This window comes from Chrysemys picta, chromosome 4 (assembly GCF_011386835.1).
Source record: "Chrysemys picta bellii isolate R12L10 chromosome 4, ASM1138683v2, whole genome shotgun sequence".
Classification (NCBI taxonomy): Eukaryota; Metazoa; Chordata; order Testudines; family Emydidae; genus Chrysemys; species Chrysemys picta.
Genome location: NC_088794.1, coordinates 12,181,828 through 12,253,916, shown reverse-complemented (window position 1 = coordinate 12,253,916; position 72,089 = coordinate 12,181,828). Strand labels below are relative to the sequence as shown.

General features: G+C 44.3%; 1 protein-coding gene across 6 annotated transcripts; it reads right to left on the bottom strand.

Moving 5' to 3' along the window:
- Positions 1–14,077: 14,077 nt before the first annotated feature.
- Positions 14,078–60,875, bottom strand: NGF (nerve growth factor). 6 transcript variants are annotated; one of them, XM_065591374.1, is made up of 4 exons: positions 60,700–60,875; positions 18,337–18,478; positions 16,148–16,249; positions 14,078–14,965 (listed from the first exon to the last, which is right to left on the bottom strand). In XM_065591374.1, exon 4 carries the CDS (start codon positions 14,951–14,953, stop codon positions 14,225–14,227), a length of 729 nt encoding a protein of 242 aa, XP_065447446.1. In that variant the 5' UTR covers positions 14,954–14,965; positions 16,148–16,249; positions 18,337–18,478; positions 60,700–60,875; the 3' UTR covers positions 14,078–14,224. The 6 variants fall into 6 exon arrangements, 5 of the variants coding, with proteins under 5 accessions (XP_065447446.1, XP_005294994.2, XP_023964056.2 ...); XM_005294937.4 differs by having other exon boundaries at positions 18,337–18,475; XM_024108288.3 differs by having other exon boundaries at positions 16,148–16,222; positions 18,337–18,475.
- Between the last annotated feature and the right edge of the window lie 11,214 nt (positions 60,876–72,089).

Sequence of the window (72,089 nt, the reverse complement as noted above, 5' to 3'; positions counted from 1 at the left end):
TTAGTTGGGGATTAGGTCCTGCTTTGAGCAGGGGGTTGGACTAGATGACCTCCTGAGGTCCCTTCCAACCCTGATATTCTATGATTCCATGATTCTATGCAGTCTCCTCTTTTCTTAACATAGCCAGTCACAGCCTCCCATGCTCAACCCAGGAGTTCCCATTAGCTACCTTAAAACTCATCCAAAGGGGCCCAGTTCCAATGTGAGGTGTTCTAAGGGCTGTTCCCTTAAGTGCACTGGGCCCTACACAGCCTGCCAAACTGCAATGTGTATACAGCGTAATGATCACAGTCAGGTGATTGACTGACATTTCCATCTTTTTCTCTCATTCCCTTTTCTCTTTCTTTAAGCATTCCCCCGCACCCAAAGACATGTAAAATTAAATTAATGGAGCATTAATGGTGATTTAATTTGATTAGATGGTTCCAACAGCACGCCAGCACAGCCAGATTGTGCATATATTTAAAAGACACTAAAGTCAAAGCTGCACACAGTAATATAGAATGTTGTGTATGCACAAGGGGAGGGGTAGGGGAGGTACAATTGCTGTGGGGACCATAACTTTAAACGGCTTACTTCTGAGTACCATTAGCTAGTAGCCCATTGATGTATTTGCATTTGGATTCCTTTAGTGGTGTGAGTCAGAACATAGTTAAACTCCTGAATCATGCAGCTCCTGTCATAATTAGAGACAATAATGAAAGTTTTTATATTTATTGATTAATGGATCTGTCCTCACAAGGGATCTGGGATGGTGCACATTCCTTCCTTCCTTTCCTCAGCTGCTTAAATCATCCCCAGAGTCTGAAACATTCCAGTACTAGCTGCACAAAACCCAATCAAATGAAAAGATGATTTAAGAAGAAAAAAAACACATGTGTGTGATCACTAGCATGCAGCAGAGACAGGCAATCCATGAAGAATCTCAGAGCATCTGTGGTAAGTTTATCACCAACTAAAGCTATCACAATTGTATTGCTCTTATTTTGCAACTCACTCCCCTTTGCCCTAAATTGTATGAATAATTTGTCGAGTTGTGCCCCAATTTAGATGGCAAGCTTTTAGGTAGGGACTGTATAATTGCCTGAAAAGGCCTACCCTATGTATTATGCCGTGTAAACGTAATAACAATAAAGAGGTGATCCCATGCAGTTGATGTAATGCAGGCAGCACACTTGGATCTTCTAGGCAGCACTGAATATAATTCAACAATTAAAGTGGTTAAAAAGTAGTATATAGTGAAACAACAGTTTGCACAATGATTTGCTTATTGGCCAAAGCGAATTGCAGTACTCAGACGCTAGTGCTGGCAGAGGGAAGGCATCTGGGACAAGGCATCACATTCCTTGTGTTTTGATGGCTAATCTTGACTTGGCACCTAAGGCATAAGCAAGATTCTGACCCACTTGTAAGTGGGTATGAATGTAAGGAGCTAAGAGACTGGGGAGTAAGATTCCTAGCCAAGAACAAGAAATGGCTGTCTGCACAGTGTAAGAGCATGCTCAATATGTTTAATCCCATTGAGCTGCCCTGATGGCCACATAATAGGATTACACGACCAGTATGAAACAAGCAGGCAGGTGTATGGGATGGAGAGAGGCATTTTAATGAAGTCTCCAATTCTAGCTCTCCATAGGGGGCCCCATCTCTGCTCCACTGCTTGGCCAAGTTTCACGTAATTAGATTGGCAGGTACCCAAACATGTTCCACAAGGGAGAAGTCAAATACACTGTGAACTAAGCCCATGGTTCTCTGGCACTCTCAGATACAGTGTTCCACATTCATTCTCACAGGGCATGGGACCAGTCTCTGTCCAGCAGCACAGGGAGACTCTCAGAGATTCACTTTAACAGGCAACAAGCTGTAAAATATCAATACAAATATTCTCAGACCTGAGAAATGTCAGCACTGACCAGGGAAGAAGAAATGAGACAAGTCAGTGAAACAAACAGGCCTGTAAAGCAAATGTTTGTGTTGAGTTAAGTTGGTTAAGTGCTGACAGCATGCTTAGTGCTGTGCAAGGTGAGTAAGAGGTGAAGGCATCATTCATCATAAGGGGAAAAGACGAAGGATTTTATTCATCATCCCAGACGGAGCTGTGCTTGTGTGGGGATTCACCCCTGGGGGGGAAGGCAAACAGCAATATTGCCACCACCCTCCACTGGTGAGAGCACTTCTAGGCTCCAGCTGGGGTTCCAAAGAAGCCTTATTCGAGGCCACACCAGTCAGCTCCAGGTCACTGGCAGAATGGGGTCTGTAGCCCTGCTACTCTGCTCAAGGCGAGCTTTGCTCCAGCAGGGGGGCTCAGTTCTGCCAGTGGAACCCAGGCAGCGATTCAGGTTGCCTTCTGGTCTCTGCCTTTCACACAGAAATATTTTTTGTGGGTAAATTTCCAAAGTCAGTTTATGGCTGGTAAGAGGTGTAATAGCAGCAGCTCTAGAGACGGAAGTCATCTGTGTAGCCTAAAAATAGGTACAGCATAGGTCATGGCAGATCAAGATTCCCTCTTACACTGCCCCCTACCAGCATCCTACAACTCTGATCCCTTAAGAAATAAAGAGAACAATTGTAACAGAATAATGAACTGTTGAGTCTATTTAATCCTAAGAAATACAGCCCCAGTTACAAGCATTGCGTCTTTCCTTCTGTTGTTGGCAGCTTTAGACAGAGCCTGAGGTAGATAGGCTCTGGAGGGAGTGTTTTCCAAGAGTTACAGACACAGATGTTTTGGAAATGTAAACAGGCTGTCAAAACTCATATTTTGTAAGTAAAGAGCTGTTTGCATTTAAAGCGATAATAATACCATTTAATTCAGTGGTTTTTTATTTGTGGAGAGAGCAAATTTAACCCTCTAGATCATCTCTGCACAAGTCCTTTGGTCTTTGGCAGGCATGGCCCAGGAACCACTTGTTACCAAGGCTTTCAATGAAGTATAAAATCAGTGATGTTCCCATCACACGCTCCTTGTAGCATGTCTATAACTTTCCTGCATCTAGAACGACAGTAAAGTCCTGAGATCTCTCCCTAGCTCCTAATTTCTGCAAGAAGGGGTGTGGGAAATCTTCAAAACTAATTAAAAATATCAAATTCAGTAAGGAAATACTCAATGCCAACTTTTAAACGTCTGGAAAGATTACAAGGAACATGTTCCCACTGTGGCAGAAAAGTGAGGGAGTTTGCATTAGAATGAGATAGTGGAAAATAATCCTTACAGGAGCAATTAGCACTAGTGGAAGATTAGAGGCAAAATATCTCATCCAAGGAATTTTGACTCATCCCCAGGGCTTGCCATAGAACAAAGAACATAAGAAGATGAACCTCTGGTGCACAAGCTCCTGCGCTTGGGAAGCCAGCCTCTCTTAAGATCGTAATCATCATCATCATTTATAGAACAGCGATGTAGGAAGGTGCCGAAGTTGTAAATTTTATTGCAGGACTAACACCAATAGAACAACACTAGAGATACTTTGCTAGAATACATCTTTATAACTACACCTCGACCCTGATATAACGCTGTCCTTGGGAGCCAAAAAATCTTACCGCATTATAGGTGAAACCGTGTTATAGCGAACTTGCTTTGATCCACAGGAGTGCGCAGCCCCGCCCCCCCGGAGCACTGCTTTACCGCGTTGTATCTGAATTCGTGTTATATCGGGTCGCGTTATATCGGGGTAGAGGTGTATATGAAAATTCCCACAGGAGCCAGTGGGTTTAATCAGGGGAAAGCACAAATACAATGTACAGTAATTCTGACATGACGTGAAGAGACTGTTACATTTACTAGTGGGCAACTTATATAACTGCTCTGGGAAACTGAAGCTTGTGACAGAGTAGCCAGCTGAGGGTCTGGCATCAACAGCATTTCTTTTTATCACAAGTATGAGGAATTTCACAACGGAGAAGCCAATGTGATACACACAGGTTGTGAAGGTAGTATTTAGGGTATGTGTGGCTCTTGTCTTGTAATGGGACTCTTGACTGTGATCATGTTAAACTTCCTCTGTACTGTAATAACAATAAAAAGCATCTGGGCAGGACCTCATAAACCATAACCTGACTGGTGGGGGGGGGGAGATGTTGGAAGGAGATTTCTGGTGTTCCAGGCGCTGGCATCAATTCAGTAAGCAGAACAGTAATTATCTACCCAACAGGATTTCACCCTTTCATGTTTCAAAGACTTCAGAAACCCATTTAGTAACAGCACTGATGAGACAGTGAGTCCCCTGTTAGGTGATGCAAACTGATTATAATCCCCACCCACTCCATCCTCCAGGAGAATGAACTGCATTCCCTGTGGCAAAACCTACACTTTCACCTCTTAATCCAGTTAGTGAGCAGTGCTGGATTCTACATCCCAGTGCGTCTAGTGTTGTGCTTGGTTAAAGATGATGCCAGGAAGGTCACTTCCATTCTGCTGAAACGGAGCATATTCTGTTTGTTGGTTTGTTTTCTCTCTTGGGATCTATGGGTGAATTTGGTACTCTTGCAATAAATAATTCACCCATCTCCACTCAGAATCACATGCCTGATTCACAGCCCTCTGTGACTGGCTTCAAGTGGCTTCTATATTACTAATGGGTTTTCATGTTCGTAACACTGATGTTAAGAAAAAAGCAAGACACAACACAATTGAAACACGCCTAAAGGCAATTAACTATCTCACTCTCTACAAACGTCACTGAAATCCTGACAGGCGTCTTAATAATCCAGTTCCCAAAGAGAATTGAGCAAACTAGATGCACAAAACCTACATCTCACACAGGAAATGGCGAGTTGTAGATGTCTGGGCCACTCTTGTGAAATAAGGAGCTGCCTGGTAACTGCTCCCTTCACACTGAACACAGCTCCCATGGTTCTCACTTGTAGAAGTTCTTCTCTCCGAGTTCCCATCTATGCTAAAACTGAACACAGCTCCCATGGTTCTCACTTGTAGAAGTTCTTCTCTCCAAGTTCCCATCTATGCTAAAACTTTGGTGGGACATTCAACACATCTCCTGGTGGAGGGGCTGCAAACCCCAGAACCTGTCTGGATTGAACGAAAGAATCTTGAAATGCTGTAGAAGTTAACATAATGGACTGAAGATCATGAAAATACTGTGTACAGATCACAGTGTCCCAGATACTCTCTGGATACAGCAGAAACAAATGGAATGTGGTGTATAGCTTGGGAAGGTGTATGTGGATTGAGGTTTTTGTGATAACAACTAGGAGGAATTGCTAGTATCTTGGATTATTCTAATTCTTTCAGACTTCCTCAATAAACAATACATAGTAAAAAGTTATATCGATACAGAGCTCTAGCTCCAACATTGCTAATGTTGAAGACAGTAGATTCACCCTTTGTATTTTACCTATAAGAAAAGTTGTATGTGATTAATGAAGCCCAGGACTGTGTTTACTTGCATTTATGTTGCTGAAATTGATCTGAAAACAGTCCAGGAGGAAGGATTTATTTATACAAATTGCATCTCATTGATAGGCAGGAGCAGTGGTGGATATTGTGAAGGAAAAGCTTGTTAAACATTATATAGTGTTTTATGCTTGTAAGCTATACTTGTCACAACGGCGTTTAAAATGCTGAAAGCTCAGCAGAGGAAATCTTATCACTAATTACATTGTTCTGAACCAGAACAATGTCAGCTCTTTTCCTTGGAAACTGATTTTTTGTTTTGTTTCTTTCTTAATCAAAAACAAACATTTAGCACAGCGGAAAAATATAACCTAGTGACTTAAGTAACTTGCCATACTAAGTCTATTTCCCCCTCACAACTGCTTATGTGTAGGGCCCTTCCAAATGCACAGTCCATTTTGGTCAATTTCATGGTCATAGGATTTTAAAAATAATAAATGTCATGATTTCAGTATTTAAATCTGAAATGTCACAGTGGTGTAATTGTAGGGGTCCTCACCCAAAAAGGAGGGTGTGTGTGGTGGGTGTTGAAGTACTGCTACCCTTACTTCTGCACTGCTGCTGGTGGCAGCACTGTCTTCAGAGCTGGGCAGCGGGAGAGCGGTGGCTGCTGGCCAGGATCCCAGCTCTGAAGGCAGAGACACTGTCAGCAGTCCCGCAGAAGTAAGGATGGCATGGTATGGTATTGCCACCCTTACTTCTATGCTGCTGTTGGCAGAGCACTGCCTTCAGAGCTGGGTGCCTGGCCAACAATTGCCGCTCTCTGGCCACCCAGCTCTGAAGGCAGCGCAGAAGTAAGGGTGGCAATACTGTGACCCCCCTAAAATAACCTTGTGACCCGCCACAACCCCATTTTGGGACAGGACCCCCAGTTTGAGAAACGCTGGTCTCCCCCGTGAAGTCTGTATAGTATAGGGTAAAAGCACACAAAAGCCCAGATTTCAGGGGGGGAGACCAGATTTCACGATCCGTGATGCGTTTTTTAATGGCCGTGAATTTGGTAGGGCCCTACTTACGTGTGAGAGATCAGAGCCAACATCCAAGTGGCAGAGGGCATTTACAAAAAGTGTGTCTCGGACCCAGCCAGATCAATCAGAGAAAGAAATTTTATTGAATCATAAGTTGCGGTTTTCTTGTCCCCCAAAACAATCATTTGGGGAATAAAATAAAAACATGAGGACTTTAGAAACCTCTTAAGTGAACATCAGCTGAGGACAGACCAAGCCAGACTCTCCTGCTGACTTCCTGTAAACCAATGGGGTAACACCGGTGAGTGGCACTATTGGAGCTGATGAGAGAATACCTTGCTACAAGGAAAAGGGCAGACAAGTCACTTAGAGAAGGCTTTCACATTCTACATACAGCCAGTTTATCTCGTCTGATGTCTACACCACTTTCTGGATGTTGTCAAATATTTTTTTCTAGAGATTGGCATATATGGTATACAGTTCCTATTCTACAGGCCTGAGCTCTTGGATGCCTTAGTGAACTTCACTTGGTCAAAGAGGAAAAGAAATGTGTCCAAGTTTTTAATATGCATTTTTATATGTTTAGAAGTGGCTGAATATTCTTCTAAAGTTTATGGTTTTATTTAGTGATCCTGTATCTTTAAAAAAGCGAGTCTCATTCTCCATCTGGCACTTTGCTTCCTGCATCCAGTCAAATAGTGTGTTTTCCAGTGTATTGCCATCTGTAATCACATTGTATGTATCTGGCTGTGACATCACAAGGTCTTCTGGGTACCAATAGAAATTTAAAAAAAAGAAAGGGAAATATGAGAGACTACAAAATGCAAATTATTTCCAGTTAATAACAACAAAGATCATCCTGACCAAAAAATGTTCCTGAAAACGCCAGAGACTCAAGCCAGCAGGATATGCCAAAGGCAGCAAAGAAGGGTTAGTGAAATAAATCTACTTTTTGCACTTGTCGCCTGGCTACCCAAGTGGTTTCTTTTGTGTGAACTGATAGAAAAAGAGTGAAATGTCCAAGTGGTTTACACAGTGAGGATCATAATCAGAGCCCACATGATGATTTTTCCTTGTGAACATCAGGACTTTGTCAGATGAAAGATTTTCATTTTGATTCAGAGATTGTCCCGAGCATCCTGCTGTTATAGCATGAATGAATATAAGTGACTTGGTGATATCATCAAATGAAATCAGAGAATATATCAAGCTCAGATTTGTTAATTGCTCAGGTGATACTATGTGGATGTGCCAGTGTTTTATAAATATTTCCCATCATCCTCAACTGGCAGTTACTTGTTCAGATCCAATATCTGCTTTACCCTCTCAGCTAATCATCTATAGAGATTATAATTATGTTACAATCTATTGTCTGTCATTATTATTCGCTCTCTCATAAAGATTCTGACACTGTTGTTAACAATGAGCTGGGCGTATTTCCCTTAGTCTGTCAGGAAAACAACTTCAAACTAACATAGTCAGATCTGTTAGGGATAGATGGAGAGAGAACCTGAGAAATTATTTACAAGGCAGTGTACCAGTCAGTGATGAATTTGCTCTTTTGGTTGCCCTGGATCTCAACTGAAATGTTGCAGCTAGGTCCCCGTAAAGGCCTGAGGTAAAATCCCCATCCTTGGCTTCTGCAAGAGGGCTAGGGCACTGGCACCGAACAGGCAAAGTATCTGTAAGTATCTCATGCAGCTAACCACCGGAGTCAGTGTGTTGATTAATAGTATAGCCAACTGATCGACTATGCGTGCGGTTCATTATAAAGAATGTTCAAGAGACCAACTAACCAAACTTAGCCAAATTTTACCATCTCAAGACAAAACGAAAAGGAGACATACATGCCCTCCTTTTCAAAAGCAATTCTTGTCTCGCAGTATGTTCACCTTACACAGAACGTATGCTTCAAAGACTCCTCCTCCAAAACAACTTATATTTATGCAATGGCTTTTTACAAGTTAAAGAGCACTTTATAGCTCACCTAAGATCCAGCCCACTAATTCCTTAACATGCTGGTCTGTATCTTTCCTTAGCTCAGTTTTGTAGGCCACACTCCAAACAGTTGGGTGTAGAAGTACAGCCTGTGCTAGGGAACACCATTTCATGAATCTTGGCTTTGACAGGCTTCCTGTTTTCTGTTGCCGAAGCTGACCTCAGCTTTCCCAAGTGTTGTGGAATACATGACATGGGTGAATAGAATCATGGGAAGAGCATAATACATTCAGTTAACTTCCCAACACTTATATACATATATAATGTATATTGAAACCATGCACATACTACCCCTTGATATGGTGTATACTACACCTATCATATATGGATTGGCTAACAAGTGGTTACAGCCCTCCAATGATATTGACCTTTGCTCCAGGTCATGTGACAGAGGACAGGACATAAAGTTCAGTCCCTTCCAGCACTCTTATTACACCGGCCATGTCGGAATGCAGGGGGCACAGTGGTGTAGAGGCCAGGGAGCAGCGAGGCACCCCACTGTTCACAGCTCCCGGGAGTCAAGAGTCCTAACCAGGTGCAGCGGTGCAAAACGCCACCTTTGGCAATTAGAATTCATGACTAGCATTCACAATCCATCACGTCAAATCCAAACTGGGGTCATCTGTGGCTCCTTTTCTCTAACTTCTGGCCACTTGGTGTTAGCTCTCATTTACTGTTGCTTGGGGGCACTGGCCCATCTGGCCCATAAGGACTCATATGTCAACGGGTTCTGTTACAAAATAAGAAAGTAGGTAATGAGAACCCCAGGTCACGCCTTATGTCCAGTGCCAAGGTCAATATTGCTCTTAGATCCTGAGCACTGAATTGAGTGGGAGGAGAGGAGATTAACTAATTGTCAGTTTGTTTATGCTTAAACAGGCTTCTTTTCCTCTGCCAAGTCAGAGTGCTGGTTTGAAAGAAGTTGGTACAGTTCCCTTTACATAATAACATGAACAATACTGGAGCAAGATTATATCTGTCACTGAAGAAATACTATAGCGATGCCTGTCCTCAAAATCCATTAATTGTTTATGGGCTCAAAGCCCTCCAGGTCGTGTCAGAAATCCACATAATATTCTGCAGTTTGCATTTGGATCTCGAATTTGGAAAACACATGTGAGAAAACACCCATAACAAGGTCATTGTCTCTTGCATGCACATCTGCAGCTGTTGAAGAGTGTAGATTATTCCAGCTAAAGTTTGCATTAGATTAAGTTGACTTTTTTCTCCAGAGATGCCTTTTTTTCAGACAGTACATTACAACGTTTTGTCTTGTTTTACTAAGAGCACCCACGTTTGTTAGATGCCTTCCTTCTGGCCCACTACTGGCAGGTCAGTACGGATGTTACATACAGATATACAAACTGCATCATGCAAGCCTCTGTCTTCTGTAGGTCAGGGTCAAGAAGCAGCTTCTCCATTGACCTGTAAAAGGCAAGATTTCAGACAAGCATTTCAGTGTGAACGTAAATGTTACTTCCAGTCAGCTTTTGTGTGGGATTCTGCTCACATCATTAATAAGAAAAACTCCTAGAAACTATAATTTGAGAAAAATTGTCCTCTAGTTTTTTAGTGACTTCCCAATCGTGTCTGTCACTGACATTCGATTGGCTATAAATCCTCTGAAGCATGGGAAGCAGGAGGTCATGGAAGTGGTTGTTGCCAACTAACTAAAGAATAACTAGAATTGTTTTTATTTTTAAACCACATTCTTTAAATATGACAGTGTAAACATGCTGCCTTCTGAAAAGTAGAATAAATGACAAGAATACTGCACTGGGGAACTTCACAAATCCAGTTTCAGCGATGGCAGCAGTGTATATGCAGTTCTGAGTGGCTAGCCAAGGTGAAAGCACAAATACCAGGTTAGATCGCAATATTTTTGTTACTGAGTCAATTCATTTTATTTGAAACTTTTCCTTTATTTACATTACCAAAAGATTACAGATTTGCATCGATAATACGTTTTCATTTCCATAGATGTTCTTAGTCTGCCACTTCTCCTGGGCAGTAGGCAACACCCTACCAAACACCTGCTTCTCTATTATGTATCACACTGGAGAGTGGGTCATGAGAAAAGTGGCAGGGCCATGAGAACAGGGATGCATAGTCTTAGCAGTTCGGAGTGTCACTGTTTATAGCTATCTCTACTAAGTATGGAATTCTAAATTCCATGGTTAACTACAGTGTCAGGATCCAGGTGCATAAATTCCCTCTGGGAATTTTCTGATGATAAGGCAGAGACATCAACATGTAGCATAGTTCCTTGGCCATGTTTCTGTAGTAAAGGATGAAGCAATATTCTAATCTCAGTGGTGGGAGCACAGACAATCAATCTCCGAGGCAAGAGGCTGGGTGTAATAAATCAATACCCTCACTACAAATATGCATAACCACACTGTATAGCTGAATATTTTACTAGTGGAAATTTTAATCGAAGTCAAGATTTATAATAATGATGATGGTTATTTTATCAGCAACTATAGGCCCCCTAGACTGAGCTTTGTTGGGACTGATCTCATCCTTGGCAAGAATTTGTTTTAAGGAGTAACAGAAAAAACTGCAAGTGGCCTGATTGTGGAAAGAATGCCAGCTCCCCAGATTCCTACTGCAATCAGAAGAAAGCCCATGTCAGAATTCCACAGCTCTTTGAAGAGACTCCAGATCTTACACGTGTTTCAGATTATCAACTACAGTCTTGAGACAATATTTGAGCTGCAGTTTTGTTATGTCAATGGTAAAATAATGGCAGAGTCTTCATAAACCATGAAAAGCTAAGACATACAGAGATTTTATTCTTTGCTAACTGCATTGCTCTCAGGTAAGGCAGAAGATCTGGCTAGAACACATAATATGTAACATCATTCATTGCTCTGAGGCCCCCCTGCTGTAAAGGTTGCAACCAAAAAGCATACAAAGGATTTAGCTCCGACTCTGGATAATTCTCTTCTTCAGTTGATCTGCAAGTGGCATCTCATTCCATTACTCCCCAGCTGAGGTGCAGGAGGCTGGGTGGCAGATTTATGTTACCAATATGCCTGGGGCTTCAGGTGATCAGGCTGAGGCCGCAGGATTGTTAGGGGAGGAGATGAAGGAGCACACCAAGTCACTCAGTTTAAAGCTTTGTTAACAGCGGTGAGTGCTGGGTATGCCCCACATTACTCAGAGGGAGGAAGAAAGTGTTAGTGCCCGAGCCCTAACCCACTTTCATACTTACACACGCACAACCCAAGGCTGGCCAAGCCTGGGTGTAACGTAAGAAGAAGAGGGGGGGAAGGGTAGATGAGAGTTCTGTCCTGTGCCCAGATTGTCTAGGGTCCGCTGTAAATTTCCGACTTGCTTGAGCTCTCGGGAGAGTTTTAAGCCCTGGGTTCTTACGGAGGCGTTTTCGTCCAAGGACCCTTGTCCCCTGTGCTCTCAATACCGGTCTGAATTGGCCTTCCGGGGCTCCCTTAGTTTACCCAAAACACACCAGTTTCAGGGTCGCAAGACTGTTGTTTTTCAATTCACTGACCTTTGCAATCTTACTAATTTTGCAACCCCTTCAGTTCTGTCTGGCTCAGTTTTTTTTTCTTACGGCTGGCCGGGGTTGAGATACAGGCTTCTGGCTGTTTGGCAGCAGAGAGCTTGTTTGTGTGCGCTGGCGTTGGGCTGCAGTTTTGTTCCTTATTTTCGGGCCTAGCTGGATCATTGAGTTAACCCATTCCTTTCTCCCTTCCTCCCCCTTTGGCTTCTTCTAACCTGCAAAGGAATTTTCCACTCCACACGCGCACCTTTAACCCTTCCCACGATACTTTTCAATGCATATAAAGGTGTTAGCAATATACAATGCTGGTGTTGACCCAGGGGACCCCATGTGGGGGGGGGCATTTTATTGTGACAGCTGCCACTGTTAAAAACACCCATTCCCAGCGTAGCTGGGGGCTGCACCATTATCCATCACACCAGGAATGTGCCTATTTCACATACATCCCTCCCCAGAGCAAGAATTAATGATTTTGGAGGCTTTGAACGGGTCAGAGTGAGAACCATATGATTCTGCCCTCCCCCAGCCTTCCACCTAGCAGCTGCACATGCAAACTTTGCATCTACCTTGCTGTTGAGAGCAAAAAACGTTAATCTGGTGCCTTTGTTCTGCACTATACCCAGCCACTAGAGGGGACTGGAGAGCAGTTTGATGCTGTTCTTAAGCCTGAAAACACTCCTGTTTGAATGTGATAAACTAGCCCAAGGGTGGCTCAGACTGATAGGTCAGGATACATAGTACATCCCAATGGGCAGTCAGAATTTGTGGTATACGCCTCCTGAAGCCAGCCCAACTGGCATTATTTTAACACAAAGAATATTTTGTCTAGTTTAGGTTGTTTCCTGCTTAGTGAAAAGACAGTGAGACTGGATGGGTTTGGGGCTGGTTTCAGACAATGTGCGGCCTTCAATGCCAAGATCAATGTCTCTGCAAGTGAAGAATTGAGTGAAGAGTGAAAAGCTTCCCTCTTTGCTGTTTGTACAGGCCAGGTAACAACTAGGGAGATTTTTTAGAGAAAATAACAGTATTTGTGAGGAGGAGGAGGTGAATGTTGGGAGATGGGTTCATCCTCTAGGGCTTGGGAGACACCACACTAAAAGTCCTTGGAATACTTGCTTTGAAACTGTTTATTGGTGGGAGAGCTGCTGCTTTTCCAAAGGAAACAATGGGAAGGTTTGTAGATTTTGTTCAGATTGCAATGGCTGGAACACACATTACAGGCCTCAGGCTGGCAGCTACACTAGGTCTATAAACCGTAGTGCTCTCAAGAGAGTGTGAGCAGAGAAACCATAAATGGAAGGGTTGTTTTTGGACCATTCTTACTGAAATATGGCCAAAAGATCTTTTTCTAGCTGCCTTAAAACATTTGCTCCCACATTAAGGCACTGTCGCCAAGATCCAGCTTTAAGTGAATGCCTACAGTTAAGTTATACACCCCCGGAAATAGAGATTTCTGATTAAAAACATCATTAGCCCCATCAGTCTAGTACAACTCATAAATGATACCATTATCAGACAAAAATCTGCATCTTGGGCGACATCATAATCTTTTCTCTAACATAACTTAGAGCTGGTTATTTTCATAATTGAAATATTTGGCAATTTTTTCAGGCACACTGAGAATTATACTCTGAAATATTCATAGTGGTATAAAACTACTGTACAGTGCACCAACAATTCACAGGATCCTAATGACTGACTAGAAGAATGGGGGTAAAACCAGCAATATTTCTGTGTTTTTTTCTTCACGCTTTCATGAGTTGGAGAAGAACATAACATTCTGGAACATAACATTCTGGGGGGAGGGATAGCTCAGTGGTTTGAGCATTTGGCCTGCTAAACCCAGGGTTGTGAGATCAATCATTGAGGGGGCCATTTAGGGATCAGGGGCAAAAATCTGTCTGGGGATTGGTTCTGCTTTGAGCAGGGGGTTGGACTAGATGACCTCCTGAGGTCCCTTCCAACCCTGATATTCTATGAAGCCACAGATTTTCACACCAAAAGGGCAGGTTTTGCCTGTGAAAAAGAGGGGGAGATGAAAAGTGCAAAATGTTTGTTTTTCACAGAACAGGTGAAAACAGCACTCTAATGGCCAAACTCTGTGGCTGACAAGGCTGAGATGAACATTTCCCCAAAAGATTGTTACGTCATTAAATTAAGTGCACAACACACAAGGGGTTTCCAAAAGAGTTTAATAAATAGCGAGGTTCTTTCTTTACTGTATAAACTATAAATATACCATGCAGTCCTTATAATTTAAAATAATTTACAGGCTGAGGTAGGGGGGGATGGGAGGATGTGGGCATGAGTGTTTGTTCCATCTCAGGGTCTCACTGTTTTCCGGCTGAGCACGCACACACATGCGGTATCGATTCGGATAAATCTCCAGGCTGCTTGCTTGCCTTCCATTGTCAGTGCTTTGACAAAGGTGTGCGTGGTGGTGCAGTAGGAATTCCAGTGCTTAGCATCAATTCCCCGACACCCACTGGAGACTGGCTTAGGGTCCCTGCATTTGGTTTCGAAAAAGTACTGCTTGAAAACATTGTTGTTAATGTTCACCTCTCCCAGCACTGTCACCTCTTTGCCTTTGATGTCAGTAGCTGTGGTTTTGTCCCCAACCCACATGCTGACACTGTCACAAACTGAGAATTCTCCCCGGTGCAGCACAGGGTGAGCAGTCCGCTTGGTTCGAATAGTCCTGTTAAGAGAATCGGCACTGCCCAGATACTCCACGTTCTGCCCATCCCCCAATACTGGAGGGGGCTGCGTGCTGAACAGAACCCGAGGGGACCGGAATCGTCTCTTTCTGAAAAGCTTTGGATCCACAGTGATGTTTGCTGCCTGTCCAGCTTCTCTGCTGTCTACCTTCCCAGCAAGGTGATGATTGGCTTTGTGTTGAGCTGCCTTGGGAACGTGATTTGCTTTAGTCCGATGGATATTTGGAAGGGTGGGTCCTGCAGGAAACCCCCATGGAGCATTGTCCTCTGACTTTGGTGCTGCCTGTATGCCGAGCAAAAAAGCTATAATCAGAGTGTAGTACAGCATGGACATTACGCTATGCACCTAGAATGAAACAAAAACTGAGGGTTACTACAAGTGACAGGGACGTGAACCGAAAGCACTTGTGCTACATGAAAAGTGCCCACTCTGACCTTGACGGGTATTTACTGATCTAATGCTGCTAAGGACAATGAATTTGCTGGATATTTAGTACTGTAATGCTGATCATACAGATCTCATCAGGTATTCATGTGAGTCCCAGATGTTCTTCCAGAAAAGCTCATTCAAACAGCACTAATGTGCTTAATAAAGTGGGAATCCAAGGAAATAATGGCTGGATTATAATTAATTCCTTTGGTATTTGTTATTAGAACATTATATATGAAGCACTTGTTTGGGGTTATTAATGTGGAGACCATAGGATAAGAAGGTGTTCTCTGGAGTACATCTCTCCATTGATATTTTTCTCAAGCTCTTTGACAATGGCTACTGCCACTCTGGGGCCATAGCACTGGGAGTTATGGGTAGAGAAACACCCTTCTTTTTTTCGGACAGTCATGAGCAAGTTCAAGTTCCACAGACATCACTGAATAGAGAAACAGGGCCAGGGCTTGCCGCTCTGGAAACTGGAGAATATGCACATCTGTTTGGGTGTGGAAAAATGTAAAATCAATTTCTAAAAATTCTTCAAGAACAACGTTATGCCATAAGTCCAGTGACAGTGAAAGTTGCATTAGGCAACACAGACGTGTGTTAGGTAATGAATCAGCAGTGGGCATCCTATGAATAAGAGAGACATTTGAAACATAATCTGAAATTGCACTTAAGGGCAGACATTGAATTTCCCCTGCAAAGAGACAGGGTATAAACAGAACAAAAACTATCAAGCCAGACTCCTCCCCTGTCTCAGTGTCTCATTTTGCTTGACATGTTTCAGCTGGCCTTGGATTTCACTGCATGTCCGGCAGGCACGCACTGACTGGACAAACATGATTTCACAGGGGAAAATTCAAACTCTGCAATTTAGCTCTAATTTCCCATAATGTTTTAATATTTTTCTGGACATGGATCACTTATTACTAAAGCTCCCCCTCCCTTTCTGCTGAGCCTTCCCTAGCCTAAAATTGGGAGGATTACTAGAGTACTTGTTAAGTTTTTATGCTTTTGCTAAGACCAAGATCTCATGGAGAACTCAGGAGCCTATGAGGAAACTGCTATCTGAGATAAGAGCTGGATAGAACTAACCAGCTGAGTTTGTGCAGGACTGGATGATCTGATGGATTCAAGAAGCGAGTCGAAGATGCCAAATGGAAGGAGTTACTGAAGACGGTAATGATGCGAAAGTCCCTGCAATAAGGGGAGAGAGAGAGGCCAAGAGCCACTTTAGCAATTCTCAGTGCAGTGACCAAACTGGATTAAGTGGAGACTGAATGTTGGAGCGAGAGGCAGGTCTTGCTGCAGTGAAAATCTTCACCATCCCAAACCTAACCACATTTAGTAGGACCCGAGGCTGCCTTCTTCCCACATTCGGCTTGTGCTACACAGGCATCGTCTGTGTAAGGAAATAGAATTTGGAGGTGGGAGTAGCACTATAGCCATGTGAGTCTACGAGTAACCTCCAGTTCTCCAACTCAAATTAAAGTCAGATGGTTCACAACATCGCTAGAGTTTTCTTTTTTCAACAGAGATGTTATTGAAAAAGGTCTGCAGAACAAAATCCAGACGTAGTTTAAACACCCCCACAGCAGCCTCAACCAAATGTATTTACATATAGACCCTTTGTTTATACTTTCCTTCTATAGGAAAGAGAGCTTAGTGATGCCAATAAAAGCCTGTTTTCTGCTTTTGTGTGATTCAGAATTCACTAAAATGCAGCAACACGTAAAGAATGATTTATCTCCCTTCCTCCTGCTCTTTTATTACACAGTTACTAACATCATTGTAGTCTGTGCTTTAAACCTACTAACACAAAATTGAAACCATCTCCAATTTTTTCTCCCCACCCCCCAACTTTACAATCGCATTGCTCCATATTTCTCTTCACCGTAGCAAGTACTCTGCAGGCAGCACGATGTGAGGTAGGACTAACCAGGACAAAGCTATTTGTTTGGGATTTTTGGTAGTTATTTTTTAACCGTGAGAAAGCATTTTCAAAACTGGATCTCTCCATTTGTTTATGGGAAATGGAAGATGAAGGATTAAAGCAATGTGTACCTCAATCACAGTTAATTGTATGCGCAAAATAAATTTTAAGCCCAGGGAGACCTTGAGTGTGTGAAATATGGATTTGCTGTCTTACAGAAATGGCCATTCCGCAAGGTTTGTTTGTTTCTGTTCTCCCATTCACATGCTTAGTACATATTTGACTCTTAAGTGCTGCTCTTTGAAAATGTGTAAGGTGTATGCCAAGTGCATCTGAGCTTCAGAGAGGTTTTACAGAGCTGCAACCTTTAGGCATGAAATTCAGGGACCAGGGCCGGCTCCAGGCACCAGCATTCCAAGCAGGTGCTTGGGGCGGCAATCCGCAAGGGGTGGCAGTCTGCGTGTTTTTGCCGCTCCAAGCAGCGCGCCGAATTGCCGCCGCGGACGGCGGGGGCAGTCTGTGTGCCGTTAGGGTGGCACGCGCGTTTCCACGGTGGCGGCAATTCGGCGGCAGCTTCTATGTTCAGCTGCCCACAGCAGCAATTCGGCGGCTTCTGTCTTCCGGCTGAACATAGAAGCTGCCGCCAAATTGCTGTCGCCGCGGAAACGCGCGTGCCGCCCTAACGGCACATGGACTGCCCCCGCCGTCTGCGGCGGCAATTGGGCGCGCTGCTTGGGGCAGCAAAAACAGTAGAGCCGGCCCTGTCAGGGACACCTCTTTGCAAATGTAGCCATGTGGGTCATCAGAAACCTTTCAATTCTAAAAATGTAAATACTGCAATGGAGAGTATTTCATAACAGATGTGACTTCAGAATGGCTCAACTTCCATTATAATACAGTAATTAGTAAACATTTCCCACAAATGATGTAATCTGCTAGAAGAAGAAGGAAAGACTCAATGAAATTCAAAGGCAACTGATCAAAAATGTTTAATGATCTGTTTAGTTCACCTGGGAGTTTGCTGCTACGGGATATTGTTGAGTAAAATCACTTACTAAGAGTCATAACAAATTAGGTGCTTGCAAAATAAGAATATTAAGTGCAAATAAACTGGCAAAAATAAAAATGATAGGGTCTGTTGATCTTCTAGCTTCAGAGTATAAACTGATCACTCTTTGGGCTAAGAAAAAATCTGCTCTTTCCACACCTTGTTGTACAGTTGATCGAGTGTATTATTATTTATTTATTCGTCTACTTCTCTGATGCAGCTGGTACAAGCCACTGCTGGAGGCAGGAGGCTGGTGTAATTAGACGTGGTCTGTTTTGATATAGCAGTTACTATTGCGCTTACCTCTGGGTGTATTGAACGGAAAGCTGCTCCCAGGCAAGGTCTTTATTGCCTCCAGACTCTGAGCTGAAGTTGGATGCAGCATGCCATCAGGCCAGTCTGACTGCACAGCTAAGAATCTCTGAACAACCTAGTCTGGGTTCTGCTAGAGGAATGAAAGTATCTGTGTCAATAATAATTCAGAAAATGCGCTTTTCAAATAACCTTTCCCCATTGTTAGAAGGAGCACAGGAGCAAGGCCTGGCAGGCAGGAAGCTCACTTGCAGGGCTCTTTGAATTACGATTTTTTTTTGCTAATTTCATGGCATAGGAGTTGTCTGAAGCACAGCACTCTAGGACTCTGCAAGCACTGGCCTTGAAGAACAGCAAAGCACGAAAGCACATGCTTAACTTTAAGCACACGAATGCCACTGAAATCAATGGAAAGTAAATTTTGGCCAGTTTAACTTATTCGGTGGCTGATTGTGCCAACCTCCCTCAGACTGCATCTGACCTTACTCTGCAAGTGGTCCATTTGGTTTCAATGTGGATAAAGGTGGCAGAACTAGGCCCCGATAGTGTGGGTGCACTCAGGGAGAGGATCATCCGCCTGGCACCAAGGCATTAAAGAAGCTTTCGAATTTTTTTTAATCAAGTTATTTTTAAACTGAAATTTCACAGGCCAAATCCATGGAGTCAAACTATGCTTTTGGCTGCACCCGCACAAGCCCCCAGTTTTCTTTAGCAGGAGCTACACATCAGGAAGTGAGGTTGTGGGACTTGGTTGATAGCGTGGCTCTTAAAAAATCAAAAGGCAAAGCTATTTCTTTTTAATAGTTTAACTGAAAATTTCCAAAGCACTTTTAGCATGGGGCTTGCACTAACTAAACCTGGGAGCAGCTAGGATAGCATCATGGTCTGTTGGAGCCTTTTGATTTGACAGATCAAGGACCTTGCATCACTTTGATAAGATGAGGTGGCCAATGTCCAAATTCATTACTGCATGTAGATTATGGTCCACAGTCTGCAGTATGGAGTTTGTTATAGAGAAAATGTCAGAATACGGCAAATTACAATTACATGAATTTGTTAAGTTACATCAAACCCTAAAAACAAAATCTTCATGCTATAGAACTGAGTAGATTATATTTTGGTAAGAACGTACTAGTAAAATAATAACCCTTTCAATGTAGCCTGTTAGTTTAGTAACACTAATGATAGAGTTATAATATACATGCCACTGCCAAAAATAATCCAACAATTTTTCCAACTGTTCTGCCACCCTAAGAAAACACTGCTCAATTCCAACTGGCTGGTTATTTAACCACAAGAAAAAGTTTCATTTCAGCAGTTTTTTTCAAAGTTCTTTTACTCCATGCTTCCCGGATTCACCATCATGGCTGAATCCAGTAAATGATGCAGTGCCATTCAAATGATGCTGAAGACAGCACCTATCCACGTTTCCATTGTATATCCAATTCTCAAAGATTAATCGCATGTTAGATATACTGAAGCAAAACTTTCTTCAGAACCTGTCAGTTTAGATTTCTTTTTTCTAATTTTAAAGCTAGTTTAAGCCACTGCAACAAACATTTTACATGGAATTGCAAAATATACGTTTTCCTTCTTTCGGGATCTTCTCTTACTCATGCACTAGTTAAAGAAGTAGCATGTTATAAATGTGAAGTATCAGAGGGGTAGCCGTGTTAGTCTGGATCTGTAAAAAGCAACAGAGGGTCCTGTGGCACCTTTAAGACTAAAGATGTATTGGAGCATAAGCTTTCGTGGGTGAATGCCCGCTTCATCAGACACGTGTCTGGGCATTCACCCACGAAAGCTTATGCTCCAATACATCTGTTAGTCTTAAAGGTGCCACAGGACCCTCTGTTGCACGTTATAAATGTATAAAACACTATTCACATGAGTTTCTACAGAGAAACAAAACACTTTACTACTTAAAAAATAAAACAAAACAAAACAAAAAAACCTCAGACAAATGGTTACTGGAAAAGGCATCAACCTAGATTTAAATAACCTTCTCTCTTCTTTTGTATCACGTGTTAAGTCCTGGCTGCCCACCCTACAATAAAGGCACACTAGAAAAAAGCAGAACACCATGTAATTAACAGTTTGCTAACAAGTAACGGGTTCTAGAAATGATGACCCATATTAAAGAACACAGAAGGAGACTCTCTTTTCACCTGGGAGATCGTAAGCAATGTATGCAGGCAAAGCAAAACCTAACCTACAACACATAAAACGAAGGAACTCAGCTCCGTTTTTCTTCTACTAATAGACATCTTACCGCACATGCTTCAGGATCTGCTTATGAAAATAAAAAAGAACAAAAGGACACATTGCCTTGTGTGGAGGTTATTCAATACTTGAAATATATGAAATGAATGGCCCCTGTGCCTCCTCCAAGATGAATACCAGTGGTTAACATTATTGCCAAAATCTTTTCTTTTCCTTGTTATGCTAAAAATACAAAAATCCTGTATCCATTGATTTCAATACATGTCTAGGAAATTATTGTGTAGGATTATTCTATATAATCTGAAGAATCAGTAGCCAGCCTGTAAGCACACGCACACACACAAAAGGGGTGGAAGTTCTTGCAGGAATGTATGGAATTAACACCAACATCTGTGAAAATTACAACTCAATATTGGCAGCTTTTGCTAGAAATACAAGAAATAAATACATAAAAAAGGAAGTTTATCTTTCGTTAGATCTATAGTAAGTCAAACCCTTTCTGAAAACTACAAACCTTTTTCCAATGCCATTACAATGGGGAAACAATAGATACTCATGCAACATCAAAAGAATTCTAGTTCATGGCTATAGAGATCCATTACTCTACTAACACAAAATACAGCACTGCAAGTTCAATACTATCTACCTCTTCTTCCTAGGAAATCCAGAGTGCACCAACGCTCCATTAATATTAATATTTGATTTAAACCCACTAAAAGAGAAAATTTGGAGTTTTATTTGTCACAAGCCCAGCTCTTTGGTGCCATTGTTTCCTGGCACACTGAATGATTTCACAAATATAAAATCTTGACTCAGGGCACCAGTGATACCTCAGCCTTACTGTGGAATGACAGGCAATACATACTTGGGTCTCCTGTGGCTAAACTGGGAGCTAGAGGAGCTTTGTCACCTTCAAATCAGAATTCCCCTTCCTAGAATTTCCTTTTTTGTGTTGATCAGAATCCTAATGTTGTATTTCATAGTATTTTTCTGTATAATTTTAACCGACAGACATTATAAACTCAGCTTTTATCACAAAATTATATTATATATGCTTGATGGTAACTGCCAAAACATCAACCAAGCGGTTGGATATAATGAAGGCTGGATTTCATGGGTATTTTTAAGCTTATGTTTAAAGTGGATTCATCTAGCTCTTTCATTAACGCAGTAGCAAAGGTCAGAGGAGATGAAAACCTGGGATCCCAAATTTACTTGATACACATATAATTATGTTTCAAAAAGTTCACAGTCTTCTAGTGTTTCTTATTTCTGGTTCCATTTGACCATGACATCATGAACAAAGGACAACTTTCCACCAGGGAAATTCACTCTGGGGCTAACAAGAGCTCCACAGTACTCATCTCTCCCAAGGGACTTGAATCATTTTGAGTAAGAGAATCCCTGGGATTAAGAGCAGATTCTTTTTTCCCACACCTATAGAATGAAGGAAACCAGCCGCTTTCTCCTTCACCACTAACCTAGTGCAATTTAGCTATTTTAGACTCAAAGGAACGTGAATTCCAGCAATTCAATTCCCAGCAGAAATTGCAGTCTCTCTCTCCAGATTGCCTTGTTTCAATTATATAGCGCTCAGTCACCCACTTTTTTGAAAGCAAGAACAATCTGCCTGTTCTTTAATACACATCACCCCAAAACGAGCCTTTTTGTGAGGCCAGGGGAATTTATTTGATGTCAATTCCAAAACTGCTGGAAGTTTTAGCTGCTATTTTGTACAATATGTTCCTGTTCTGTATTAATCTACAGTCACCCAGCAGTTTAGTAACCATGGTCTGTAATCATTAGATTATAAATGTTACACTCCAATCTCTCTTACTGAATCAGTTAGTGCCTTAATGTGCATCACTTTCCCAGCTGCTCTCCCAATTGTCGAAATCCAATTTATTAATGGATAAATGAATTGTATCCGCTAAATAACGTTGTGCTGCATGCTTGAAAAATATTCAAAGTCAATAAATGGGTTAACCCTGCGTGTGCAAAAGCAGGATTGTGATAGCATTTCCCATTTATTACAAGCTATCTGGACCGAGATTCTTATCGATAATGTCTGTAAACAAGACTCTCCTGTCCTGAACAAGAAACTACAGGAGCAGAGGACATGCCTTCAGAGCCAAACACGTTCAAATACAAATCACAGTCCAGTTAGCTTTTGCAGAACTGTCTATGTGATTTTATTGTTGATAGCAATTAATTCTTGCTAAAACATGAATTCTGACCAAAAAACCCCCTTCCATTAGACTGTTAGAGACTAAAATGTGCTGTAAGTATTAACAGCTCATAATTCCCATCATGTCTGGTTGGAATGTATTCTTGCTACACGGATTTTCCTTAAAGATTGCCATATTCCATTTTTCCTTTGAGGTTTCACCCCTTAAGTTATGCAGCTCTGTAAAGAAGGTGATTTCATTGCTTTGTCATAGCCCATAATGCAAGACATGAAAGATCAGGAAAATATATAAAAACCTGGTTGTGCAATCAGTAATTAAAGCCATACTCCTATGTTCCATTTTCTTCAGTGTGAACTGAAAACTAAGATGCAAACCTTGAGTTTATACAAGGACACCTATGAAAAACTCACATAATTGGTGGCCTGGTACTAAACTGGTGGGAGCAATACCTGTGCGAAAGCAGATGGTTGCTGTTTGAACTGAAGGAGGAGATTCTCCCAAAAGTTCTGCAGAACCTTCTGACTTGCTGTCCATAAATGCCCAAGTGATTCTCTTCTGCTTCTAATTAGACTACAGTTTCCACCCTGAGTCTTCAGTTCTTGTCACACTATTTTGTGAATGGAGATTACATATATTTTTTTGCTCAACTGAAAGAGACCTTCTTTCTTTTATGTAGCAGTATCTGATCACTTTCTTCACCCATGTTGTTTTAAGAAGACGCAGACCGTTCACACCTCTGGAGACAGCCCTCTGAACAGAATTGGTCTAAGGCTATTAGCAGGGACGGCTCTAGGTACCAGCGTTCCAAGCATGTGCTTGGGGCAGCACTATTCAAGGGGTGGCACTTCGGCCCTTTGGGGGCGGCACTTTTCTTTCGCGGCGGAACTCCATTTTTTTTTGTTTTTTGTTTTGCTTTGTCGGCGGCAAAACACCTGGAGCCAGCCCTGGCTAGTAGATTTCAGAAACATCTAAACTACTCAGTTTTTTCACCTACACATTTCTTCTGTATGGATTTCCATCACATTAACCATAGGATTGGTGCCTTCTATTCGTTGGCTTTTGTGTGGTCTACCATTGTGCAAAAACCTTCTGCTGGTGAAACCAGCCAAAAGCCACATTTTTATGGGATTATAATAAAAATTATCTTGCACCTTCCATATGTACATCTGGGAGGCAAGTGAATCTTTTAAAGAGGGGCAAATAAAGGTCCAGAGAAGACAAAGGCTTGCTTTTTCAGAGGTGTTTAGCACCCATAGCTCCAATTGTACCAGCTTTATTATGGAATAATGTACCAGTCGGGCCATGGTTAATGTTGCCAGTAACTTTCAATGCTAAATCCCATGTATTTCCATCACATTAACCATAGGATTGGTGCCTTCTATTCGTTGGCTTTTATGTGGTCTACCGTTGTGCAAAAACCTTCTGCTGGTGAAACCAGCCAAAAGCCACATTTTTATGGGATTATAATAAAAATTATCTTGCACCTTCCATATGTACATCTGGGAGGCAAGTGAATCTTTTAAAGAGGGGCAAATAAAGGTCCAGAGAAGACAAAGGCTTGCTTTTTCAGAGGTGTTTAGCACTAGGGTGACCAGATGTCCCGATTTTATAGGGACAGTCCCGATTTTTGGGTCTTTTTCTTATATAGGCTCCTATTACCCCCCACTCCCTGTCCTGATTTTTCACACTTGCTGTCTGGTCACCCTAGGTTAGCACCCATAGCTCCAATTGTACCAGCTTTATTATGGAATAATGTACCAGTCGGGCCATGGTTAATGTTGCCAGTAACTTTCAATGCTAAATCCCATGGAAGGGAAGTTGGCTGATAGATTAGTAACGACAAAGCCAATATACTGTATGTAAACTCTGTTATCTGCCCAATTCTTACTGCATATTGGGGTTCCCTGGATACTTACAAAGTCCAGTTATGAATGTAATCATTTCACTGGATGAGGGGAAAATCTGCCTAACATTAATTTGTTATGGGAAAGATAAGACTCAGGAGTTAGAACCTGCTTTGTTTGCATCTGAGGCATGTTCGCTGATTCTTAGTCCTGCAACGTTTTTCAAACACTGCAGCATGGCATTTAAATGGAACGGATTTGCGGAACATTCAGCTGTGTGTGTGTGGTGGGAGAGAATTCTGAACAAAACTATCAGGTCACAGGAGACCACTTAGGCCCTTTGCCCCTCTTAACCTGCTCATCACCATACAATATCTAATCTTTATGTGTGCTGAGAAACATCATTAAAGTTAATTGGGACTACTAATGTGATGTTACTCAGTATGAGTAAATGCTGCAGAATCAGGCCCTATGTGAGAATAATACAAGGAGCAAGGAACATTATTTTTATCTTGGGCTCTTTTTTGGTGCAGATATGTTGGTAGAGAAAACAGAATTCAGCCTGCTAGCACAGTTGTGCAGTAAAACCAGATCTTCTGCATTACAAGGGAAAATATAACTAATATCCCAATCAAAAGTAACTGTAAAATTCCATTCTACAGAAAAATAAACCTAGCCACATGGGTTATGTTCTAGTCTTATGCAAGACACTATTTGGAATGCCTGTTTGTGTCATTTCTGAACCAATACTTTAAGGAGGATGGCAGATTTTTGGGCCGGGTAAAAATGAATAAATACTTAAATAAAAAACACAAGTGATTCAAGCATGTTTTAATGATTAGAAAAATTCAGATGTGCCTTGAATTTATTAACTGATGTGTATGTCTCCAAATGTAAAGTGTACTTCTCCAACTCCTAGTCACTGCTGAGTCATAAAATAATAGAAATGTAGAGCTAGAAGGGCCCTCAAGAAGCCATCAAGTCCCGCCCCCTATGCTAATGCAGGACCAAGTAAACCTGAACTGCACTAGTCATGTTCCCTAGAGCAGGGGTAAAGAGCAAGGCCTGGTCTACTACGAAGTTAGGTGGACATAAGTAGCCTTGTGTTGACCTATTTGTACATGTATCTATATTCAGATTTGTCACCAGGCAATGTAAGTATCCCATTACAGTAAGACCACCTCCCTGAATGGCATGAAGCCCTGGTTGACCTGCAGATGTTGACGCAGTGCAAGTGTAGACAGTGTGTAGCCTGTGTCAACCCTAACAATCCTCCAGGAGTTGTCCCACAATGCTGAGACCACTTTGGTCACAACTTTAAACTCCACTGTTCAGGGGTCAGAGAAACCAGAAGCCATCCCCCACACTTTAAAACCCTCTGGCATGTTTTTGAAATGCCTTTTCCTGATTGCTCATCTTGGCGAGCACATCTAGCAGCTCACCTCTGTTGTGCGCAACTGCCCAAATTACCATGCCAGCACCATGCACTAGACACACTCCTGTTTGGAGCAGACAGGAGGTTTGGATCTCTCGGGTCCGTGGGAAGAAGAGGCTGTGCAAGCACAGCTACGGACCAGCCATAGAAACATGGACATATCTGAAGAGATTATGCAGGAGATGCAGGCAAAGGGGTACAACAGGGATCAGCAGCAGTAGTGCCAAGTGAAAGTGAAGGAACTTCACCAGGCATATCACAAGGCCAGGGAGACCAACAATAGGTCTGGTGGTCCACCGGAGAACTGCTGCTTCTACAACAAACTGCATGCCATACTTGGTGAAGAACCCACCAGCACCCCTCACGCCTCTGGATACCTCAGAGGAGCCTGAGTCAGAGACCTCCTGCCATGAACAGTGAGGAGGAGGAGGAGGACACAGTAGCCATGTTGTGAGCCACAACTTGTTTGAGACTCCACCGTAGTCTAGCCAGTCCTGCCAGGTGAACATGGATGAGCCAGATGAAGAAAACTTGGGTAAATATATGCATGAATTTTTCCTTGCAATGTTTAAATATGAAGATGGTACCTGGTGTCATAACCCACAGGCCTCAAACCCAGGTCTATGGGGTTTACAGATACAGCCATGCTGCAACCTTCCACTTGGAAGCTTGCTCAGCTCTGCTGACCCAGGACCCATGAAGCCCAGCCCCAGTTTGAGGCTCCACCCCCTGACATCCCATTGGTGGAGTCCCAGAGCAGCCGATTGGCCCGCTGCCCTTACTTAAGCCAGCAACAGGCACAGGATGCTTTCTGAACAACTGGGAGTTACCTGGTTGGGATTGTGTACCTTGTGCTGTCTGCTTCCCCCCGCTTGAATTCCTGGTGCCCTGACCTGGCTTGGCATCTGACTTGTGGTTCTGATCTCTGGTTTGTCTCCTGCCTCTGAGCTGGCCTGATTGTGAACCCTGGCTCTGAGCCCTATATCTGCTGCTCATGTTCTACCCCATCTCAAGTTAACAAGACATAGTATTGATTTTTCATTGTTTTACTCATATGAGAAGCACTAGAGGTAGAGTTGGCATTTGCTTTTCATTCTCTGGGTGGGGGAGGGCATGTAGAACACTGTATGTGCATGGGGCTGTCCCTTTTACCCTCCTGAGAGATCTCACTGAAACTTCTGCAATCCTTTCCTGAAGGCTTGTAGGAAGAGCTGCCTTATTTTTTCCTCTGCAGTAGGATGTCTTCCAATGCCACTCTGCAATGATTTCAGCTGGGCAAGCTTTACTAGGTTTATAATCTGAAGCAGTAACATGAGTTCTGATTACAGGAAATAGAATGAAGCCAACATCCCAATAAGAGTGTAATAGTCTTTCAGGATGTTGCATGACTAATAGCGTACCTAAAGCATTTGAGTAGAACTCTGTGCCTCAGCGCGCAAAAGGGATTGCTTTGCTCTCTAGTGATGAAGCACACCTAATTATTGCTACCAGATAACTTGTAAAGTATTGACCGTTCTTGGCCCTGCACCTGACACAGTGACACCAGGTGCTGCCCGGAAGAGCTTACAAACAAAGACAGACAGGCAAAAGTCTGGGTGCACTGGGAACCCCAAAGGGAGGTTTAACTGGGAGGTGAGTCTTCATTGTCCTTGTTGGTGGATCACTTCATTTAGGCATCTTCAAACAAGTGACTCACTTAGGAAGGCTCAGAATTACTAGGGGGTGGTAACTCAGTAGGGATAGGTGTGGAGACAAGGGAACCCAGTAGGGTAGAGTGACTTGCATCCATGGGGGGAAAGTGATAAATGAGATGAGGGAGGGAGGCCACAGTGGAGCTGTGCAGGGCTTTGATGGTGAGAATGTGTTTAGCATGGGAAACCCATGTTGGGGCTCAGAGTAGGAGGGCTTGACATGGTAGGAGTAACAGGCAGAACGGTAAAGTGGGAGCTGCATTTTGATGGACTGATGGGGTCCGATATGGTCATCGGGGAGACTGGAGAGGAGGAGGCTTTAGTAATCAAGGTGGGAGGACATGGACAGCCACCCTAGCTGTCAGGACAGAGGAAGGGATGGATTTTTGATAGGCTATGGAGAATTTGGACATGCCCTGGATGTTTGGGCAGAATAAGAAGGCAGAATCAAAGATGATTCCCCCAATTGTAAGCTTGAACAGCCAAGAGGATGTGGGAGCAACAGTGACAAGATGGGAAGGTTTAAGAGGGAAAAACAAGGCTATCAAAAATCAAATTTAGCCATATTAAACTAGAGTCATTGGCAAGCTATCCATGTGACGATGCCAGGGAGATACCTTGCTGGAAGACAGCACTGGGCAGAGGGACGCAAGCCCAGAGAGAAAAGCTGGTTTGAGAATGACCAGCTATGAGATAATAGTTGAAGCCATTTGAGTGGATGGATATAGGCCCTGAGGTTTGAGGGTGTAGGCCCCTGAGCCCTTTCACAGAAGAGGGTGAAAGCTGGAATAGAGCGGATCCAAGCTGGAGTTAGAGGTGAGTGAATGGAGGCAAGGTTTGTAAATAACCTGTTGCCTGAAGGGAGTTGGAGGAACGACTCTGTCCCATGACTTATCCCGGTACCTACTACCCATTCACGGTACAGTCAGACCCCAACAATATAAATCTGATTGTCACTAGTAATTCTGGCAGTGGGCTCCAGAGTGACACAGCTGGTTAGAGCCAGGAGCAGGCCACAGAGTGGGGGTAGCAAACATTTTAAGTTGCCATGATACAAGTTTACGAAGCTTTTTTGGGCGTGATCCTGCTTTCGTACCATTTTTACATCCATATCATTCCACTGACTTTAATGGAGTTACTCCTGATTTACACCTATGCAAGTGAGATCAGAATTAGGCCCCTTTTATGTCAACTATTTCTATTGTAGGAGAAAAGGAAAATTCCTTGCTTATCCTCAAACAGGGCAGTTTGGCCTCTCCCAGATAAAAAACTAAAACCCCAGTAACATTACATTCCATAGTCATCCAGTTTTTGCTTAATATTACCCAACACAGTGAAAACCACTAGGAAATGTGCACCTCGGAAATTCTCCTCATTTGTGACTCTGACTTGGTTAATAAGGGGAGGATGCCCACAAGCTCATCTCCAAGACAAATATTTTAACAATATGTGTAAATTAGTGATAAAATGTAACTTCAAACACTGAAAAGCTGGAAGGTCTGGGGAAGCGTGGAACCATGCTGACTAAGAACGGCATCACAATGACTGGGTCTTACCTTGGGTGAGTAAGATCAAGCAAAGTATATAAAAAAGAACTCTGAGCTCATTTCTTAGACTGTTATCAGCAAGTTACCATCTAGTGCAGGGGTGGCCAAACTTCCTGACCCTCCAAGCCGCATATGATAACCCTCAGAAGTTTGAGTGCTGCAAGACACGCACAACCTGCCCTGCGGGACAGCGCATGCTGGGGCTCGAGGCTACAGCCCTGGTCCCACCATCTCCCTGCAGGGCAGAAGCCCCCTGGTCCCACCACCTCTCCACAGGACAGAAGCCCCAAGCTCCCCTTGCCCAGTCTGGCAGCTGGAGAATGGGGGCTGGGAGAAGGGCTCCATGAGCTGCACTTTAACTGCAAAGAGTCACAAGCCACCGTTTGGCCACGGCTGATCTAGTGCATGTATTACAGTGCCTGTGGGATACCACTTGTCTCTAGCCCTTCTTACCAATATGCCTCCAATGCTGTAATGTTCCACGAGTGCTTCCATGGGAAGGTGATACCTTTTGGGAATAATACATTGCAATGTCCCTTCCTATGCTGCAGTATCAGTCTGCACAGTTGTAGAAGGACGGGCGGCAGATCTACTTCTAGACTTCAGGTTCAAATCCAGCCCAGACAGTGATGATCAAACAGGTACTATCAGCTGGCTGTTTGATGATCAGTGAGGTCGCTGTTGGGTTCATGGGGGTTAAGGAAGACCATGCTAGCAATCTCATTGCACTCACTGCTATTGTTGGCTCACACAAATGCAGGCTAGGGAATTCTGGGGGGAGAATGTGCCGATGTATGAGAGTACCCTCATATTTATGGGTGTCTTTGGGATCAGGGCTCTCGACGGTTTCTCCCAATCTAGAGCACATATTCATGAGGCTTTCTAATCACCAACAACTTTCTAGAGAACTGTGGTTTCCTTTTAGTAACAACACATGGCCTTTAGAATGCTGTCCCAGTTAAGGGTTTCCAATGGGACTGAGCTGTCACTGACAATCCTGAGGGTTAGCAGGGTGATAAAAGCGCACAAAGTTCCCCTGACAGAGATAAAATTATCTAATTTAGATAATGAAGACAAAATGGCTTACACAGAACAAATGTTACTAAAGTTAGTCATGTCATTCCAAGGGGCCTTTAAACACAGTGAAGGAAAAATGAGTTAATAGTCACTTATGAGACTGGTGGGAAGTTTCTCTGAAGAGAAAGGCCAGGACAAAATATGAGAGGGAGAGTGAGGCTCAAGACACAAGGGCCCTAATTCTCAGTAAGTCAATGGACTCAAAAGGTTTAAAGCTGGTATGATGGAGCGGTGAATCAGGCCGAAGATGCCCAGAACTCTGGCTGCAAAGCATTAGGTGAGCATGCAGTTGTAGAATGATCAAAATAGTAGCCACAAATCAAACCTAAAGCTAATGGTTGACACATGATGACTAGCTTGGAATCTTCCATTGTAGACTTCGGTCTATGGATGAGTGATTTATTGGACTTTTGGGTTTCATAAATCCTAACTCACTGGCACAAGGCACTGACTGAAAGAGGCTAAACCCTCACACAGAGGCCTCAGGCACTGACCGACTGGAAAACCACAGCTGAGGGTTAAGGGTGAAATTCACGCCATGAATGTGAAGCCTTCCTATTTGGGGTGGATGGCAAGTGAAATTCACCACCCCCCTGCCAAATCCAGGGCTAGGGTGCAGGGCTGCCATGCAGCTACCACTCTAGGCACAGGAATAGCATTATAATGTTCACTTTTTGTTAGCAGTAAAAAAAAAAAAAAAAAAAAAGATGTCAGTTTATACCACAGTGCATAGGGAGGTCTCTAAAAAATCTGTTACCTGCCTGAGATCAGTCGTACCTTGTGGAGCATGTAACATGGAAACACAGAAGTGTTGTATAAAATAAAAACTGGGAAATAGAGCTGGGTAAATAACTGACTTTTTGCTTTGGTGGTAGTTCAGGTCAAACAGTTTTCCTGATTTTTCAGAACAGAATCTGAAACGTTCAGAATTTTCACTCAATTGAAAAAGTCAATTTTGGATCACACAAAATGTTTGTTTCTGAGCATTTTCAAGGGCTAAATTCACAAACTGGCCAGAGGAGGAGGAGCTTGTGCTGCCTCCCCTTCCCCCCCATCTTTGACCCAGTGGTTTGGGAACTCACCTGTGATGTGAGGAACATGGGTTCAAACTCCTACTCTGCAACAACAATGTGGACTCAGGTCTCCCTCTGTTCTAGGCTATTGGGTATTCTGGGGCAGGTCTCGCTCTCAATCTCTCCAGTTGAAGCTGTTCAACTTTATATAAATAATATTAATTGGAGCAGGAGGATTCAGAACCTTATTTTTTTTCCCCAACATGCCCCTCCTCCAGTGAGTGCCCTAACCATCAGTCTCTAGAGTAACTGTCTCTGCCTCAGTGACTATTTGAGGTTATCGGGGATGGGGGCAGGGCCAGCTCTAGGCACCAGCGAAGGAAGCAGGTGCCTGGGGCGGCCAATAGACAGGGGTGGCACTCTGTCTGTTAGCGAGGCGGCACATCTGGGTCCGCGGCAGCAATTCGGCGGCGGATCCTTCAGTCCCTCTTGTCCACGTCAGCGGTAGCTCAATCGCTCCGCTTCAGTCTTCAGCGGCAATTCGGCGGTGGGTCCTTCAATCATGTTTGTCTTTTTTTTCCTTTGCCACTTGGGGCGGCAAAAAAGCTGGAGTCGGCCCTGGGGGAGCACGAACACCACAACTTTCAACTCCTCCTGTTAAGTCTCCTTGTGAATCTAGATTGAAAATTGTTTTTGTCCTAAGCTATTCAGTGAATGTGTGAATAATTTCAAGTTGACCAAAATGCATTTTTTTGGCAAATAAACTATTTGTCCAAAATTTTTTGCCTAGTTCTACAGATAAGTCATAATCAGAATCTCTTGGGCAAACAGATTCCATCAATGTAAGGTTTCTCCAAAACTTTATTTTAGAAAAACATTCTTCAAACACACACAACCTCCAGGAAATGCTGACATAATCCTCATGGTATTTAATGATTTTTTGTTGTTGTTTCAATTCTTCATTCTCCATTCACTCTTTATCCAAACAAGGAATTTTTAACTCCTACCAGAGTCTCTCATAAACTTTCCTATGCTTTTACATTTTGTAAAAGCCACAGAAGTTTTTCAACAGGACGGGAATTCTATTCCATGTGATCATTATTACACTTGTTTGTAATTGGCAACACAAAGAAGAAAAATAGATCAGCAGTGAATCAGAGATCAGAGTTTGCAATGTAGGCCCTACAAATTCAGAAGCTAGATGAAGTTCATAAAATCCTTATGATGACATCAAAAACAATGAAATTGTTTTGGAAATTATGCCAAGCTGTGAAAGACTGGAGCTGTTTTCAAAGATGAAACAGATTTCTGCATGAAAAGGGATTAAAAATTTGAATAGAAGAGATCCCAAAATAAGCCTGTAATCTACGAGACGAAGATGCTGCTCTGCTCATACAAGGCTTTCTAAAACTTACAGAAATACTGTTAATATTTAAATAGAATATTAGTTGCATTTACAGAAATGTTATTCAAAGATCTCAAATGATTTTATAAACAATAATTAATTAGGCCTTATAACAGACATATGAGGTACCAGTAGGAATTAAGTGGCAAATCAGTGGCAGTCAGGAATATAACCTAGGAATCCTGTCTAGCAGTTTGTTTCTCTGGCCACTAGATACACTCCCTTGCTTTTCTTTACTTCAAGGAGACTCTTTCCTATTTCTAAATGAGGGATCTGTTACCCACATGAGACATTGGGGGCTTCTTTTTCTTAGCAAATGAATTCCCTCTTTGTTCACTCACATTACAGCCCTGAAAAATAACCTGCCAATTTGAAAAAGGTAACAAAAAATACTAATGAATGCTTCAGAGACATACTACCTCACCGTCCAGTGCACTTGATATATGAAACAGCCAATAATATCCCACTGTGGTACTGTTTACTCTCTGGGTTGTATGCTTTTTATTTCAGGGTTTTTTATGGTTTTGCGTGACGCAGTGTATTACAAATCCACATGAGCTTTAGGCATGATATTTTAATGCAGGGGTCGGCAACCTTTCAGAAGTGGTGTGCTGAGTCTTCATTTATTCACCCTGATTTAAGGTTTCGCGTGCCGGTAATACATTTTAATGTTTTTTAGAAGGAGTCTCTCTATAAGGCTATATATAACTAAACTATTGTTTGTATTGTAAAATAAACAAGGTTTTCAAAATGTTTAAGATGCTTCATTTAAAATTAAATTAAAATGTTAATCTTACACCGCCGGCCCGCTCAGCCCGCTGCTGGTCTGGGGTTCTGTTCACCTAGGCTGGCAGAGGGCTGAGCAGGGCCTGCGGCCGGGACCCCGGCTGGCCAGGGTCCGGCAGCCAGAACCCCAGATCGGCAGGGGGCTGTGCGGGGTCAGTGACCAGGACCCCATAGCCCACTGCTGCTTGGGGTTCCAGCCGCCGACTCCTGCCAGCCGGGCTGCCGGACCCGCTCAGCCCGCTGCCAGTCTGGGGTCCCGGCCCTGCCCACACACAGTGGGTACCTACCTTCTCCCTGGTTCTGGGCCATTCTCTTCCTCTCTCTGCACTGACCTGAGGGTGGGAGTGCACTGAGCACAGGGCTGGGGGTGAAGGGTCTGGCCAGGAGCTAGAATGAAGGAGGGCTCAGGGTTGGGGCAGGAGATTTGGGTGTGGGGCACTTACCTGGGCAGCTCCCATTTGGTGCGAGGGGTGCAGGTGTGAATGTCGGGGTGTGTGTGTGTGCAGGAGCTCCCGTTCGGTGCTCAGGGTGGGAGTATGGGGGGTGCAAGAGTCAGGATGTGGAGGGTGCATGAGGTGTGGGGGCACTGGGTATGTGGGGAGTGGTGCAAAAGTCAGGGCAGAGGGCTGGGGGCATGTGAGGAGGTGCAGGTGTCAGGGTGGGGGGGGGGGCTGGGTATGTGTGTGGGTGCCAGAGTCAGGGCTGGGGTTGTGGGGGGGGGTGAAGGAGTCAAGCAGAGGGCTGGGTGTGTGTGAGGGTGGTACAGGGGTCAGGGCAGGGGCCTGGGGTGTGTGCGGGGCTCAGGGCATGGGCCTGGGGGGCATGTGGGGCTGCGTGGCTCAGGGCAGAGGGCTGTGTGTGTGTGAAGGGGGGGTCAGGGCAGAGGGCTGGGTGTGTGTGGGGGTGTGTGTGGGGGGGTCAGGGCTCAGGGCAGAGGGCTGGGTGTGTGTGTGTGTGTGGGGGGGGTCAGGGCAGAGGGCTCCCCCCACTCCTGCGGCTCCCAGCTGGCTCACCCACTCAGGGCCCCGCAGCGCACCACACGAGTGCAACTAGCGCCCCCCAGTGAGAGAGTCCCCTCTGGCTGTGTCTGGAGGAGCCGCTCCGGGCGGTGCATGACCCCGCGGTATGCGAGCTCCTTGCCCCAGGGCTCTCTGGCCACCACCGATTCCTGCTCGCCTGCACCTGCTGTGTGCTCAGCGCCACCGGGCCGCGCGGCTCTCCGCTCCTCCCAGCAAGTACTGATCCATGGCTGGGCGCCTGCTCCCGGGGACGCTCAGCAGCCGGCGCTGCTGCCGCCCCGGGCCTCTCCTGCCTCCACCGCCCCCGCTTATTGCCGCTGGGAGTCAGGACTGGATCCGGCAGCGAACCCGCTCCCCCGGCGCGCCGCCAATCCACCATGGCCAGCTATACAAGTCGGCCCAGGTGAGCGGGCCCCTGGGCAGGGCTCCTCGCCGGGTGAGGGAATGCGGGAGCCCACAGGCAGGCGACTGAGGCGGCTCCTCTCTGGGGCAGCGCGGGCTCTGCCCCCCACTGGCTGGGTGTCCTCGGGCAGGCAGCAGCGTGCCATTAAAAATCGGCTCGCGTGCCATCTTTGGCACGTGTGCCATCGGTTGCCGACCCCTGTTTTAATGTAAAATTTAAATGTTGGTGATCTAACTTAAATCAACAAAGCCTTAGTTAATATTTGAAAGCGCTTTGAGAGCCTCCTATGAAATGGTCTATAAATGTGGAAAACATTGTTATAATACATTCTGGAACATGAGTTCTGTAGATGACGAGGTACCATTGGGTGTAATGAGTTAAACAGACTGAACCTGGAACACAGGTCTTTAAAATATTTTATGACCTGAATTAAAGCAATATTTATTTGAGTAGAAGAATGAAAAAGCCAATAAAAACCAAAACAAACCCATTTAACTTATAGTATATCAAATCCTAAATTTGGATCCATCATTAATGGGTTGAATTCTGTGCTTGCATTTACATCCAGGAAATCCTATGCAAGCATATTGGTTCCAAATGATCAACCCTACATATGCAAAAGGTGACACATAGTGACCTAACATGCATGCTTGTGCATATTCTTGGTGTGAAGTCTGAGCCCATTCTAGAGATTGTATCCCAATAATTTCAAAAGAAAACCATTCATCAGCATACTCCAAAGCAATTACTCCATCTGGTAGCTGTGATTTTCTTTTGGAAAATTAAGATTCTATTGCTTCAGTTTAATCCAGGAAAAAAGGTAATTTTTAGGGATTTCATGTTGGTTTTTGGCGACCTCCAAATTATCACAGATGAAAGTCAAATGTTCCCTGTCTCTGCACAAACAAGACCCATTTAAATCTGATGCAATTTTGAAATGACCAGTTGTGAACTCCTAAGAATAGGGGTTGTAGCTGAATTACCCACAAGAAAACGATAACCTTGGAAATGCTACCAGCAAACAGTATAATCTGTATTACAATTGTAATGTTCCCTGGAGCCACAAGCAGTTCCTCATGAGAATGAGGCTCTTCTGCCATGTTGGGTAGTTCACCAAGAAAAACATCAGATAATAAAAGCAATTTGTACTGATGCTTTGGCTCTTCTAGACGTCATCAGAAAGAAAACAGGCAAGTAAAAGTTCAGCTTTGAGTTCTCTGCTTGCAGTATATGAGCAGAGCCACTGAAGTGCTCTCTAGGTAGAGACAGAGGCACATTGCGCATAGTGGTGTTCCCAGAATTCATGCTTATGTGACTTTGTAGTTTGCATGTTTTTGCTACCATGAAGATGTGGGGTTTGCATAAATCTGAATAATTTAAAATTTTTTTTTAAAAAGCCCCACACCTATTTTTTTTTGTCAGTATTCTACCCTGGACTGTCTTTACATTGCTCCTTTGTCTTTGATTATCAGCAGAGTACACCACTGTCATTCCTGTCTGTGTAAATCTGCAGGATTTGTTTGTGCAGCTGATGCGGTTACTTGGCACTCCTGTATTTACATTTCTTGCATTTTTTCCACTTTGCCCTCAAGTGGTAGGAAATGCAAATGAATAGATTCTACCTGGCCCTTACTCTGGTGCTAGATGTGGGAGTAAGGAAGGGTAATTCTTTCCCCAATCTGCATCATCCATTGCAGGGCCAAGCTAGATGGCAGACCCTGTTCCCTAGTGACCCTCAGGTAGGGTGTCCTGATTTTATAGGAACAGTTCTGATGTTCGTAGCTTTGTCTTGTATAGGCACCTATTACCCCCACCCCCATTCCGAATTTGCACATGCTATCTGGTCACCCTTCCGTCAGGATTCTTTCTCTCTACTTGTTTGCTGGGATGTATGGCACCCAAAGGACCAGAGACATCGCTCCATGCCTCCCCCCCCGCACAAACCAGTGGAGGCAGAAGGCTGCATGCCTCCAAGGGATGTAGCAGTGCAAACACAGAACTCCAAACTGGGAACTCTGGGATACATTGGGTATCACAGTGGTTCTTCTGGGGCATTACAGAGCTGTAGCTCCCCTGCCTAAAAGGCAGTTTGGACCTTGAGTGTAAGGACTACGGGGCTGTGAGAACTGTTCAGTTTGCTGGGCTGCACACTCAATAGTCAGGCATCACAGTTACTTGCCAGTATGAAATTTACCTCTAAGAACATTTAAAACAATCCTCCAGACCTTAAAGAGCCCTGCTCCAACTACACCACCCGGCTCCTCCCCTGACTCTATCTCCCTTTCTTGGGCTGCATTCAAGCTTCCTGTGCTCTGTCCAAGTATCTCTGCTGATAAACGCCCTTCGGCTCCAGCCTTTGTACTTCCCTCCATGCCCACCCACAACGTTTGGGGAAGCCTCTCCTTCAATGTTGGCCAAGCTCCCTCCTCCTTTCACACACTGAAACACCTCTCCTGTGAAGAGTTCCTGCTCTGCTGACCAATCTCCTCCTGTCCTGCACTCCCCTGTTTTCTGGTGTTTTTAGGCTACAACGTCTTTGCTGGGGGGGACTCACTTGTTCTTCTTGTACCCAGCACACAATGTCATGTACAACTGTGGTGGTCTACACATGGCAGAAACCACACGGTCAGGCAATAAGTCACTAAATGTCTCTTCATTTTCACAGTGAAATAACTTCATTCAGAAAGATTCTTGGGTCCCATTGGGATGTAACGAGAACCTGACAGTAAACCCAGTCAGGCCAGAAATACTCAGCCCTACTTTCTTCATTGGTGGAAATCCCAATACGATGTGAAAGTGTCAGGCCACACAGAGGCGAGCAGGTGCTGCCCAGAAATCCAGCTAATGCTTCCAGGGAGGAAGGAAAGTTTGAACTGAGTTCATATCTTAGCTGGAGTTGTGGGCTCTTGGGAGTGGACCCAGTGTGGAGTGGGAGTGCTTTCTGTATCATGTCTGAGCTTGAGGGAAGGGAGCAGCTGCAAGTCTTTCATGGCAAGAGGGTTTCTCACCCACCAAGAACATTAGGAGGAGCTTGAAAAGAGGCTGACTCCGCATCAGAACTCAAACTACAATTGTTGGGGCCTGAGAAATACTGATCTACACAGGTGCAGAGGGGGTGCAAACTGTGACTGTTATGTTATGGGGTGAGGTTATACTAATGTGAATAATGTACACCTGCTGAGCCCTGTTGCCTGATGGTCAGCATCCAGCCCAAAGACCTCAGGAAGGGTTTTGTTTTTTTCACTGGTAGATCTTGGGGAGTTTCTGTCCAGCTCTGCTGATCCCACATCAACTCACTGCAAAGGCTCAGATGAAATGCTCCTTAGAGAGATGTCCCAATCCTCATTTATGCTAAGGCTACTTTTACATTTATGCCCACTAGAAGGCAACATAAAGGGGCCTTAGTGGAAGCGGGAATCAGACTGCTGAGCAACTTCTGCTTACAAACAGGAAATGTTCCCCTATTTTAGAAGGGCTTGGACTAACCTGTCATCCTCGATATCCTTACAAAGCTACAGTTGGCAATAGAGGTTCCTGGTAGCAATATTTGTAGGCTTTTTATTATTTGTTTGGTTTCAGTAGTTTGTGGTGATTGAATGAGTCCTACAAAATACTTGGAAAGTCAGGAACCTCTTGCTGTCATCAAGGTTTTTGTTTTTTTAAGCATTTTGTAAGGTCATGTTCAATCTACTTTAGCTCGTGCTACCTGAATACTCATATGTAGTTGAGTTTTTCACCATATTCTTCCAGAAATATGGCTTTCCAGTGTAGGCTAAATTACTCCTCGTGTTTAAATTATAAAGTATTGGTGGTGGTTTTCCTGGCACAGTTTTGCAGTGCTGGTACTTCAGCTGCTCCTATATCTTTCACTGATCTTCTGACTGTGCTGGGCTCTAAAATGTAGTAATTCAGCAAAGAATGGACCAAGATCAGATGCAGTGTTACTGTGCTCACGTACGCCCTGTCTAGATTTGGTATGATTTATTTATCTTCCTCATAGCTCCTTTGCTGTATTAGATATGAGCCTTTCTCCATTTTCACAGTAAGATCACTCTATGGTCTGGCTATGGAAATCCTTGGGATTGGGGTGACCTGTCTTTTGAAATAATCCTAACTCTTTATGTGCATTAAAAGAGTCTGGCAGAAGCAAGTTATGCTAATACCTCACCTAGTGCTGTAGCTCCCTTGTTAGAAAGTGGAACCTGCAAGCAGATGAGGGGGAGACTAGACAGCAACCGTGGGAAGAGGGTTAAGCACTGTTGAGACCCCAGAAAGATAACTTGTGAGAACAGCAACACAATCTTCAGAATTTATTCCAAATACTTCTCTCAAACTGATCAATACAGTGTTGACATTTACCTTTCCAATTCAAAAATACTATGGGCCTGATTCTCATTTAGTCACTGCCCTGTGAAGGACACTTGCAGTGGGTATAAATATAATTTTACCTAAGCATGTAAAGGTGGCTGAATGTAATTGAGAGTCAGGCGCTGTACATTTTAAAGGAAGTATTAATGCATTTGGTTTCACAGATGTAACATTTAGAGACCAGGTCCTCAGGACTAAGGGGACCAGATGTCCCGATTTTATAGGGACAGTCCCGATATTTGGGGCTTTGTCTTATATAGGTGCCTATTACCCCCACCCCATGTCCCGATTTTTCACAGTTGCTGTCTGGTCACCCTACTCAGGACTGACACTGTCACTTGTAGATTTCCCCACAGAGGGAGAATCCCTGGCTATCCATTGAAACCAGTTTTGCAGATACCCACAAAGCTGCTCCCTCACGGCCAGCACAATTCTTAGCAGGATCTTCACAAAATATAATTTGGCTGAGAGCCTTAGTATGAACTAAGGAAGAGGGATAGTTTCAACTCTGTAGCTCTTAGACGTGTATGGTAACTTTTAAAAAAAATATTTTATTTGTTACATTCAGGGAACAATCGGGATCGCAGTTGAAGCCAGTTCCCGTCCATATGTAAGGGGACTGTTAGCTTAGTGGGGTTTTTGGTTGGCCCTCTTCCAGTATCAAGGGAAAAGGCCAATGGGAAATCAGAAGCCTGAGACTCCTCAGGGCCAACGGGGAGAGGTCAGTGCTCCAGGTCAGCCCGATTGACAGGGCAGACAGGCCAATGAGGGAGTCAGGAGCCTGGGGTCCCGTCCTTCGAGTGGGCTGGAGCTGCCCGAGGCAGCACAGGGCCGAGCTAAGGGGAGAGCAGGGGCCGGGGCTGGGCCGGGGGCAGAGCCAGAAAGGAGCAGCCCAGAGAGCAGAGCCGGGCCGGGAGCAGAGCCGCGCCGGCCAGAGGGGCAGCCCGGGGAGCTGCGCTGGAGGCCGAGCCGCAGCCGCGCTGGGGCAGGAGCTGGGACCGTCTGGAGCCGAGTGCGGTGAGCAGCTGGGGAGCGCGAGGGGGACCCCAGGCAGAGGGCCCAGCGCAGGGAGAGGTCCCCAGCCAAGGGGTCTCACAGGCCGGACTGGGAGGGGGCAACGCTGGGGGGAAGGGCCCTGCCACCTAGAGCCTGAGGGCGGCCCCGGCCAGAGCAAGTGTCCGACCCGCCGCGTCCCTGCAGCACGGCCAGGGCCTGGGCAGGGGCCTGGGGCGTGTGAGGGACAGACTGACCTTCCCTTGCAGCCCAGAGGCGGCTGGTGGCATCCCCGGCCCACAGAGGGGGTGACGTGGTTTCCTTTAACCAGCCCGTTTTTCCTTATTTTATTTGTTGGTTGCTGTTTAATCCGTCGTGTTTGCTTTGAACTCTATGTAATGAGCAGGGGGTCGGGGATGTGGCTGGGGAGGAGAGAGCACCCTGCTGTAGGGACACCCTAGCCACTGTCCTAAGTGACCACAACGAGACTGGGGGTCCAGCCCCCCCAGGGATCCTGGGCCCGGCCTTGTCGGGGTTACGAGGACTCTGCCCCATGGGAGGGAGGAAGGGGACCCTCGATGGCAGGCAGGCTCCTGGGTAAAGGGAGTGGGAGCGAGGACTCAGATTCTTTCACTAGCCAATTCCACAAGGGTGGTGTCTAGGCCAGGGAAGTTTCCCACGATAGCAGGACCATTCCTCCGCTTACATGTGTTAATCTGTTCCCTGGGTTTTGCAGTTCAGTGGATTGTGCACTTGCTTCCTCACACTGCACCTCCAGTATTGGTTACACAGTTATGATTAAAATCTCCACTGCATCTCCTCCTCACTCACTTTAGCTTTCTGAAACCTTTGCCTTTGTTGCCAAACTTTTGCATGCTTGGACTCTGCCTGAGGGGAGGGAGTAATGGGGTTGGGCTGAGGGAGTTATACCAGTTTTCCACTGATTGCTAGCAATCTACACAAATTCCTGCAGGGAAAACATCATCTGGAAGTGGAATGGAGCATTTTGAAGTAAATCCAAATGCTGGCTTGAATGCTTGGTAGCTTCTTCTGTTCCTGTTTATGGGAATGAAACCCAAAAGGATGTTACTAAGACTTTGTATTCTACATAGGGAACCCCCATATTTCTCCTCTGAGTTGATTATAGACTATCACTTTTGACAAACCTTTGGCAAATTGAAAAATACGTGTTTCCTTAAGGCACTTGTTGGATTCTTAATCTGCCCCAAATTGTGCAATGAGAATTTTATCAACAGCACTTTTGTAACTAAATCATCCTTATTTCCAGCCCCCTTGTCGTTGTGCATTTGTAATGTTATCTGTCTACTTGCTTTGATTAGCATGTGTGATAGTTGCTATTTTATCACATTTGTAACATAGGAAATTCCATACAAACCTAATGCCCCTGACACAATCTCACACTTAATACATTCAAAAGGCATGAATAATCATATCCTAACTGTATCCAACTTGATGCAATACTCTTTAATTACCAACCACTTAGTGATTAAAGTTTACAACACAAGGTTGCCTTCAAATTATGTCTCTGGAGTTTAACATCTGTTCTTATAGCTGTACTGTATACTGTAACACATACCACATAATGCAGGCAGCAGAAACATGAGTAGGGTTCATTGTTACAGTAGAAGCAATTACTTCTCTTCCTCTGCACCACTGAACATCACAGTAAATGCTGAAGGGCGCCTCCTGCCCGTAAGGCTTTCCCCAGCACAAGCCTAAAGCTAATCTCGTTTCTCCTCAGAAATGCTGAATATTTTGTCATTTTCCTTAAACAAAAGGAAAGTTCACTAAAATGCTCCCTCTTCCTGTCTGTTTTGCTGTTTGTTGAATGGAAATGTGAGAAGGAAATACAAGAGCTTATTCAAGGGTTTAATTAGCTGTTCTAGAGAACTCACTTCTGCTTCACCTTATCCCCTACACTCTGATTCCCAGCACAAATCTGTGGTGCATCATTACAGGAGCCTGCCTACTCTGAGGCTACATCGACATTACAGGGGGAAGTCGATTTAAGATATGCAAATTCAGCTACGTGAATAGCGTAGCTGAATTCGACGTATCGCAGCCGACTTACCCCGCTGTGAGGACGGCGGCAAAATTGACCTCTGCGGCTTCCCGTCGACGGCGCTTACTCCCACCTCAGCTGGTGGAGTAAGAGCGTCGATTCGGGGATCGATTGTCGCGTCCCAACGGGACGCGATAAATCGATCCCCGAGAGGTCGATTTCTACCCGCCGATTCAGGCGGGTAGAGTAGACCCAGCCTGAGTGTGGGCTTGATGCAAAATTCTATCAGATCTCTTACTGACACTGTTTTAAGTCTTAGCTATTTAGCACTGCAGAGCCTTGGGACAGAATTAATTGAATGTGCAAGCAGCACCATTGCTAGAATGTATAGCTCTATTACATTTTTTAGATAATATAAATACAAAACCTAAATCATTTATCTAGCCTGGTGCTGGACTCTGCCAAACATGGCATTTACATTTAAGCAGACTTACTTCAGAGTTCAATGTTACCTTGGACAATGATCTGTGGGGCACTTCGTGATGGTGTACAGACAGCTGGCTAGTAACAGATTGACGTTTCTCTTCCTGTTACCATGTGATACTTCATAGTAGAAGCAGCTAAAAATGCATCAGATACTTTTCCATGTAAGCAATTCCAATAGTTTGTTTTTCAATTAGCTGTCCACAAACACTTTCTCTGTAGGTCACTGAGGCTAAGCATGGGTGCACAGAGGAATGATCAGGCAGCAAAAATACTGCACAGTGAACAAATTAGTAAACCAGACCTTTCTAAATGTATGTGACGCACTGAATCTGATTTATCCTCTAACAAAGATTAAGAGGATTCACAATTTTAAGGATGTAAAGTTGTGGCCATCTGGTGGGTCAAACTCTTCTTTTCAGTGTTGAATGAAGTGATTCCAATACATATAATTTAAATGAGTTCACAAAGTTCTCTGGGATCTTTTTTAATAAAAAGCATCAATTGGGATGATGCTCAGGTTGCATTATAGAGATGTGCCCAAACCCAAATGTCAAGACCATGCACATTTTATAGCTTCACAGTAGCAATTAGGGAAAGTCTGATGGAAAATCCATATTTCAATCTACTGTGAGTCAGTATTAGACAGTAAAATAACCAGTCACATTTGAAGTTTGCCATCATTATATCATTCATTATTCACTGTAAAAAGTTTATAATTTGAGGGGGGGAAGAAGCGGTGTATCTGGATATATTATATACATTCAAGGAGTTTTACTTTAATACATTGTTATTGGACCAAGAAATTAAGGCATTAACCAACAGTCCTCAATAGTCAGTTGTTGTAATGACATTCTATTGTGAATGGGAGGGGACGTAGGGCACACAAGTGTGAAGGGAAAGAGATGTACAAGATAATCTCTGTATTAAATTGTCGTCTACAGTACAAAAATGTTTCAGAACACCTGCTCTGGGAACTCGTTCTAGAAACCTATGTGGTGTTGAATAGCCAGGACCTAGGCTGTGCTCCCAATCAATGTCACAAGAATGGACCCTCTTTGGCCATTTCCTATTTTTATTACAATTTTTCACCAAAGCAATGAGACCTCCAGAATTGCAGAATAATCAGCACAACAGGAGAAATAAACTATGGAGGAGACTTTCAAAGACATAAATGCAAGTTTGTTCTTTGAAAATCTTCCCCCAACCTGTAAAAAGGCCTTATATATCTTCTGTCTGACAACACTATTTCTGCTTTTGCTGTTTTCTTCTGGATGAACTCTAGAGTTTGAAAAGGATAATCAAATCATTGTGTTAAGCAAAAATCTCAATTTATGCATGTCACTTTCTGCCTATTGTAAAGTCAAAAATCTAAAAAGTTAAAAATAAAAATGCTTCAGAGAACATACTTCCTATGCCCAGGATACCAGAGTTTCAAAGTGCCATCGAAAAGTAATTTTGATTACTTTCTTTGATTAGGTTACTAAGATCTTACTAGGAATATAAAGCAATTAACTTCAAAATCTTAACAGAGACCATAAAATCAGCCATTTTCCAGCATGAAAAATGTGTCTGCCTCTTGGCAAATTATTTCCTTTCACTTCCAAGACATGTTGAGTTGTCAACAGGCCATAAAGCTGCAGGCCGAATTGAAATTGATTATGAACTCTCTTAAAAAGCTATCTTGTTAAAGGACAAAACACTTAAAATTCAGATCAAAGCAGGAGGAAATTCTGCAGTTTGTTAAATTGTTGTATGTGACATGGAGAAAAATGTTCCTTATCAGGAGCCATAATTTCTTTAGTATTCTTGCAACAACTAAAAAAAAAAGAGAAGGGTGGAGAAGCACATTCATTCTTTCCCTCCCCCTCTGAGTCAGACACAAAAGTGGGAGAGGGAGGAGGGAGAAATATAGTTCATTTGTTGGACCCCATGTTGCCTTAGCTCTTTTTTTGGGAGGCACACAGATAGTACAGTGATGGGTGTCTAGATAAGAACGTAGTTTGCAGCCTGATTTCTTCTCCCTCATGTGAGTGGTTCCACGTGCTTTGGCAAAGCTGGGAATGCACAGTTCTGGCAGAGAAGAGGCTCCGGAATGTGTAGCTCTGCACTGAACCTTGTGCACTCTCCTATTTACAGCATATGCCTGAGAAGATGAGAGAGAAAAGAGTTGGCAAGAACTCCTGGGGCAGGACAGATTTGCATCTGGGAAGAGCTGAAACATCTTTGAGTATTTATAATGTGGATAAGATGCATTAATAATAGGGATAGAAATGGGGCCTGGACAGGAATCCTGACATGGGGAATTAAAAGGCTGTCTGTTATCTCTGGCCTGTACTTTCTGTAAGTAACGCTTAAGCCACTATGCGGGGTAAGAAATCACTTTCTCCTCCCACAAGAGGTTTTTTTTAGATTTTTGAAACTTTTCTCATCTCAAAATGGGACAAAAAGGTCCATCTTCAAAATTTTCACAAACTGATCATCTGAAAAAAATCCGATTGGGTCAACTAAAATGTTTTAACTAACTAACATGACCTTGTAAAAATGTAATGTTTTTAGTATAAATTAAATAAAATTTCTTAACCAAATTGTTTCAAATTGGAAAAACACAACTTTTCATTTTAAAAAGTGAAACAAAACATTTGTCAAAACCGACCCTTTCTCAAACAGAAATTTGATAATAGAGAGGTGTTCACTCTAGCAGACAAAGGTATAAAAATCCAGTGGCTGGCAGTTGAAGCTAGAGATATTCAGGCTCAAAACAAACTACGCATTTTAAACCGGATAATTAACTATGGAAGCAATTTGCCAAGGGTTGTGGTGGATTAACTGGAAACTTCTAAATAAAGACGGTATGTTTTCCTAAAAGATGTACTCTAGTTCAACCACAGCTACTGGTCTTGAAGCAGTAACTGATTAATTTAGGGGGGTCCTTTGGCCTGTTATGAAGGTCAGATTAGATCACAATGGTCCTTTCTGGCCTTAAAATCTGACAGTGGAGAAATGGCCCTTTGCCCAGTTTTCATCAGCTCCTGGAGCTGCCTGGCTGCAGAGGGGAGCTCAAGGATGTAGCTGGGTGGGGGGACTCCCCTGTCATCCAACAACTCTGGAAGGGATTGGGCTCTGCAGTGACCACAGTGGGGGATGCTGCCTAGAGGGCCCAATCTTCACATCACTCATGATGGCTATGGTTAGGCTAGTATAGGAAAGCAACAAGCATCTCATGTGATGGTCTGTTGTTAGTGGATTGGGATGTTCCAGGGCAGGCAAGATGCAGAGAGAGCATGATCAGGGAGTGGTCCTGTCTGGGTGGGATATAGGTTGCCAGTTAGGGTTGGTTGTATTCCTGGAGGTGTCCTCCCATGACATAAGCTTTAAAGATTCATCTTTAATTTCTGGAGACTCCAAGATAATCCTGGAGGGTGGCAACCCTAGTGGGATAGAGGCTTATCCCTATATTGTGCTTCTCTTAGATGACAAATCTCGAGAGGAAGGAACTGAGCTGGGGACAGCCAGAAAGTGAAGGTGACAGACAGACAGACAAGAGAAGGGGTTTTTTAAGTGAAACATTCTGATTCTGCCCTGTGGGAAAAATTATTGGTCACAGGTTAATAAAGTTTCTTCTGAATTTGTTGTATTATCCTGCATAGTCTGCTCCTTTTCTTCTTTTGATACAATGCACAGGCTTGTCCCTTTCTTCCCCAGGAAAGGGGCTGAATGTCTGAGCTGCTCTTTTGATGACAAAATTGAATAGGCCGCTTGGGGGCGGGGGGAAGAATCAAGTGTGTTCCCAATTAAAGAGAATCATTTAAAAATACCCTTTCAATGGCATCTTGCGCCTATAGGACTTAAATACATATCCATAGTAGTGTAGAGTGCTGGAGACTTGGGCATAATTTCTGTCCTTTGTTACAAGCGCACCACTCCCATTGACTTCAAGTCATATACACTGGCTTGGTTTATACCATAGGAACAAACAACTGAGAGAAGAACTTGGCCCTTTGTATGGATAAGTCTCCATATTTGGTGGAGTCACTCTGCTTGGGCTCCTAGTCAAAGACAAACATGAAAAGATATATGGAGCAAATATAACTCGTATTAATAGTTGCTCATGGTGAACAGCAGTCAACTTGAACAGAAAGGAGGCCCTGGGCATGGAAAACCAGTTGGATAGGGAATAAATGGGAGCTGTTACTTTATGGGTGCCAACATTATTATGCAGGAGATATCACATGCAGCCAGGGACGGCTCCAGGGTTGTTGCCGCCCCAAGCGGGGGGGGGGGGGGGAGAGGGGGGAAGCCACAATCGCGATCTGCAGCGGCAATTCGGCGGAAGGTCCTTCGCTCCAAGTGGGAGTGAGGGACTGTCCGCCGAACTGCCACCGACTAGCTGGACGTGCCGCCCCTCTCCAGAGAGGCCGCCCCAAGCACCTGCTTGGGGCGGCTGGTGCCTGGAGCCGGCCCTGCATACAGCCATCTACTGGTGGAGTAAGGAATTAGGAGAAGCCAGTGGAATCAACTGGAGTTTTGCCTGAGGTAATTGAGAGATTGTCAGGCTCTGGCCCATAGTGGGGGTCCCTCTTTATAAGTCTATTGAGGATCAAGCTGTCGGGACCTATTTGGCGCACCCAGTGTGTCCTGTCTTGATCCATAATAACAGTACTCCTCTCTCTGCACTGACCTGACTCTACATGAAATATCACAAATAGGTTAGAAAAGGAGTGACATCACTGTGGACTAGCTGATGAAAAGATTCCAAGAAAATAAAATTGCACAAAGCTTGGTCCACCTTATCTAATACCCAGCGCTAACCTTTTTGTCCAATGTTCCATGTTCCTGCCTGTTACAAGGAGGCCATTTCCCCCCTCAGAATCCTTTAAGGTGCTGATTTGCTTAATTTGTATTTACCCTTCTGCGCTGCACCCCTCCCCCCACCAAATTAACTTGTATCTGATACATTATATCTGCTGAACATTCAAAACAATACTCATTTTCACAAAGGAGAGGAATATGGCATCCAATAGTCCCTGAAAAAATGATGCTCTGTGGCTCAGCTCAACTTGCTGTGGAAACTGGCTTTTGTCTGGATTGCCTGCACATACCACAAAGTTCCTGTTGAGTACACAGGACTCTGCCTTTCTTGAAATGCTGTTTTCTAACTTGTCACAGCAGTAGTCCTGAACTTGAGTAATAGCTATGGGGAAATCATCCTTACTGTGGCAAAATTACAGCGAAGGTGCTATTTTTCTACATCAATTGAAAAACATTACTACCACAAAGCTGTGATAAATCGGGTCATTTTCCATTCCTATGCTAATGCAACACAACTCAAGTGCAGACATAAGATGATTATGATGATACTCCATGCCCTCCTCTTTTACTTCTCTTGCAAGGATGTCCAAGCACCTTGAAAACATTAAATACTCATAACTTGCATGTGAAATAGGTAAATCATGGTATCCCCATGCTATATACACCTCTACCTCGATATAAGGCTGTCCTCTGGAGCCAAAAAATCTTACCGCGTTATAGGTGAAACTGTGTTATATTGAACTTGCTTTGATCCACCGGAGTGTGCAGCCCCGCCCCTCCGGAGCACTGCTTTACCACATTATATCCAAATTCGTGTGATACTGGGTCGCGTTATATCGGGGTAGAGGTGTATTGGGGAAAGTGAGGGTCTGTCTGCACTGCAGCCGGGAGACAGCCTCCCAGCTCTGGTAGACGCTCGCACAAGCAGGGCTTGAGCGAGCCCACTAACAATAGCAGTGGGGATGTTGCAGCTTGGGCTGTCAAGCCTAGAGAATCAGATGGGCTGGGATGTACAAGCCACAACATCCACACTATTAGTGTATCCTAAGCCCCGATAGCACAACTCTGTATACCCGAAGTAGGAAGTGCGCTCCCAGCTGCAGTGTTGCATACCTTGAGGCACAGAAAAGTGAAGTGACTTCCAAGGGCGACAAGTACTATATGCTGTAAAATAGAATACTTTTTTCTCATCTTGTTTTGTCTTTTCTGTGTAGAATGTAAGTTCTTCAGGGCAGGGACCATCTCTCATTGTAGCACCTAGTATAATGGGGTCCCTGATCCTAATGTAAATAATACCACCCAATCAATGGGGGTCATCAGTGTCCTAAAAAAAGACCATCGTTAGGGAAGAGGGATTCAGTTCTTGTCCTCTGAGATTGCCAAGTATGATGGCAATTTAAATCAGAAACAAATGGGAGCAAAGATGAAGCAAATTGAGGCCTGTATCAGATGAACTCAGATAGGGTTGATTGGACTGTGTTTTGGGATTATGATTCCAAAAGTATCCGTTATAGTCTTCAAGATTTGGCAAAGTACTTCTCTGTTCCTTTTTAAATTCTCTGAATATTATCTGTTTGCACCCAGAGGGGCACTTGGATTATCTCTTTTGATGCCAGCATTTCCAGCTGCATCACAATATACCAATGCCCTTGCTGATGGATTACTAATATTTAAGAATGATTTCCCACAATGAGTTGCTGTATATAAAAATTAAGAATTAGATTAATATTTGCATAATGGTAACACTTACAGGCCCCTTGGTGCTAGGCATTATACAAACATGCACCAAAAGGCAGCCCCTGCCCCAAAGAATTTCCAGTCTAAATAGATAAGACAGAATAGGAGACAGGAAAGTATAGTTTATACCCATTTTATAATAGGGGAACTGAGGCCCAGAGAAATTAAGTGACTCGCCCAAGTTCACAGAGTAAATTTGTAGCAGAGACAGGAATTGAATCCAGGTCTGAGTCCTAATCTGTATCTTAACCATAAAACTCTCCTTCTCAGAGGAGACTTGCGGATGGGATCACAATATCCTTCCATTCCTATGATTATATCCTTATAGGGATCAAATCTCAAACAGATACTGGCTCCATAAACTGTAACTCCAGTCCTCTTCTGTAAGAGTGAAGACCAGATATGAATCCAAATATAAAAATTTCAGATAACCTCCTATTCCCTAACACTGAGGAATGCCCAAAGAATCAGATATTGAAAGGAATACAGAAATTTTATTTGTCAAATAAGTGTGGAGGCTCCAGCATGGCATTGGGAAGCACAGGCCACTGGCTGCACAGAGGTGGGAGATCACTGTGCAGCTCCGCCCCCCTAGACACAGACTCAGCAGTGAGGCTGCACCCAACCCTGACACAGCACAAGGACCCAGCCTGCCCCAGAAACACCCCAGGGCCCTGCCTCTCTGTATGGGCAGGCAGGCTCAGCAAGGCAGGATCCAAGTGTGGAGAGGCTTAATGTGGGGGGATCCAGGTATGGGTTGAGAGGATTCTGTGTGGGGCAATCTGGATGCAGGCAGCTCAGTGGGGTATCGGTGGGGTAGTATTTTCAAAAGTGGCCTTTACTTTTGGGTGCCTTGATTTTTAAATGCCTAATTTTACATATCTAGGGCCTGATTTTCAGAGGTGCTGAGTGCCTAAAACTCCAAATGGAGTCCATGGGAATTTCTGTTGCGCAACACCTCTGGAAATCAGGTCCCAAGTATATAAAATCGGACATTTAAAAATGGAAGCAGCCAAACTTGGACTACTTTTGAAAAATTGGTCTTTATTTTCCTAGTTGATGCAGAGATGAAACTGGTGGTACAGTGAATTTGGAAAGCTCTGAGCAGCAGCAGAGGCACTCAGGAGCAGCGCCAGGGTTTTTGCCACCCTAGGCGGCAGCGCTCCTCCTCTGAGCATTCAGGGGGCCTGGGGTCTTCGGCGGCGGGGGTCCCTTCCGCTCTGCGTCTTCGGGACACTTCGGTGGCGGGTCCCGGAGCAAGTGAAGGACCCGCCGCTGAATTTCTGCTGAAGACCCAGAGCGGAAGGATCCCCCGCCGCCGAATTTCCACCGAGGGCGGCAAAATGCCGTCCCCCAAATCCTGCCACCCTAGGCAACGGCCTAGGGTCACCTAGTGGAAGCGCCGGCCCTGGAGGCACTGGAGCAGTCTGCCTGCAAACTCAGAAATAGAACATTGCATCAGTTGCATTTAGAAGATTTTCCTTCACATCCAAAATAACTAGAAACAAATTTAATATCCATAAATGTATGGCTCAGCCTGCTTCCATACTGTTTACCTGGGAAAACTGCCCACTGATGGGTGGATTTTTTTAAGCCTTGATATGTAGCTATCTCAGGGCAGGTCTCACTACGGGGTTAAGTCGACCTAAGTTATGCAACTCCAGCTATGTGAATACCATAGCTGGAGTCGACGTAGCTTAGGTTGACTTACTACAGTGTCCACGTCGCACTGGGTTGATGGGAGAAACTCTCCTGTCGACTTACCTTATGCGTCTCGTTCAGGTGGAATACCGGAGTCAACGGAAGAACTATCTGCGGTTGATTTAGCAGGTCTTCACTAGACCCGCTAAATTGACCCCCAGTGCATCGATCGCTGCAGCGCCGATCCCTAGTAAGTGTAGACATGCCCTCAGTATCCACTTTCAGACATCTGCATGACAGAAACTTAGTCCTTTTTGCTTCTGTAAAAATTTGAAGGGCCAAATTCATCCCTCCACTAAAGCCACCAGAGTTGCATTGCTTACATCAGGGCTGAAGTGAAAAGTGTTTAATCACTGATGGCTACATTGTTGCATAGTTATGGGTTTGATTCCGGAAGGTGCTCAGCATTGGAGTCAATGGGACTCCTCATCTGGCTAAAGTTAAGCCTGTGCTGTGGGGCTTTGGGGCCAAAGTGCTCAGCACCTTGCCGGAGCAACCCCCTTCAGAAGTGATGACCAGATGAAGATGCAGGATGCACAATTTGAGTTGTCCTTGAAGTTACTAGAAATCTCTTTGAAACTAATTGGCACCGAAGTGTGGACATGCTTTTTCATATTTCCGTGAACTATCCCACACATGGCCACTTCTCATAACAAAGGGTAAATTTCAAAACAGAAAAAAAGAGCTCACTTCTGAGCCAAAGCTGTTTAACCCGGAAACAAAGATAACATGTAACGTGGGGTGGTTGGCAAGTCCTCATGTGGAAGATTTCTGATGAACTCAATACACTTTCTGTTTTTTTATTTAGATTTCATATGGCTCGACTGAAAACAAAATAAAGAAAATGGGTGAATGAGACACAACTCTGTTAAAATCAGGAAGAGTTCTGAGGCACAATTACACACTCGATCACTTAGAGAAAAAATTGTGAAATTAATGAGTTGTAAAACATCATAAAAGATCATGTTTAGACTAGCAAAACCACATTAGTTGACAGCCAGAAAAATACTCAGAGTAATAGGAAATCATCAAAGAAATAATCCCCATCCCATTGACATTGGTAATCTAACTTCCTCTGTGTGACTAAAGACTGTCAAACAGTCTAATCTTCTTAGTTTTCCAAGCAGCCACTATATAGGCGCGATCTCTAAATAAGCTTATCCCAGCAACTTCAACACTGTAGCACCTCTCACAAATGTAGCTATTAAAAATAAATGACCAGCCACCAGAGTGAGACTCATGATCACATTATTTCTGGAAAGGATTTGATGTTTGAATCATATCTGATTGTCATAGTTTTGATGAGGGTTGGCAAGTCAAGTTGTCTCTCCCCCCCCCACAAAAAAAAAGCCAAAATCACCTCGTCTGTGGGTGGACAATTTTTTCTCTTTATGCTTGAAACAGTTTCCACGGAAATCTGTGGGAGTTTTGCTACTTAATTCAGTGGGAGCAGGATCTGCTCTTTTATTGGCACATTGTTATGATATACCACGGCAAGGGACATGAGATTTTGGAGACAGGATTATACATTTAAAGAATGATCTTTTGGAAGAGTCCTTTTAAAATACATTCAATGGGCCAACTTCAGTTTTCAATTTTAGAAACTTCCTGAGCAAAGCTATAACAGTATCAACTGAATCAGAAGTTGCAGGTACCACTTTACAATCAGTGGGTTCTAGGCCAAGAACATCTGAATATTACCGGGAAAATAACATTGGGGTTTGCCAATCCAAGGAGAATGCCTTGGGTTTGACAAGCTGCAGAGCCTGTATCATGCAACTTCTTTGGATTTTTATTGGAGACTGTAACCATAACACAGTTTTTTTTCAGAGGATTCCACTGTATGTAATCATGCCAAATGTAATCATGCAATACAACTGTTCCCAGTAATGGAGAATGTGACTTTGATAGGAGTTGATATGGCCTTCTGCCAATGGGAACCACTTTACAGTAACTCTTTGAGGCTTTATGGCAAATGCAGGATCCTTGGAAAAAGAAGAAAGGATCTTTGCTAGGAGGTAAATATTTCTCTCCTCAGTGTTTGAGATGGAGTCCAAAGGGTTTCTCATACACTGAAGCAGGGGATTTAAAGTGATACTGCTGAAGCTTGATATGCTCACTCAGGCTTTTCAAACTATCTTGTACAAAAGTTTTGATCTGGGACTCTGCTCCACCAAAATGTCATCAAGATTTGGAAATACAAAGGGCCCTGGTCTCAATATGGTAGCTTTAATTTTCACCACGAATAGCTTTATAGGTCCTGAAGAAGAGCTCTGTGTAAACTCGAAAGCTTGTCTTCACCAACAGAAGTTGGTCCAGTAAAAAGTATGGCCTCACACCTTGTCCCTCCACTAAATGTGACCCTTATCTAATGCCCAGCAGTGACTTTGTATACGGCTTCCTATACAGTATAACATTCTGAGTATTGACTCTTGTGCATGGCTGAGCAGGCACATTCATTATAAGCCCCTGTCTTCAGGTACTTATAACTCTCAGAAAAACATAGCCTTTGGGCTCAAAAGTCTCATGCTTGATCTTAGAATAAAGGAGGTTTTTGTGTGTGCCTTGAGAGCTCAGTATAATTCTGTGACCTTTTATGCATTCTCAAAGTATGAAAAAAGTTGTTCACATATTAAAATAATTCAGACACTTTTGAGGGGCTGGACTCTATTAACCACTTCAACTGCAGTTGTGCTTACTGAGGACTTTAATAAAGATCTACCATTTAGAATCTGCTCCTTCTCACATTTCTACTTCATTAGTTATTACTGATTTAAACAAGCGTAAGAGGAATTAATCATTCCCAATTAATGTATAAGAGTCAAAGTTACGTATACCACACATGTGTTGCTTCGCTTGTCTTTAGGGACGTTCAGAGGCAGAGCACTTCAGCTACAGGCGCATAGCTGGAGCCACCAGACATTGCAATAATGTCACTTTATGCACAACGCATCATAACTTGCAGTTGTAACTTGGTCATACTTGCATATACCATATAGTACAAAATATAGATCGTAACAGCAATATAAGATGCTACTCACATGGAAAGGGGCTACATTATGCTTCTTGTAGGAAACATAACATTGGTATTTCCAGATTTTAATTGTACTTTTATCTTAGCTAGAGTAACTGAGATGCTATTTGTAGTCACATAAATCTGTAGTCCTTTCTGGAACATTCCTGGGCTACTTGCCTCTATATGGGGGAGGGGGGAAGTATTAATTTAAAATGGACAAAATATTTGCTTTTTAATATGAACTCGCAGTGTGACACTCTGGCCAAAAGGGCTAATGCTTGGGTGCTGTGATGGGGTGTACAAACCCATCTCTGGGCCCAAAGGGGTCAAAGGACAATACTGGATCCAGGTAGCCCCACCCCTCCAGGCCTGCAGAGCATGCCCCACCTGGAGAGAAACCTTACAAAGGAAAAGACAGGGGAGGAAGATAGACTTATGGTGAGGTCTCCTGAACAAGCATCGCTGTGAGGAAGATGAGTCCAGCTGAGATTAAAGGTTTAGGTGTCTTCTTTTTTTGCTATATTGGACTTGCTCGTCTTGGTCGGGGAGACGGGTGGTAGCATGTGGGCACACCAGAGTGCCTGACACTGCTGCCTCTCAAAGGGCTCTGGGTCAGAGGTCAGTGGTGTGGGAGGGCCCTGGCCCCCTGTGATGGGGTGTTCACCCCACATCTGCCTTGAAGAGGTGAAAGTAGCAAGGTGGGCCAATTAAGTGCCTAGGCTACACCTGGAGGAGGAGCTAGGGAGCAATGAGGACTAATTAAAGGAGGAAGCTCACCTGGACAGGAACAGGAAGGGCTGGTATAAAGCTGGGAAGCTGAGGGCAGACAGGGTGGCGGCCTGGAGTCTCTCTGAGGTGAGGAGGAAAAGGGAGTTTGGCTTGCAGGGAAGAGTGTACCTGGAGGTGGGTGGAGAAGGAGACTGATAGAGGTAATGTAGGAAGCAGTCCAGGGAAACAGCAGCAAAGCGTGGGGCAAACCTTAGCTGCTGGTTGTAGGGTCCCTGGGCTGGAACCCAGAGAAAAGGGTGGGCCTGGGTTCCCCTATCAGCCACTGGGGAAGTGGCACCATTGAGAAACAGTGAATTGGAAGACTACCTGGGACAGCTGATACAGAGAGACTTTGGTACACAATTGCATCCCCCACCCAGAAGGGGAAAATTACAGTGACCAGGTGGGAGGGCCAAGGGAGCAGTTGAGGAGGGGAGTGGAGAGAGAGATGGAGTGAGCACCCGCTGGAAGGGGTGCAAGACTGTCCGAGCTAATCGCCAGCCAGGGCTAAAAGGCGGCGTTTCAGTGGTGAGTAGAGCACCATGTGATGCTCCCCTGCCAACTGCCCGTGTTGTGAGGGTGTAACCTCATTTCCACCCCACCTCCCGCTCTAGTAAGGAGAGAGTAAGAATGTTGAAAACCCTGAAATGAGGATAAGCCACTGAAGGCCCTTCCTGCTGGGAGGTGAGAGACTGGAAACCAAGTGCACTGAGCACAAGGCCGCCTGGCTCTGCTACAGATGTAAAAGCAGAACTCTTAAGTAGGCATAGAGAGGTTACTTTACTTCTGTATTTGGCACTGATGCAACTACTGCTGGAATACGCAGTCCATTCTTGTGTGTACAGTTCAAGACGGATGTTAATACATTTGACAAGGTTAAGAGAAAAGCCATGAGAATGATTCAAGGATTAGAAAACGTGCCTTATAGTTACGCTCCAGGATCTCAATCAGCTTAATAAAGAGACCATTAAGGGGCATCTTGATCACAATCTATAAGCACCTTCATGGAGAACAAATATTTAATAATGGGGGGGGGGTCTTCAGTCTAACAGACAAAGGTATAAAAAGATCCAATGGCTGAAAGTTTAAGCTAGACAAATTCAGACTGGAAATAAGATGTAAATTGTTAACAGTGAGAGTAATTAACCATTGGAACAATTTACCAAGGGTCTTGATGGATTCTCTATCACTGGCTATATTTAAATCAAGATTAGTTTCTTTTTGTTTTAAAGAGATGCTGTAGTTCAAAGAATTATTTGGGGTAAGTTGTGTGGCCTCTGTTCTACAGGAGGTCAGACTAGATGATCACAGTGATCCCTTCTGGGCTTAGAATCTATGAGCTTCAAGTGCTCTCTTACTCTGGTATTTCAGGAAAGAGTTAATTACAGTGCCCCCTTACCCTTGTCTGTTCAGCATTTCATGCCTCTTATACCACCTCGAATATTCTTCTCCTCATGCTGAAGATCCCCTTGTACCCAGAGCCCCATTATTTTCATTGCCTTTCTCTGGACTTTTATTTCAGCTGCATATATTCCAGCTATGATGCAGTATTCACGGCAGGGTTGTATTAACTTTTCTATACTATTTCCTTGCTATTATTTATCTCCTTATTTTTGTTGCACATTTGGCAGATGTCTGTCTTGAGCATCCCATGCTGACAATGAAATTCTTCCTTAGACTTTACTTACAAACTTCATCACTATATACAGATAACCTTTTTTTTCCAGCATGCAGAACATTGAACATGACTCTCCTGAATTACAGCTGCCCTCAAATTGACCTATTATGTAGTTTTGTTAGGAGTTTTCTGCAGTTCTTTAGTCATCATCCTCCCTGCTCTTGAATAAATATTTTTTGGTGCCCTGGTATGAACCTCTTTTTACAGTGAATAAATGAATGCACATTGCCTATATCATTCATTTTTCTTTGCCGTTAGTCTTTAAACCAGTAGTTCTCAAACTTTTGTACTGGTGACCCCTTTCACATAGCAAGCCTCTGAGTGCGACCCCCCCCCTTATATAAAAAAGTGTTTAAAATTTATATTTAATACCATTATAAATGCTGGATGCAAAGCAGGGTTTGGGGTGGAGGCTGACAGCTCATGACCCCCCATGTAATAACCTTGTGACCCCCTGATGGGTCCTGACCCCCAATTTGAGAACCACTGCTTTAAACAAACCAAATACAGTTGGTATAATTTTACCATCAATGAAATAACAGCCTGACTTAAAGTGAGCTTTGTGTTCTGCAAGACCACACAGTATTTTACATGTTAAAATAATTAGGGTAAATGAAACTCAGACCCTTTGGCCTCTTTGCAGCACTTTGGCAGTGTAAAAGGACCTTAATGTAATTTCCACCCCTTTTCTAGCCTCTCTTTGCTGTCAGTATGCTGTAATCAAGCCTTTGTACAAGTGAGAATAAGGCCCAGGTGCTCTCAGTGTGTGCGCACAAATCATGTTAATGGGTTTTATGAAGCCATATCTAGAGCAGAAATGGTTCTGTAGTGTTTGACTACATTGATTCCTATTGTACAAGTAATAAAGCATTGAGGCTTGATTTTTTTTTAAAGGTATTTAGGCACCTAACTCCCATTGATTGAGGTTCCAAACGTAGATTTTACTGAGCTTTATTTTTACAGGAACTTGGGGAGGAGTTAATTTAAAAGGTAGAGTTAAAACTTATGAATTTTTAGGGCACTTCACTTAGGAAAATATTTTTCACAGCATGATTTGGTGCTTTTCTGTTCCACAAGTTGCAATTCTTGCCGGGGACCCTTATGGAGTCCAAATCTTATGTTTCTAATCGATGAACTGCCTTCCATGTAGAAAACACTTCAGTAGGTAGATCCCATCTCCTTCACAAGTCTCGAGTATTCTCTGGTTCATTGCCTTAGTTACTTCTTGCTAGTGGATGAATGTTTCCATTCTTATGGGTGGTCTACATTGCCTATAGGAGTTCCTGTTCCTTCAGGAGGCCAGATTTTCAGCTGGTATAAATTGGTGTATTTACACTAAAGTCACCCATTCAATCTAGCTGAGAATCTGGCCTACTAGCTACATATGGATCAGGCTGGGTGTCAGTCCCCTGTGCCGTCAATCTCATAAGCAGAAAATCCAACAGGACACTGAGCCAGAGCTTTTACTCGGCTTCCATTTGGGGAATTAATTCCAGGCCATTGCATCTTTTAATATTTAGCCTATAGTGAAGTCAACTATTTCCATCTCAAATGATGACAGTTCAGGCAGCAGATTTCCCCCCGAAAGTGTTAGTGCTAAAATTACTCCCCAACAATGGACTGAACACAGTATTGCAAGACTTGCTGGAGGAAACTTAGAGAAACATCTCTGCCCCTGGTTTTCAGAAGTGGGATATGTGTATAATGGGCTCTGTTGTTCATCACAGATGTATACATGCACATAGATGTGCAAACACCACTAGAGCTGTTCATTAATGAAATCTAGAGCAATTTCTACATTTTATCAAATAAACCCATTACGCTCATGGTGATGAGATGGCAATTGCCAGCAGAGGTCACCATTGCTTTAGATGGTTTGAAAGATCCTGTCTTCATTTGCTTTTGTAGGGCAGAGATTTTAATGACACTCAAATCTCTAATTCTACCAATATTGGACTGATTTTATTGGTGGTGAGATTTAATTTCAATCTTCTACTACAGATTTTATTTCAAGTATAAGTAATGTAGGCAGAGTTGGTCCTAAAATAACTACAAAACTGTATTACTGCCTTAAAACTACAAGTATATAATTCCCCAGTACATGTAAGAATAGCCGTTATAATTTAAACTAGAAGAGGTGGTCAGAATGCAAGAAATGTTCATTAAAATGTATTAGGATTTTCAAATGGTTTTTTAAATTTTTATTTCTTTAAATTCAAATTAAGAGTAAAAGGGAGCATCATATACATGACCAAAGCAAGTGGAGTCATATATGAGCTTTTGCGATCTAATCTACCCATTAATACGCTGCAGCAGCCTTCACTTTGCACAGCTTCAGTCCCTACATGTGCCCCAGCGATATCTCTTCTATTTGCTCCTTAAAGGAAGGGCAGTTAGCGTAACACTGACCTCCAAAAACATGTTCAGTTTTTCTAAACACAAATTTTTGATGCACATTTTAAAGCAAGTGGGTAACGACTGTAATGAATTAGGGTCGCAACTGTTTTTATTTAATACATGTGATGGAATAAGCCATTGTGCTTTGTGTAACTCTTAACTGAAAGCCCAAGAACACAGCTGAGAAGCGGAATTCTTAAATTTTGAGTGAAGAAATTAACATTGCGTAGCAACACTCAGAGAAAGTAATGAGCAATATAGTCATCACTACTTCCTCTGCTATTACATTGTGAAATAGATAGATCCCTTTAGGGTGAGTTGTCTGCATTTCTCAGGTTGTTGAATAACTCCTACTACTTTGCATATACTCAACAGAAAAGTTACTGTCTTGCTGTAAGATCTCTCCAGATCCTGCTGAGATTTATTATAGAATGACTCATGCATTTGAGGGCCAAATCCTGCTTCTCTTACTCATTTGGACAATCCATTTAATTTGGCCATTGATCCCATTCTTGCAGTCCTCTTGAGAAAGTACTGACACCACAGCAAGCTTGCGAGTTTGACGCACATGACATAGCAGTTGACAGAGTTGTTGTTTTAAAGGAACTTCTTTCTGTAATGTATGCAGCAACTCAGAACTGTAACCAATGTGCGCGTAGGCAGGACCCTCAGATGACTGTCTTGGGGTGCAGAGGAGAACTCATGCATTTTGTTTTAGCTTATATCAAAAAATACCCAAGAGGCTTTACTGTGCTACGCTTCAAGGCATGAAAACACCCATGAATTATTTTCCTAACAGTTACAGAGCAACTTCCAAGTTGTGGCAATTTGGAAAAACCAGCCTGACAAGCAAGCTTACTATTTTTTTCCCTAAAAGTTCTGGAGCATATAATAAGAATTTAAAGTGAAGGAAGAAACCCCCAAAGTGCGCACAAACTTTATCAAGTTACATTTTGTTCTGAGCTCCCCAATTCTTTCCCTTTTCTTGACGGGTCCCCATCTCTGTCTCCCTGATTAGTGTCTCTTCTATATAAAACAGCTTTATCACCAAATACAAATAAATAAACAGTTTCATCCTATCACAGCAGGCAGACAACAAGGAGTTTGTAAGCTTTTCCATGTGAACCTAGAGAATTTGTATCTCTGGTGAACTGCTGCTTCTGCCAATGTCTGATAGCCTTGAATCAATTCTGCTCAGCCTTGCACCACAGTTCAGTTCTGATAATGAACATTTTCTGAACTAAGGTAGGATTGTTTTAGGGAAAATGTGGCTAATGTTAAATGAGCCTAATTCCCTGAAACGAGCAGGGTAATGGTGATTTCTTAGAGGTACCTGTGAACATTAAATTAGTCTGATTTAAAAGGGTGGAAACAGATGAGAGAGAATCCTTGTATTTGTTTAAGACTGGGCTGCTCTGTAAGGATGTCACAGGTTTTTAACTTAGCCACAAATGCTTATTGAAGCCTTCCAGATAAGCCTGACGTCCAACCCATATTAGGTCCATTTTAAGTCTCAATACACCAACCAAAATATGGGAAAAAATATTAGGCTTTTTGCATAAATGTTACTTTCTAGTCACAGCCAGTATAATCCATCTTTCAAACACATCTGGACTGCCCCCATCCAGGAGGATAAGGATCAGAGTACACCAAAACCATGTTTGCTAAATATAAAAATCCCAAACTTCTACAACAACCATTGTGATTGCTTTGTGAAAACCCTTTGATCAGAGTGTTGTCACTCACCTCCGAGCTGTACCCTGAACACCACTGGGAGATGGAATCCTAAGGGGTGCCCAAGCTGTTCCGTAGACTGTAGTATCCTAGTTTGTGGACACTTTCCCAAATCAGATGAGCCATTCACACACACTCTGCTTCTCCAGCCTTATTCACTGCTCTGAGGGGTGAGAGCAGCACTGACTCATATGAGATTCAAGCTCCCCCTGGGTCCTAGTGCCTGAAAATCAGAGAGCTGCATTGATTCAGGAAACCAGTCTTTGGCTCAGAGCCTAAATCCATGCAGAGATGCACAGATGTGCAGTGGAAGTTTCAAAGTGTGTGCACGGGCTCTGTAGGAATATACACAATACATATTAAGTGAGGCCAGGGACTCCCCACTGCATAAATCTAACACTTTAGTCTCGGCCTCCAGTCAGTGACTTTAAAATGTATGTTCGTTTCTGGTCTGCATCTTAGTTCCTGCCTGCTGCACTATATACTGATCTTGGTCTTAGAGGAGCTGCATGTATGTAGAGGGACCATCCCAGCTCCCTGTGGGAAGGGTCCTTATAGCAGTGGCTCATAGTGTCCCTCCTCACGGGATATCATAGTGTCCCTCCTCACGGGATATTTCTGGACAAAAGGCAAGATTACATTGCACAATAAAAGGAGATACAGGGAGGCTTCTCTTAATTCTTAGTGCCACAAGTACTCCTGTTCTTCTTTTTTCTTAATTCTTTGTGTGCAGAAGGATTAAATGCATTGAGAAATTAATGGTGTTTTGGGCACTGAGTATTCTGTTACCAGTGTTTTGGGAGGGATACTGAGACCTACAGAGAAGAAAGCAAGAGAAACTCTGGAAAATCTTGTAGAAGAGTTATAGACAGACCCCAGAAAAAATCAACCCACTCCAAGAATATTTTAACAAATCCCTGGTTTGGCCACTTAGGACTGCATTTGCCATTCTGCTGCATGGAATGGCCCTTGGCGCTTCCCAGAGACAGGAGGGATAGAACTTGGATGTTCTTCAAGTGCTTGTTCATGTCAATTCCAATCAGGTGTGTGCACGTGCATGATGGCCAGAAGACTTTCCCCTTAGCAGTACCCATCAGGTTGGCCTGGGCGCCCCCTGGAGTTACGTCCTCATGGCGCCTAATATATAGCCCTGCTGACCCACCCACCCCTTCAGTTCCTTCTAGGGTGACCAGACAGCAAGTGTGAAAAATCGGGACAGAGGGTGGGGGGTAATAGGCACCCATGTAAGAAAAAGCCCCAAATATCGGGACCGTCCCTATAAAATCGGGACATCTGGTCACCCTAGTTCCTTCTTACCACCAGTGACGGTGGCTGGAATGTCCCTTAGCTCTTGCTCAGCAAGTTTCTTCGTTATTTTGTGTATATAGTTAGTTGTTGGTAGTACTCCAGTTAAAGTTTAGTATAGTAGTGTGTGGGGGGGTGTCCCCTCCAATCCAGCCCCGGCGCCATGGCATGCCGCAGTCCCCGGGATTTAAGAACTGCGTGGCTTGCGCCAAGCGCATGCCTAAGAGTGATTTGCACTCATTGTGTCTTAGGTACCTGGGGGTGACCCATCAAAAAGATCGTTGCAAGATCTGCTGTGAGTTCTGCCCGAGAATGCTTAAAGAATGGGAACAGCAGCTGAAGGTGATTCTCACGGAGGCAGCCCTGCACCCCCATTCCAACCCGGGCTTGAGAGACCTGACCCCTACAGCAGCGTCCTCGACGCGGAGCGCCCCGGCAACTTCAGCGCCGAGGAAGGACTCCTCCATGGACGCTCGGCACCAACACGGCTCCTCACGGGGCCCATCCGATAGTAGTCACCGCTCCCACTCGCCAGTGACTCAAAAGAAGAAAAAGCCAGACGACCGTTCTCCTCCGGCTAAGCCTTGAGAAGTGCGACCCCTCGGCGTCTCCTTCCGGGGCCGTGTCGACTCCTGTCTAGGTGAGGCAGTCGAGTCCAGCCCCGCCTCTATCTCCGGTGCCTATGCAGCAGTTTCAGCTCCCGTCTACGCCAGAAGCATACCAGGTTGCCAGAGATCTCCTCCACCTGACGGCACCTTTTTCGCCTGTCAGGGAGGAACCCTCAGTGCCGACTGAGCCCCGTCCTCCAGTGCATTCCAAAGGAAAGCTGCTATGATGTCGAGGCGTTCCCCTTCGCCTTGTCCATCGGCACCTGCACGCTCCAACAGAAAGCCTTCCTGCTCCCTGAGCTCTCGACGTTTGAGGCACCAAGGATCGGCTCCTCCGTGGTCTTCAGTGTCTGAGACCTTGGAGTCGAAGCCTGACTCCTATCGCTCAAGTAGGAGCAGAAACCGTAAAGCGAGGTTGGGCAGAGACAGAAGGGAGCATCAGGCGTGGCCTCCGCAGTGGCAGAACCCTCCTCAGTGGCCCTTCTGGACTCCCTGGGCTTATCACCAGGGCCAGAGAGGAACCCAGGGCCCATGCTCAGCAACTGCTGGACGAAGCGTTGGCAGGGACGTCCATAGCTCCTGTGTTAGAGGACAACAGAGTTCTACAGCAGTTGCTTCGCAGGGCTGCCCAAGGTTTGGGCATCAAGGCCGAGGAGGTGGTTGAGGACAAGGATCCCATGGTGGACATTCTAGCACCCTTGGGACCTTCACGGGTAGCATTACCCCTCATAAAGATGGTGGTGGACACCACCAAGACTCTATGGCAGATGCCAGCATCCCTGCCACCCACTGCCAAACGCAATGAGCGCCGGTATTTTGTCCCTTCCAGAGGCTTTGAGCATCTCTACTCCCATCCGCCTCTGGACTCGCTGGTCGTCGATGCAGCTAACCAGCGGGAGAGACAAGGTTTCCAAGGTCTTTCCCCAAAGAATAGGGACGCTAAACGCCTGGACCTCATGGGTAGAAAAATCTACTCCGCTAGTGGTTTACAACACTCTGTTGTGAACTAGCAGGCCATTGTGAGGAGGTACTTTTATAATACCTGTGCTTCCATGGCTAAGTTCACGGAGCTTGTCCCTTCGGACTCTCAGTCAGAGTTCACCGCCTTGGTGGAAGAAGGGAAATTCAGTCTCCCGTGCTTCACTGCAGGCAGCCTTAGACGCTGCCGATGCTGCCACAAGAGTCATGGCAACAGGGGTGGCTATGTGGCGGGGGGCCTGGTTGCAAGTCTCAGGGTTACCCTACAAAGTCCAACAAACAATTCAGGACCTCCCGTTTGAGGGTGAGGCTCCATTTTCAGGGAAGACGGACAAACGGCTCCACAGCCTAAAAGATTCCCAAGCCACCCTCAGATCCTTGGGCTTGCATACCCCCGCCACACAGCAGAGACACTTCCACCCACAACCTCCTCAAATGTTCCAGCAGCAGAACCGCAGGACAATTCTAGTTGGAGGAATGGGAGCGGTAGGAGAAGGCAACATCCCTCTGCTAATCAAGGCAAGCCCAAAATGCCCTCTGGCCCTAAACCGGCCTTTTGAAGGTGTGGTTGAGGACGGCGCACCAGACCAGAGACTGGATTCATCCCGCCTTACCTTTTTCCTCCCGACTATCCCCTTTCTACCATTCATGGTCCCGTATAACTTCGGACTGCTAGGTGCTTCGCAAGGTAGAGAGGGAATACTCCATCCAATTCTGTGCCCTCCCGCCCTTCCACCCCCCTTCCCTGTTCCTCTTCAGGGACCCTTCTCACAAGCAACTTCTCATTCAGGAGGTGCAGTCGCTCCTAGCACTGGGGCGGTGGAGGAGGTTCCACTGGAACACAGGGGCGAGGGTTTCTATTCCTGCTATTTCCTAATACCGAAGGCCAAAGGCAGCCTCAGGCCTATCCTGGACCTGCGCGACCTCAACAAGTTTGAGGAAACTCAGGAGTTCCGCATGGTCTCCCTGACCTCCATTATTCCTTCACTGGATCCAGTGGACTGGTATGCCGCCCTTGACTTGAAGGACGCGTATTTTCACATAGTGATTGCGCACAATCACAGAAAGTTCCTCAGGTAAATGGTTCCCATTACCAACTTACTATCCGCCCTTTCGGCCTGTCAGCGGCACCTCGAGTCTTCACCAAGTGCATGGCAGTCGTCGCCGCCTTTCTGCAGAAACATCAGATACAGGTGTTCCCATACCTCGACGACTGGCTGATCAAAGGCCAATCCAGGTCTCAGGTGGAAGCTCAGGTGGCATTCATCAGAGCCACCTTCAAGAATCTGGGCCTTCTACTGAATGAAACGAAATTGACTCTGTCCCCGGTCCAGAGGATAGAGTTCATAGGGGAAGTTCTGGACTCAACCCAAGCCAGAGCATTCCCACCGCAGGCGAGATTCCAGGCCCTCGACACCATGATCCAGAGACTCAGGCAGTTCCCCACCACCACCGTGAGAAATTGTCTCAAACTTCTCGGCCACATGGCAGCCTGTACGTATGTGGTTTGGCATGCCAGACTCAGGCCTCGGCCGCTTCAGTCGTGGCTTACGTCAGTGTACGGTTCAGCTCAGGCCCCATCCGGCTTTTCTCCCAAATGTGCCAGGGACAGCTTGGACAGGACTGTGACCCTGCCTTGCCCTATCCTCGACTTGCTCCTGTGGTGGATGGACGCTCAGCACGTGTGCTCAGGAGTCCCCTTCGTTGCCCCACAACCATCCCTGACATTAGTGACGCATGCGTCAGACTTGGGGTGGGGAGCTCATCTGGGGGACCACGGGACACAGGGCCTCTGGTCACAGACAGATCTCAGGCTTCATATCAATGTCAGGGAGTTCAGGGTGGTACGCCTAGCGTGTCAGTCATTCCACCCGTCTCTAGCAGGCCAATGTGTATCGGTCATGACAGACAATACGACCACGATGTTCTATATCAACCAACGGGGGTGCATGCTACTCTCCCCTGTGCCAGGAAGCCCTCAAGTTATGTATAGAGCACTCAGTCGATCTAAAGGTGTCATACCTTCCAGGGGTCTAGAACAAGCTGGTGGACCACCTCAGCAGATCTTTTCACAGCCACGAGTGGTCCCTTCGCCTGGATGTTGCATCTTCGCTCTTCCTGATCAACCTCTTCACCACGTGACGCAACAGGAAGTGTCAGCAGTTCTGCTCCTTCCAGAATCACAGTCCGGGCTCCACAGCGGACATGTTCCTCCTCCATTGGGGACTGCTTCTGTACGCCTTCCCACCCATACCGCTCGTCCACAAGGTCCTGCTCAAGATCCGCAGAGACCGGGCTCGGGTCATTCTAATAGCACCAGCCTGGCCCCACCAGCATTGGTACACGTCTCTCCTAGACATGTCAGTCGGAGCCCTGCCGTTCTTCCCAGATGTTCTCACACAGGATCACGGGCAGCTCCAGCACCCGAACCTACAGTCACTGCATCTCACAGCCTGGAGGCTCCATGGCTGAATACATTCACGCTCTTTTGTTCAGAACAGGTCAGACAGGTTCTCTTGGGTAGTAGGAAACCCTCCACTAGGGCCACATACCTGGCGAAGTGGAAGAGATTTTCAATCTGGTCAGCTCAGCGTGACTTTTTTTCCCAGACCTCAGTGCCCCAGATTTTGGATTACCTTTTCCACCTAAAGCAAGAAGGTCTCTCCTTGTCTTCCATAAGAGTACATCTAGCTGCCATCTTGGCTTTCCACCCGGGGGTACAGGGCCGCTCAGTTTTCGCTAACCCCCTGGTCAGTCGCTTCCTGAAGGGCCTCGACAGGTGTACCCGCACGTCTGCCAACCGGTTCCTGCTTGGGACCTTAACTTGGTCCTCTCTAGGCTCATGAGGCATCCCTTCGAGCCTCTAGCAACATGCTCCCTGCTCTACCTCTCCTACAGATCACGTTCCTGGTGGCAGTAACTTCAGCCCGGAGGGTGTCTGAGCGCAGGGCTCTAACATCCGAGCCTCCCTACACAGTGTTTTTTAAGGACAAGGTTCAGCTCAGGCCCCATCCGGCTTTCCTCCCGAATGTGGTGTCCTGGTTGATGTGGAACTGTGATATTTCCTCCTGGTTTTCTACCCTAAGCCTCATGCGACTAGCAGGGAGCAGAGGCTCCACACTCTCGACATCCACAGAGCGCTGGTCTTTTACATCGAAAGGCCGAAACAGTTCAGGAAGTCAGTACAGCTCTTTGTCGCAGTAGCGGACAGGATGAAGGGCCAGCCTGTTTCGACACAGCGCATTTCATCATGGATTGTGGCCTGCATTATCGAGTGCTACAATCTAGCAGGGATCCCAGCGCCCCCGATAATGGCGCACTCTACAAGGGCACAAGGTTCATCAACAGCTTTCCTGCCTCAAGTCCCCACCCAGGAAATTTGCAGAGCAGCGACGTGGTCATCGATACACACTTTCGCCCCACACTATGCAATTACTAGGCAGGCCGGAGATGATGCGGCCTTTGGTAGAGCAGTTCTCCAGTTACTGGACAGCTCCGACCCCATCTCCTAAATTTGCTTGAGAGTCACCTGATTAGAATCAACATGAACAAGCACTCGAAGAAGAAAAAACAGTTACTCACCTTCTCGTAACTGTTGTTCTTCGAGATGTGGTGGTGGTGTCCATTCCAATACCCACCCTTCTACCCCTCTGTTGGAGTAGCCAGCAAGAAGGAACTGAAGGGGTGGCGGGTCGGCAGGGCTATATATTAGGCGCCACGAGGGCACAACTCCAGGGGGTGCCCAGGCTGACCTGACGGATGCTGCTAAGGGAAAAATTTTCCAGCCCTCGTGCGCGCGCACACACCTGATTGGAATGGACATGAACAACACATTTCAAAGAACAACAGTTATGAGAAGGTAAGTAACCATTTTTTCCTCCTCCAACATATTGTCCCCTGCCATTTGGCTGCTACACCTTTTAGTAGTATAGGAATTATCACACATTTTAGCACTTCTAATTCCATTCAGCAGATGGCAGTGGTGTGAGGAGAGGCATGTTGTTTCTTTAAATCCATCTCAGGAAACTGTATAGGCAAGAGGGAGATAGGGAAGATTCCAGATAGAAGCTGTACAGTGAAACAGAGGGTATGTCTATACTATGGAGATTATAATGGCATAACTATGCAACATAACTTTGTAGTGAAGATGCAGCCTACACTGCAAAAAAGTATTTATTTTTTCTGAACACCACCTCTCCAAACAAAGTTAGTTATCTTGACGGAAGCCCTCTTCTGTCAACATAGTTGTATCTACACTGGGGGGTTTGTTGGCATAACTACGTCAGCCAGTGATTTCATACCCTTGGCCATGCTGATATTCTATTTCAGTGTAGGCCAGGCTAGATTTAGGGATACTATTTTCTTCTAATAAAGTTCCTTGTTCAGCATCAGAAGAAATTAATTGATTCTCTTTAAATGGTGTACACAAGCACTTGCCAGCCTATTACAAAAAACATCTTGGTGTATCAATGAGATTAGTAGACAAATTTACTGTTCCTTTCATAGGGTGGCAGGCACACTGAAAACTCCAGTTGTGGAGCCCCCACATAGTTGGTGTCAATGTAAAAGTGCTGTAAAATCCTTAAGGGAATTGTAATACAAAGTGCTTAGTAAAAGATACAAGAACTGCTGTCCCCAGAGCCAGATTCAGTTTGGTTTTTTTTTTTTTTTCCAAAAGAAAAGTGATTTCCCACACAAGGTACTCACCACAGGTGAAATGCTGAAGTCATCCTTGAGTCTGCAGTCAGGTGGACTGCCATCTGATTCAGTGGGAGTTTTGCCTGGATATGGGTGGCCGGATTTGGCCTCCAGTTCATATTTCACTGTAGAAGTGTGAGGCTATATTTGTGGTGAACATTTTTATTGCTCAGCTAGAAACTGCTCATATTAAATCTTTATACTGGAAAATCTGAAAAACCATTATGAGCAGCCTTGAAACAGATACAAAAAGACGTTTCTTTCTGTATAAAAGTCAGTGAACCTTTAATCTAAATCCTAGTGCTCAGAATTCCTGCAATGGATTTCATGACAGGAGCGACCAGTTTTCCTGCAAAATCAGTATGGACTCAGAACATACTTTGTACACAGATAACCTTCTTCCCAGGTTGATCTTGTATTTACATCTATTTCATTATCACTGATGTCCGATGAGGTACAAAGCCTTTTTTTTTACCTTGCCATCCTCAAGTTCACAACATAAGCTGGTGGACCTGAACAAAAAAGATCATTGAAATCTCCCTTGACAAAGGCCAATCCATTGTTCGTCAAATTCCCATCATCCCAAATAAATTTAATTTCTGGGCTTCTGAAGTAGGTGAACCCTCAGGGCACAGCTGCAATAATTACTAATTAGAATCCCAAGTGGACTGCTGTCTCTGAGCTGAACTGCAGTTGTTGGCCAGAAGTCATGCATCTCTTCTTTCAGCATTGGCTCAAACCACTACTTAGGGGGAAAATTCTTGTTTCATGAATGGACAGTTAGCCTTACTTCTCTCATTAGTTGGGGATTTGTTTGTCTTAAATCTGGATATGAATTCACTGTTCATGAAAGTGTGGTGCTGATAGCTTTAATCTGAACTAGAGCAGAGTGGTGTTCTTGAATCAGCTGAACCACTGGATAAAGTCAAAAATAGGAACACGCCCATTGTAACAGGATTTAAAAGGGCAAAGCTGCACTTGCCAATTTGATTTGTTACCCAAATATTCCCTTGATTTTTGGAATATCAAAATTGTTAAATCCAAAAAAGAAAAGCAGTGTTGCCCAGCATCCATGAATACAGCCAAAATACTTTGTGTGTTACTGAGACGAACTCTTTAACTATATGCAGGGCTGATGAACAGAACTAGATGAAGAAGTAAGAAAAAGACTTGCTTGTTAGCCAGTGTTCTTGAAAGCAGCGCCAAAGTGAAGTGACCTAGAACACCGGTTCCCTTAGTGCATCCCTTTCTGCTTCAGAGCTTGACAGGTTCCTTCACTCAGACTAATGTTATGCTTCTTTCACTGGTGTTTTATTTTATTTTTGATGTTTAAATGGTCTGAGACCCTGATTTAAAAAACAAGAAAAAACTAGCGGCTTATCCCTTCTCTAGCTAGCTTGAGAAATATTCCCAATCTATCCCGAGTCCTTTTCATTTCATATAGTTCACATTAGTGGGGTGTTCTGGTCAGGCTGTAATGCACTCGAGCAAAATAAGTTTTTCTCAGAAAAAAGTACCCCAAAACCTGACCTCATGTATTGGTTTTAGAGATTTGAATACAAGCCACATTCTGGTAAAACCATATAGCCAAATTTCCAATTATGCCTCAACCCAGCCTCTAAATTTATTCTTCAGTTTTGCACATAATTTTTTTTTGTCAAGCATACAGCTGTTGCATCTGCACCTAGAGTTTTATGCATGCAGAAATGTATTGGTGCTAATTCAGAGCTCACATTTGAAAATGTAATCCTTTTGATAAACTTTGTTTTCCCCTCAGGACTGTCAGATCATGAGATTTGAAAAATAAAGCATATTTTAATGAAGCTGGACACGTTGTCCTAACCAAGGGTCCTTGGTGACGTAGGAGGCAGTTATTATTATGCAGTATTTTGGCCCATCGCACCAGCCACAGCAAAAGACTCTCCTGCATTCTAAGGCCTTCTTTTTCCCTGAATGCGACTTTACATTTCTTGCTGTGAAATTCTCAATTACATATGGGAACAAAGACCATGAAATGAGGCCCCCAGAGAATCAGACACATTTGGAGTATCTCCTAAAACTCTCAGGGAGGGAATGAGAATAGCTCTTCTTTTTTGTTCCAAAAATATATATCTTTGTTAGTGTTCTGGGGGCAAGGGAGGGTCTCCTCCCTACAGTCAGTTACATGCATTGCTAGCCCCTTTTTTTTGTTACAGTTAGTATCTGTTTTTTGCACATGAAGCTTCTATACAAAAGAATTAGAAGGGTTGACTTAGATGTGAGTGCAGGAGATTTCTTTAAACACCATAAATGGTACTTTGAGTATGAGCTATAGTCTACATTAGCCACTAAAGATTTATCTTCTCCAAATAAGTAAAGGAATTTCTGGAAAATAATAATGTTGAGATGAATATATTCTGTTTTGTGCAAACTTGTCTGAAGGCCTCAGTCCTAAACCTGGATAATCTTGAATGAGATACCACACAACAAATTCTGTTTCTATTTCACATACAGTAAAGGAAGAGTTGGAGTCAGGAACTAGGTGTTTTGTTTTGACTGTTTTGTCTCAGAGTCAGAAAGTGTACTACGAGAGAGAAACTGTTTCCTATCAGTGAAATGTATTCTGTAGTATTACATTATAGTACCACGGTTAAGAGCAAAATTATTACAGAAAATCAAGAGCTCACTCATGAGTTATAGATAAATGGGTCATGTAAGCCAACTCATTACTGATTTGCTGTAGAGCTCAGTGTCCTGTAAATATTGTCTTAACTGTTTCTGCCATATGAGTTCTTGCTAAAATCAATAATGCACGGAATTCAGCTGGGGCACAATCAGAAAATTGATCCACCCTTGATTAATTTATATTATACTGCAGCTCAGACCAAGCAGTGCTAGAAATGTTGAGAGCTGGTGAATTATGCAAGTGATCTGTGCTAGGCTAATTCTTTTTTCTTGTTTGGAAGGGCACAGTAGGAATGCACTGTCTTGTTGTTGATAAGAAAAAAATTTCAAAGATCTGGGGAAAACGGCACTGAGTTTAGTAAGGGCAAAATGTGTGTTGACTGTGAAAGTGCAGTAACACCAATTGAAACCTACAACAATAGGGGGGAGGGATAGCTCAGTGGTTTGAGCATTGGCCTGTTAATCCCAGGGTTGTGAGTTCAACCCTTAAGGGGGCCATTTAGGGAACTGGGATAAAAATCTGTCTGGGGATTGGTCCTGCTTTGAGCAGGGGGTTGGACTAGATGACCTCCTAAGGTCCCTTCCAACCTTGATCTTCTATGAACAATCATGATTGTGTTATAGCGATGGAGCATCAAGTAGGGGTTGGGGGTGTCAACTTTAGAAAGTTATGGGGAGATAATAGGGAGACCATATTTCAAAGGTTAAAAATTGGGCTGCTGTAGCGTGGGGTGGCAGTGCAGGGGATTGTCAGAGGGAGGTGTGCCACAGGGGGAAGGACTCCAACGGAGTGGGGGGAAGCTCATTTGGAGGCCTCATGATCAGGAAGGTGACCATATAAGATTGGCTTTGTGGAGGTCATTGAAGTTCATGCATGCCACTGGTATTGGTTTCATTGGCTCAGCTGAGTGATAGCATTTTCAGGGGGGCAGTTTGTAGGGTGACCAGATGTCCTGATTTTATAAGGACAGTCCTGATATTTGGGGCTTTTTTTATATGGGCTCCTATTACCCTCCCACCCCGTCCCGATTTTTAACATTTTGCTATCTTGTCACCCTGCCAGTTTGAGAAGGAGAACCTGAGGCAAAACACTGTTGTTGTTTTTTTGTAAAATTGAACAGGCCAATGGGATAAGCCCTGAAAAGAAGG

What these genes read in the sequence shown, in the direction of transcription:
- NGF (XM_065591374.1), bottom strand. Translation starts at nt 14,953, where the DNA reads ATGTCCATGCTGTACTACACTCTGATTATAGCTTTTTTGCTCGGCATA.